The sequence below is a fragment of the Thunnus thynnus genome, chromosome 2, assembly GCF_963924715.1.
Source record: "Thunnus thynnus chromosome 2, fThuThy2.1, whole genome shotgun sequence".
NCBI classification, from domain to species: Eukaryota; Metazoa; Chordata; class Actinopteri; order Scombriformes; family Scombridae; genus Thunnus; species Thunnus thynnus.
In genome coordinates this window covers 26727294-26777957 of record NC_089518.1, presented here as the reverse complement: position 1 = coordinate 26777957, position 50664 = coordinate 26727294, and the positions used below count along the sequence as shown (strand labels likewise).

At 38.9% G+C, this 50664-nt stretch overlaps 2 protein-coding genes across 4 annotated transcripts; one reads left to right on the top strand and one right to left on the bottom strand.

Moving 5' to 3' along the window:
- The first annotated feature begins 2635 nt into the window (after positions 1 to 2635).
- On the top strand, positions 2636 to 18752 carry ark2cb (arkadia (RNF111) C-terminal like ring finger ubiquitin ligase 2Cb). 3 transcript variants are annotated; one of them, XM_067613239.1, is made up of 8 exons: positions 3507 to 3873; positions 7593 to 7923; positions 8110 to 8241; positions 9557 to 9686; positions 9866 to 9970; positions 10309 to 10404; positions 11805 to 11908; positions 15003 to 18752. In XM_067613239.1, the coding sequence occupies exons 1-8, from the start codon at positions 3813 to 3815 to the stop codon at positions 15118 to 15120; spliced, it is 1077 nt and encodes a 358-aa protein (XP_067469340.1). In that variant the 5' UTR covers positions 3507 to 3812; the 3' UTR covers positions 15121 to 18752. The 3 variants fall into 3 exon arrangements, 2 of the variants coding, with proteins under 2 accessions (XP_067469340.1, XP_067469341.1); XM_067613240.1 differs by having other exon boundaries at positions 3509 to 3873; positions 8113 to 8241; XR_010931745.1 differs by lacking the exons at positions 7593 to 7923; positions 8110 to 8241; positions 9557 to 9686; ... (2 more) ...; positions 11805 to 11908; positions 15003 to 18752 and adding an exon at positions 4776 to 6075 and having other exon boundaries at positions 2636 to 3873.
- A 731-nt stretch (positions 18753 to 19483) lies between these two features.
- loxhd1b (lipoxygenase homology PLAT domains 1b) lies at positions 19484 to 47600 on the bottom strand. Its single transcript, XM_067575664.1, has 43 exons — positions 46922 to 47600; positions 45369 to 45483; positions 45160 to 45171; positions 44757 to 44837; positions 44390 to 44574; positions 44068 to 44166; positions 43846 to 43994; positions 42665 to 42788; positions 42083 to 42192; positions 40523 to 40663; positions 40307 to 40442; positions 39425 to 39585; positions 39267 to 39353; positions 38707 to 38842; positions 38469 to 38623; positions 36450 to 36610; positions 36251 to 36327; positions 35927 to 36123; positions 35182 to 35374; positions 34452 to 34612; positions 34023 to 34341; positions 32319 to 32470; positions 31013 to 31146; positions 30693 to 30838; positions 30409 to 30513; positions 30209 to 30337; positions 29968 to 30132; positions 27551 to 27732; positions 27356 to 27472; positions 26979 to 27141; positions 26228 to 26382; positions 25937 to 26146; positions 25696 to 25822; positions 25045 to 25253; positions 24629 to 24814; positions 24397 to 24524; positions 24194 to 24311; positions 23060 to 23237; positions 22507 to 22692; positions 21395 to 21565; positions 21120 to 21252; positions 20699 to 20854; positions 19484 to 20592 (listed from the first exon to the last, which is right to left on the bottom strand). The coding sequence occupies exons 1-43, from the start codon at positions 47598 to 47600 to the stop codon at positions 20112 to 20114; spliced, it is 7209 nt and encodes a 2402-aa protein (XP_067431765.1). The 3' UTR covers positions 19484 to 20111.
- Between the last annotated feature and the right edge of the window lie 3064 nt (positions 47601 to 50664).

Here is a 50664-nt window from a genome sequence, read left to right as displayed (position 1 = left end):
GTGGGTTGGACGCCCCTGGTTCATGCACAGTTTCAAGCACCTCTATGGCTTTGATTGACATGAAAGTCTCCAGGTTAAATCATCAGTCCAAAAGGTTAAAGGGGACCTATTATGCTAATTTCCAGCTCTATTTTTTGTGTGTTTTTTCAAAAAAAATTCTGGGACTCCACTAGATTAGCTTTGCATGATTCACAGTTTAAAACACTCCTTATTTATCTTATACTGGCCCTTTATGCAACCCCTCAGTTCAGCCTCTGTCTCTTAAAAGGCAGTTTTAGCTTCTGTCTCTTTAAGGCCCCCCTCCTGATGAGCCCACTCTGTTCTGATTGGCCAGCTTTCTGGAAGTCTGCCCAGGGGCAGCTGTATCAGAGTTGTGTTAAGTTACTGTTGATGCAAACCCAACATTTCCTGTTTAACTGCTTCATATTAAAAACTTTTAAATTATTAAATTACAGGAGAATTCTTGTGAAGAATTTACAGGAAATTAAACATGTTCCTCATCAAATAGTAGAGCTTCATTAGCATCACTAAAAACCGGTCAAAACGACAATATGTGGACATATTTTGAACTCTTTGTTAAGCTGTTCAGTTACAGATAATGCAGGGAGGAATAGTACAAGCGCTAACAGCCACAGTGAGATGACTGATGAAGAGCTGCAGACAACCAGCACACCTCCAAGCGGTAAACAACCTTTTTGCTTTGCCCTGCTGTGTAATGGAAAAACAGTCATAGTGTGCCAGCTCGACTCGAGTCATGTCTCAGCGTGACTACCCCCAAAACAATGGAAAAATTCCATAATGTTAGCGGAGCAGAGCAGTGAGCTTGTGCACTGTATGTGGAGCAGATGACCATTGAAAGAAATCCACCACGAGCCAACATCAGCTTGGGCTGAAAGTAGAGACAAACATTGGAAATCGAGCGTTCAGAGCAGTCTGAAGCTGGTGCTTTTTACTTCTACATACGTTTACCTCATTATTTGACACTTTGGCCACGTTCAATATGAACATCTGACATTGTACCATTATGTATATGACTGAATGAAATATGGAAGAGCATAATAGGTCCCCTTTAACAACTGTGTAAGAAAATTTCCAGCTCTGGAGTGCCATGATAGCCGAATGGTTACTGTGCATGCGACATAACCGCAATGTCCCCGGTTTGATTCCAGCCAGAGACCTTTGTCGCATGTCATACCCATCTCTCTCTCTCCTGGTTTCCTGTCTGCCTTCTCACCACCCACTATCCAATGAAGGCAAAAATACCAAAAAAAAAAAAAATCTTAAAAAAGAAAATATCCAGTTCTCTGATAAGAAAGTTGTAAGTACAAGCCAATTTAAAAAAACTTTGAGGTAGGAGTTAACTACGACTCCCAATGTGCAATGTGTTTCAACTAGAAACATTAAATGAGGTGGAGGTGCAACACTAAATCAATGGAGTGCCCCTTTAAAGGATGAGTTCACAATTTTTCAAGTCTGTCTTAAAACAACAGTCAAGTGTTGCTTGCTGTAATCATTCCTCCTATTCATACTTCCTATTAAAAGATCCCCTTCAAATGTGCTTTCAGTGTAAGTGACTGGGGCCAAAGTCCACAGTGTGTCCACACAGTCATGTTGTGCAAAAATGTGTTTAAAAGTTTATCTGAAACTTATATGAGGCTTCAGCAATCTGTGTTAGTCATATCAAGTGGATATCTGCCACATTTACAGTCTTTTTAGCATCAAATTCCCTCTTTGTGTTTCCTTTGACAGTGTTTCCCCGTTGAGCTGCGCTGGAAGTTTAGTAACGAAAAGAGGGACTCTGGCACTAAAAAGACTGTAACGTTGAAAGATATCTACTTGATTTGACTAATTTGGACGGCTGAAGCTTCATATTAGCTTCAGATAAACTTTTAAATACATTTTTGCACAGAAGGAGGCCTGTGGATTTTGGCCCCCACCACTTACATTGTAAGTGCATTATGAAGGAATCTTCTAGTGGCCAGTATGAACAGGAGGAATGATTATGTCAAGAAAAACCTGTTTCAATGTCCATTTGGGCACCTGACTGTTGTTTTAAGACAGACTTGAAAATTGTGAACCTATCCTTTAAGTGGATGTGGAAGTATGGGGAAATTCATATAAAACAAATACTAATCCAATCTTCATGCTTCAAAAGAGAAATAAACAAAAATAAACAGCTCGCACACTGCTGGGATCCAATTTCCACTTATTTATTGCCCCAAGGTGACGTTTTGAGCACCACTGCTCTGATGAGTCTGATAAAGAGCAGTGGTGCTCGAAACATCACCTTGGGGCAATAAATAAGTGGAAATTGGAGCCCTGCAGTGTGCAAGCTGTTTATTTTGTTTATTTCTCGATTTGCTCACTTGCAGCCCAGCACTTGCCCTCTCTGGTTTGAATGTGTGTGTATACTCCTATCTTATACTTCAAAAGAGAGCCATAAGAATTCTAAATAAAACTACTTATACAGAACCAACAAACTCCTTATTTTTTTATTGAATTAAAGGCTCTAAAATGTCTGGTTGTTTTTAAAATGGTTCAAATTATGTATAGAGCAAAAAAATCAATCATTACCTGAAAGTATCCAAAAGTTTTTTAAAAAAAATGTTTAAAAAACAATTACTGAGGACCAATGTAAAAAAATAATTGTATTTCAGTCAAAAGTGAGGTAGTAAGTTTAAAAAAATGTTTCAAAATAATTTACTGAACAAATATAAAAATGGATGATCAGACACAAACATTGGCATAGAGGGATAGGGTACAGGATATGTAAGTTGTTTTTGTTTTGTATTGTTTTGTTTTTGTTGTTTGATGTTACCTTTTGAGGTCAAATAGGATGTGTTGTTATAAAGGTAAGTATAATAAGCTGAAGCTTCAGCCTGCACCTTTTTTGGACTGCAGAAGTCTTTAAAGGTGCAGTGTCTAGAATTTAGAGGCATCTAGTGGAACGGACGTGGCAGAAATGGAATATAATATTCATAAGTATGTTTTAATTAGTCTATAATCACCTGAAGCTAAGAATCTTTGTGTTTTCATTACCTTAGAAGGAGCCCTTTATATATACCTACAGAGCGGATCCTTTTCCACGGAGACCGCCATGTTGCATCGCCATGTTTCTACAGTAGCCAAGAATAGACAAACCAAACAGTGTCTCTAGAGAGGGCCTTTCGCATTTTTTGCAAGTTTGGCAGCCACCATATGTTCTCCTACATGTCTGGAAGGGGGAGGGGATTGGTATTCATTTGTTTGCAATCTGCAACCTCACCACTTGATGCCACTAAATCCTACACACTGCACCTTTAAGTTGTGTTATTGTGTTGTTTTCAACTGTGGTATCTCAGCATCTGCCTTTTTGTTATGCGTTTCCGTATGTAGTATGTAAATATGAATTTATATATTTATACATAGGATCTAATTATTTTTCTGTTATTGATTGCAGACCTAAATACATTTCATAATTTCAAATTTGGAAAGATTTCCTACTTTCCACATGAGTTCAAGACTACAAGGGGGGGGGGGGGGGGAAATAATCAATAGCCGTTAAATAGACTTAAAATCAAGATTAATTGACAAGGCTGGAGAGGTTAACCTTCAGCTTTGGCATGTAGCGGCACAACATCGCCCTCTTTTGCCTCGGACATCAAATGACATGTCTGCTTTTGTCAACCAGGCGAGTCAGACAGTCGTATCGTTTGGTTCTCCTGTAGCCAGCCAGCAACAACCAGCCGCCTGAATGTAGATCCGCATGGGCTACTACTCCTCCTCTTATCTCTCCAAATAACCCAGCGGAATCATAAGATAAGGATCCCAGGATGGTGTTAGTGCATGTCGGATATCTGGTTCTTCCTGTATTCGGCTCAGTAAGAAACAGAGGTACGGTATTAATATTAATATCGATCCAAAGACATGTGCCCTGTTTATCTTAATATTCACTGCAGCTGTTGGCTAGCTAGCTCGAGCTTAGCCGTTTGGTTAGCTTGCGTTAGCTAGCTTAAAGTTTTCGCTTAAATTACTCGCGAAAGTGCCCGAAACGTGGTACTACTTTAATTTGTATTCATGCTGATTCATATAAACCACCGAATAATGTATATTGCCGGTTGTAATTACTCCTAATTATAATACAAAAAACCGCCGTTAGAGATAAGCTAACTGGCTCTTTGGCTCCGGCTATATCTTGGATCGGAAACATTTCTCACAAAGGATTTCACATGCAGCGAGTGTACGATCCAAAATACGTGATGTGAAAAACACATTCCTGCACAGAGAATCGTTTTGGGACAACACCAGTAAGATATATATTTTATTCAGTCGGTTTTTAATTTTATAAACGTTATGGTGCGTTGTTTTTCTTTCCGTGTATTTGCACTGTAAAATACCGCAAAATAGACGTAGCCTCTCCAGCCAGTCAGCTTATCTGTGCCTGGATGATGTCATTTGAAGATCATCTGCTTCTGCCACAGCTCGCCGCTTTTTCCCACCGCGATTTTTTTAGTAATTATTATTCTTGTCAAACGGCCAATGTAGTAATCGATACATGGCCAGCGAGCGTCGGCTTCCCGAGGCATCAATTTTAACAGTCGCCTCTTCTGTTATTTGCTAATTGGCACTTCAGCAGCTGTTTGTTTGAAGCTGCCGAATTGCAAAAAAAAAAAGACCCGAGTCTTCCTGCACAGTTAAACACATGATAAAAGCTACAGTGTAACATTAATTTCATAACAGTGGCATCAGTGATTTCATTGTGCTTTTATTTCTGTTCTTATTTCCCTGTTTCATAGTATGGAGGCTGGCTCTACATTCTGCATTTATCAGATCTTTGTCGTCCCCCCCATTGTGTAGCTAATGATCATCTGCTGCTGTGTGGTGTGGCGTGGCCTCTGCCTGTTCTCTGCATTTAGCTGTATTGTGAATCCCTTCTTCATTTCCTCTTTCCATCAGAAGACGACATTGGTATTAAAAAGCACCCCCTCCCAAGATGTATTCAGCCATAGACTTTTCCATGTTAAGCAGACTAAAAAAAAACAACAATAGCTAACACCTAGAACAGAGCACCTTTTTTGTCTTTTTTTCTGTCAAATTGCTGTAGCACTGAGTAAACATTTTAGCTCCTTTTTTTAGATATCAGTTGAATGTCATTGTGTACCTCCCATCCAGTCTTGATAGACAACATGCTGTAAATTCCTGTAAAGTGGATACATTTTGCATGATCTCAAATACTGCACTGCATTGTTGAACACCAGAATTTGGCTCATCTTCCTTCTCTTCACACAAGGTGCAATGTACATGATGAAAGTGACCTATGATTTGGAAAAAAAACAAAAAAAAACATGCAAATTGGAACCACATGCATGCCATATTTATTGTTAAACTCAGCATTTCAGCAAATGCTGTCATGTGATCACTGGAAATGACTGAAAGTACACTGCACCTGCACACAACAACCTGCCATAACTTGTCTCCATTTTTGTGTAATCCTTTTGTTCCCTTTGCAAATTTCAAGCTTTGAATCACACTGAATTGTCAGGGCTGTTTGCCATTTAATAGGCAAACGAGACTCTAAACATATATAAGCAGGCAAAACACGCTCACTGGTGGTTCATTATTTCCCAATTTTTCCCCACTAACATAAGGCCAAAATGCTATCCATTTCACAGGGATGCCTATTTTCCTGCACTGCTAAAGAGATCCTCTATTAGTAATAACGTCTTTATTGTTTGGTTGTGGTCTCTCTTTACCTTTTGTTCTGGTAATAGTACTTTCAATGCATGGTCACATTTATGATTCATAATTTTTGGTTTTTGTTTTACTACATTGACTAGTGAAAATCCAATGTAATCTTTCTGTAGTAAAGATGTTACCCTGCTGTACTGGAATCATGTGCTGTAGCCAACACGTCTGCTCATTGGATGCCGCTTTTGTTCTTTTTAACCCTATATGGAGCATGGTGGGCCTTGCCTTCAGTCTATGTTGTTTATTTTTGTTGCATGGATTTATACTATTATTACAAACAAATAAGAAAAAAACACAAATTCCACATATACTAATATTTTTCAATAAAGAATATAGTGTTTTTCCTAACCTTCAGTGTGCTTCTTGCTGATTTCCATTTATTGTCCTCCCTCTCCCTTGTCCCTACCTGCCCCCCTCCCCTTCCCCTCTCCCTCCACCCCCCACCCACCTCCTCCTCTCCCTCTGTGACAAAGATAGACGATTTCCACGCTTCCTCCATCACAGGGCCTGAATGAGTCTATCTGCTGTCATTCATGGTGACGTTTGAAAACGCAGTGTGCTACTTACAGTTTAGACTTGAGCCTTTGACCCACAGCAGCAAGGTCATCTCTTGTCTGCCCGGCTACAGTGACGAGGTGTCAAGCTGAAAATATTGCTGGAAAGTCATACCGCTACCTCTGTCTGGTTGTGTTTAAACAAAAAAAAAAAAAATCACACTGCATTTTTCAAGCGTACTCCTAGTAAATGCAATGTAGACTTTGCCTATTTCATCATGATTACAAAAAATAAATAAAATCCTGCTGTTTACATCAGAATTCGTCATGTCTTTTACCCCGTCAAAGCAGATTAAACTCAAACTGTTGTGTAATTTTGCATCTTCTACTACAAGGACTGCACAATCTAAACTTTTAGCCTTCTGAAAAATTCACTGTTTGTTTCTGCCAGATGGATATAATGGAGCACAGCGTTTTGAATGTAGCTCCTCCGCATGCCTTTCTTGGGCCAAGATTTCTTTAAAACTTTCTAATAAAGGCTAAATTTGTTATTCCAATTTTTCAGCCATTTCTTAATCAAAAAGGTCTTTTCTAAGCCTGAGCGCTGTATTAAAAACATATTTCACTACAGCACAAGTAAGCCTGGCTTTTTCTCCCTGTTGAGTCTCGACAGCAGCCTGTTCGCTGCAGTTGCCAAATAGCTGTGGTTAGGGAGAGTAAAAAAAGCATTCAAGCTATTTCCTCTCGACTCCTGAATGTTCATACGGGAGAGGATCCAGTAGAGCTGTACTGTATGTGTAAGAAACAAGATACAGTAGATTTCAGTGAAGCACAGATGCATAATGTTAAATTTATCGCCTGGTTTCATTTATAGGGAGGAATGAATTGTTCTTTCAGGTCATATAGATAGAGACTTGGCACCTTAACAGTTTAATGTATATCTTCCAGACAGCCAGGTACTAATGGGTTCTCCCCTGAGTGCACTGACCCACTGTCAGCTGCAAAATTTACAAGAATTGAGCTGCACTGAAGATTATATACTGATAGTTGCAGACTTCCATCTGCTCTGATCCAGTCCCCTTTTCTGTGAATCAGAAGACCAGGAAACCAGAACCAGAGGTCAGAAATGAAATTAAAGAAATGAAAGCTCATGTTTTGTGTGCAGGAGCAAAAAAAAAAAGGTTTTCATTTTCATGGTATTTGTGGTAACCATCATTTTCCCACCCCCACAGAAGTATTTTTCACCATAGGTAAGAGGTAGGGCTTCATTAACATGCTATATCACACACAGTGACACTACATTTCACCCACAATTAATTCCAGCTAATCTCTCCCCTCAGGTGCCTGACAACTTCTCCTTATCCTCCACAGGATCCCATTTCAACCGGCAACAGCAACAGCAGCAGCAGCAGCACAGCCATGCTACCTCTTGCCGGCACTTCCAGTTAGGTCCTCAGGCCCCGCTGCCCATGGACTTCCCCATGCCCCACCCAGGGCAGCCACAGTCAGGCATTAACCCCCACCTGGCCCCTCCCGGCCACCAGCATGGCCCTCCACTCCACCCACCCCTCAACCCCCTGCCCACCCCCCAGTTCCAGGACATCCCTGCCCCTCCCTTCCTACCTCAGGCATTACACCAGCAATACCTCCTCCAGCAGCAGATCCTCGAGGCCCAGCACCGACACATCCTGCCACCCTCCAGGTATCCACACAGGGAAATGTACAGCACAAGAGAAAATGTTTAGCTGCTCTGTTTTCAGTTAACCTCATGGTTCAAGCAGCCCGTTGGGGACTTCAAACTCTTTGCAGTGACATCATATTTAAGGCCACTTCTTTTACAAACCTTTTTTTTCCAGGATGTATTCAAATGCTTGGTTATTTGTCTTAGTAGACGCACCCCAGAGAGAGTTCCTCACCAGCCCCACAGACTGCGGCCCGGCTACGAGTTTGCCCCCCCTCTTCATGTCCCTCCTCAGCCTGTGGTGCAGCAGCCCCGCTACCTGGCTGAGGGCACAGACTGGTAAGAAATGTATTATTATAAACCTATATGCACTCGTGTAGAGGCAAACTATACCAGATATTGTTGATTTGTTGGAACAGTTGACTGTCATGATGTAGATTTAGATTTATCACCAACAGAAACTACACCAAATGATAAAACATTATATAAAACTCACTTCTCTACTGATGATACTCGTACTCTAACTTGGACAAGACATCCTTGTTATTTGACGGCACCACACCACCGTTTAGTCCACCAAGTTAAATTTCAGGTGCAGTTGAGTTTGAGTCAAGACCAGCTCAAAGGTTTCAAGGCCAAGCTGAAAATCAGTTTCTGTTTGACAACAAAATAAGCAAACAATAGGATCCTTCTGCCAATTGTAACATTATTGCATAAGGTATTTCCTAGGGTTTAACAGGGAGGTACGACATACTCTCAGCAGCTCTATTTGAGACACTTCAGTCACTTCATAATTTGATATGCAGGAGAGAAACAAACGCAGACAAAGAGGAGCAAAAAATGCAGATTGTAAAAAAAACAAACATGAAGTTAAAATACTCAAAGAAAAATGGCAAAGCATGAAGCTAGTTGAAGATAAATCATACATCTACCAATTCACAGATCCAGGGGTATGGAGGGAATTCTCCTGATTTATTTTTTTTATTGCACCCAGGGTTAAAAGTATATATATATATACCAGTTGTACAGTGCTTTTTCTTTGTAATCTCTCTGAAGAAAGTGTACTAAGCAATAGCTAGTCAAGAAATATACTATTTATAGCAAGTAAAAAAAAGCTACTACAGGGCGGTCAAGGCTGGACTCAAGCACTACAGTGCCAATTCACACACAGCCAATGTTAGTGATTCCCAACCAGGGATACATGTACCCCAGGGAGTACTTCTGCAATTATCAGAGGGTATGTGAAAGACTGTGAAGTAGCTCAGCTAATTTGAAAAAACAGAAATAAACACACAAATAGGATTACAAATTAAAGTGAATATTTATACAACATGCTGACTGCAACGGACACACCTCCACCAACCTGAGTCAGCTGTAACACCTGAACACCACCTGCTCATCTGCTGTTGTCAGTTGTTACTAGTTCTTAAATAACATCTAGTTTGAAATGAATTCAAATGAATAAATTTTGAACATGACAGTCTGTGTTTATGAAGTCCTCTATCAGGGTGGTGGTACGTCAGATATAAAATGTTGGGAAACACTGGTTCAAGTAATGCTGTGGCTGTGAGGGGCTACTGCGCTGTTACCAAGAAAACGTGTGAAAAAATGACTCATGTGCCATTGAGTGCCTTGTTTTTCTGTTTCTGTCCAGGGATCTAAGTGTAGATGCTGGACTGCCCCCTCACCAGTACCACATCCACCCGCTACCGCAGCACTATCAGCACTACTTGACCTCTCCAAGGATGCACCACTTCCCTAGAAACAATGCCTCAACACAAGTGGTGAGCCCTTCCGCCTCATTGCAATCAATCACTTTCATCTCGATGAACTCCCAGCGATCCTCCTCTGGGTTTCTCAGATTGATCTCGATATCTAGCGACGGGGGATGACCTGTGGTTCCGTTTCTCCGATTTCCTTTGCAGAGCTGACGCTAGCTTCTTTTTTATCTGTCATGTCCCAGGTTGTCCATGAGATCAGAAACTACCCATATCCCCAGCTGCACTTGCTGGCTCTGCAGAGTCTCAACCCCTCCCGCCACGCGTCTGCTGTTAGAGAGAGCTACGAGGTTGGTGCCGCTACTTCTCTCCTCAGCAGACACACCAGTCTACACTAATTTATCATTGTTACTCTGTGACCAATGCTCTGGACAGGCTCGAGTGTGTAACTGATTTTCTTATTTCCAATTACTCCGGGCTCCAGATGCCTCAAATGGCCCAGCTGCCTTTAATCTCATGACATTTGTTTTCATTTGAGTAGGATGCAATTGTTTTCTAAAGAGGCTCTTTCTTGTTCCTTGAAGCACCAGTTTTATTGTTTTACATCAAAATATTGCACACTTCTTCGATTTTTGCATTTGAATGTTTTTATTAAAGAAATCCCTTTTATGTGTTGTTTCCTTTGTAGGAGCTTCTGCAGCTGGAGGACAGACTGGGCAGTGTAAACCGTGGAGCAGTCCAAACCACCATAGAGAGATTCACTTTCCCACATAAGTATAAGAAGGTAAGACTGGAGGCTTTTTTTACCTGCTAGCTACAGTAGGTGAGAGATCTTATTGATGTGGTCTTGTTCCAGTGGTGGAAGAAGTATCCAGATCCTTTACTTAAGTAAAAGTACCAATACAGCAATGTAAAAATACTCCATAAGTAAAAGTCCTTCATGAAAAATCCTACTTACGTATTAAAGTAGAAATGAGTAAAGAAATGAGTAAAAGTACTTAATTCGTCCCTCTGACTGATTTATTATTATATGTGACATCATTAGATTATTAATACTGATGCATCATTGTGTAAGCAGCATGTTACTGTTGTAGCTGCTGGAGGTGGAGCTAATTTGATCTACTTTATATACAGTTAGCTGGTTTAATCCAGTGGTTCCCAACCTAGGGGCTGGGTCCCAACAAAGGGTCACCAGATAAATCTGAGGGGTCATGAGATGATTACTGGGAGAGAAAAGAAGAAAAAACAAAGTTCTGATACACAAATCTGTTTTCAGTTGTTGGACTTTTTCTCTAATCTTTGATTTTTGGTGAAATATTGGATCATTTGAACATTTATTGAAATGGAACCATAAAAGAGGTTTAGAGGGAAAAATCACTATTTGGTGGAGCCAAACAGCTCATAAACATCTGAAATGTGACCCCAAATACACACTGCTGGTTTAATCTTTAATGATGTGTTGTATTTTAAAAGCTTGTTATATTATCCATTGTGTCAAATTTTCATCTGAAAAGTAACTAAAGCTGTCAAATAAATGTAGTGGAGTAGAAAGTACAATATTGTATTGAAATGTAGTGGAGTGGAAATATAAAGTAGCATCAAATGGAAATACTCAAGTAAAGTACAAGTGCCACAAAATTGTACATAAGTAAATGTACTTAGTTACTTTCCACCACTGTCTGGTACAAACGAAGCATTGGGCAAGAGAGAAGTTGCACTGGATGTTAAAGAATGGAATAGAAAAGGGTCGGGAGGATCAAAGAGGGGAGAGCGTAAGGGGGGGGGGGGCATCGCAACTCTCGCAGCAGTTCAAAGGTCAAACTAATTTCCGTCGGCAGATTAGTGAGACAGGTCTGCAGTGTGCACAATTCAAGGCGAGGGATGACTCATCGGGCTGTCTGCAGATATGTGCGTGAAATGAATTTTAAAAACTGTCTATACTGAATATGACCCCAATACTCGGGGAAAGAGTCAGATCATTTGGTACAGAGTGAGTGAGCAGAAGTAATTTAGTCTTTTCCATCTTTTTTTTTTTTTTTTTTCTGAGAAGCATGATTAGGTGACTCTTTTCTTTTCCTCGTCTGGGCTGACTCAGAGACACCCGTGGTGTAAACATAACACACAGCAGCACGACATACTTTTAATAATTAAAGTCTGTTTGCCTCTGCGTGGTGCTCTGTGCAGAGAATACCCCAGGACCTGAAGATGTGTCTGGATGACGAGGAGCTGGACACTGATGAGAAGTGCACCATCTGTCTGTCAATGCTGGAGGATGGAGAGGATGTCAGGTACAACCAGACTGTCATCTTTTGCTTTTTTTAAAAGAGGAAAATGCTTGATGTGCAGATGTGGATGCAACTGCGTTTTGTCAGATAATATGTTGTCTCCTGGGAATTTGTTTTACCCGTTCTGGTTCTGGATTATTTTTTGGTATATCTGTTGGCGAGTGCTGGGTGTACCTCTATGTTTCTTGCCTGGTGAGGTTTTGGTCTGACATTATGGAATGTCTCATTTGCTCATAGTATTTGTTTTTGCAGCCAACCTCTACAATGCAGTGGACCTTCACACAATGATGTGACTGAACTTTACTCCTCAGACAACACTATTCCTGCTAATTAGACCTCAGGGAGACCACTTCACATTGCCTACTTTATATAACCCTTCAGAATCGATGCACATAATCCTTAGTCTAAGCAGTTTTTAACCCTAAATTGGTTCTGCCACGTAAGTTCAAAGCATCAGGTTTGAAAATCCTATCACAGGATTTTCTTGAAAAAACTCCCTGAAGGCAACATTAGCATTTCATAAAATCTTATGATGTGTGTCCAGTGTTTTGATCTGTCTAACTGGCAAAGTGACAGAACATTTTATCTTAGTCTCTGGAAAAAAAGGACTAACTAATAAAGTAGTTGAAACTTAAGGTTGGCTAAGGTTGAGGGTATCTGGTTATATGAAAATGGACGAAGAAAATAGAGCAGAGATGCATTTAGAGTTTGGTTATGCTTAAAGCAGACTCAAAATCTCAGAGGTATGCTGTAGTACTTCATCTTTATACTATTCTAAGCCTGCAAAATATATTGTTTATGCAGCTTGTTACAGTGGGAGTCCATAAGTTCTCAATTCATCCAAGCATTCATCATACATGCTTTTGGAAAGTTTGTCTGCACCTGTTTGTTTTTTTTTGATTTTTCATTTTGTCCTTGTAAAGCACTTTGTAATCTCTGGTTTTGATAAGTGCTATATAAATAAATGCTATTATTATTTAGGTGTTAGGCTTTTGAGTGTCACTTTAAGAAAAACATATGCATTTGGTTCTGTTCACACATGGCACTAAAATGCATCTCAGGCGATAATAAGCGGACAGCTGTAAATAAATAAATAATTATTTACACTTTGAGAGATGGTGAAGGACTCCTGCGGTAAAAACTTTTATGCTCCTGAAGGACAGCATATCATGTGCATATCACATTGTTGAAGTCAATACCACACAGAAAAAATAAAAATGTGAGTTGTGAAACGAAATTCGATCACATGAGGTCACTTGAGACGCATTCTGATGTCAAATGTGAACCACAGTCAGACTCGACTGGATCTATTCTGGACACAATCTGGATACTGGACACGACAGGCCTGTAAGTCACATACATGTAGAAGTTTGAAGGCCTTTAACTTCAGCTGTTACATCCAGCTGTTAGAACTTTCCTTATTGGTTTGATTTAATGACAACATTGTAATGTATTTATAAAATACAACATATCAGACTTTGTTGTTGATAAATTGATAAAGTTCTTACTTCCTTATTGTCCTTTATCAAGATGAAGACAGGCATTCAGTATCTGACGTTGAAAAATATTAGAAAATCTGAACTGAAAAAAATGAAAATTTAATCATATGAACAAACAATTGAAAAAAAATGTCAGGAAGAAGACTAGAGCTGTAACAAATTATTTTCATTTAAAAAAAAATTATATTCTTAATTAATCGATAAAAGTTTTGTCTATGAAATTTCAGAAAATTGTGAAAAATGCCCCTTATGATTTCCATAAGTCAAAGATGACCTATTTAAATTGCTTGCGTTATCCGACCAACAGTCCAAACCCCAAAGATATTTAGTTTACTAAATTAACGTATAGACTTTGGAGAAGTTTGAACCAGTAAATGTTTGGCATTGTTTGAAAAATGATTGAAACAATTACTTAATTATCAAAATACTTGCAGATTAATTTTTTCGTTGATTGACTAATTGTTTTAGCTCTAAAGGAGACAAGGTCAAAAATATCATAGACACCAAAAAAAAAGAAATCTTTTCATCAAAGACAACAGTTGTAAATATCAATATACTACAAAGTTAAATATGGAAAACATGTTAACTCTTAATTCTGTCTTTCAGACATTGATTAGCCTTTGCTTTAAAGGTAGAAAGTTTTGACTGGGGCTGTAACTAACAATTATTTTTTATTATCAATTAATCTGCAGATGATTTTCTTGTTAAGTTGTTTTATCTACAAAATGTCAGAAAATAGTGAAAATACTCGTTATAATTTCCCAGTCAAAGGTTACGTCTTAAGATGTTTTATTTTTTTCTGAACAGCCCAAAACCCAAAGATATTCCATCAACTATCATGTATGACAAAGAAAAGTGTTAAATCATCACATTTGAGATGCTAAAAGAATCTAATTTTGGGGGCATATTTGCTTTAAAAATTACTAAAACCATTATTCGATTGTCAAATTAATTGCTGAGATTGATGTCAATAATTTAACAAAATAATTTTACAAAAACTATCTTTGTGTAATGTCTGGTGTTAGACACTTACTGATCAGCTGATGTCTTGCTGACTCCTGCTATTGCTGCTTCAGACTGATGGTTAACGTTACTCCTCACCACGCTGCAAGAAGTGCACTGTCCACACTGCAAAAAATATCTTCCATATGTCCTAATGCTGATATAGGAATATTCAGAGTTTGCTGCTTAATTACTTTCAGAGTAGTCTGCAGTCACATGTTAACTGTTGAAGTTAGCAAGCTGTAGGATGTTGATGAAGTCCTACAGCAGCTCCCGCCATGTTTTTTGATGCAACTGAGGTTCACTAGTCTCTCACGTGGCCAGATCTCATTGTGCGAAGAACCAAAGGCTGGTCATGTTAGACTAACAGGATTAAAGCTTCATGCATCCAAGGGAAAAGGCATATATTAAAAGATCAATCTCGGGATTCTATGAATCGATATCGAGTCATTCAAATGAAGATCGAGTTGAATCGGAAAATCTATTTTTTTTAAACCCAGTCCTTTTATGTAGATACATAAAATGTTAATTAACTGACTGATACATTTGTACTGCATTAATTTAAAATCCTAACCCTGTCTCTTCTGTCTCTTTAGGAGATTACCCTGCATGCACCTCTTCCACCAGGCGTGCGTGGACCAGTGGCTGGCCACCAGCAGGAAATGCCCCATATGCAGAGTGGACATTGAGACCCAGCTGACCCCCGACAGTTGATAGCACCTGTCGACTCCTGCAGCTTTGGATCTGGTCTCGTGATTCTCCATCGCCTCCCTCTCCTCTCTCTGGTGGGAGGGGGGGGGAAAGCTCTGCCAAACACCCCTCTTCCCCTCTGCATCACTCAATGAGCCTGCCTTCTGAGACAGCTGTGACAGAGGGATCAACAAAGCACACTCACCTACAACACAGCGAGGGATTGGGGTTGATGCGTAGATAGGTGGCTGGACTGAAGGTTGGTTGAATGGACTTACTGGATGTAAAAGGTAGGAACGGACACGTATGAACAGATGTGCTGAGGCTTCACACGACTCTGTCCGACTGTGCACCCTGTGTACTTTTCTCCGTACAGCTACCAAGAGAGGACACTCTGACTACCAACCACCCCAGCTTGTGTGGCGTATTAAGGCCATTTCTCTGCCACTATATCTAAACCCCTTCCCAGGCCTGTGAAAAATCCTTTAAGCTGCACTCTGCCCAAGCCCTCAGCACATCTGTACAGAACATTATCAAATGATTAGCATGAGGTTGTTTGGTGTGAGCCCTTGTAGCTGAACGCTTGTGGTGTAATGGAGTATAGTACTGAATAAGTATTTACAGAGTAACAGTGTTGTGTAGCAAGCAAAAGCCTTTTCGCTTTGAGAAATATGTTTGTGAAAAATAAAACCTACAGAGAGGGTGAATACAGCTCTAACAGTGAGAATTATCAGCGTGTTAAATCTCCATGGGCGACGAGGAGAGAGCTGGTTGTGTGTAAAAAGGCCAAAAACCCCTCGTTCTTGTCTAACATGGTTTTGGATTTACAGTTAGTAGATGCCATCAGAGTTGATGCTAAACCCGCAAACTGCAGGCATGGCTTCCAGTGATCTGTGTAGTGTCGTAGTCGGGCCTCTATAATCTAGAGCAGAGGCCTGAGATGTGCATGCTGTATGGCAGGCTTGGGCTGTGTTGTTATTGTGGAGCAGTAGAAACAGGGACTGTGTCTGTGCATGTGAACCGTATACTATGACTCCGACGATCCCACTCATTCATAGAGGAGGACAAGAATGCACCAAGAAAAAAAAACAAAACCCTTTTCCCCCACCCTCCCTTTACACCCTTCCCCACTCATCCTGAGTAGACCAAAGTTGCCCTTAGACACCGATCTCAGACCATTGTAGCATTTCTCTCCTAACGTTAGGATTCAAAGAGCTGCTAGCGGGTCTGTGTCTAACAGCAACTCCTCTCTGTGGCCTCGCTCATGGCATGATCATGAGAGGCCGGCATGGGCTTGAGGATGCAGTGCCTGAGTCTTGCCATTAGAGTGAATAAAATCTGACATTTGTATTACCTTTTACCAGAACCTTATTGCCTATCGAACAAGCACATGTGATTTCTATATACAGTGAATTGCCTCTGTTGTGTATCGGCTCCTTTCATTTCAATCTAAGTTGATAAAAGACTGTCCGGTGTTACAGGGAAAATACAAACTAGTTTGCCTGTGATATGTGCTAGAATGTGTATGATTGCCCCCCACCTCCCCCTCCCCCATGGTAGTAGTGTATGGTATTGCTAGAACAACTGTGATAATGTTCAGTGATAGAAGCCGTTTTCTCTATATCATGCATGAAACATGTCGGCGTAGTTTCACTTGAAGGAGGGTGAAAGGGAGAAAAAGCCATCCATTTGAAAAATACCAAACAATTGTTCTTAACATTAAGTTTAAAATTTTATTTCAATTGTCTTTTTCTGCCATTTGTTTTCTTTTTTTTTCATTTTACTTGTAATTTTATTTAATTTTTTTTTTTTTTTTAGCTCACATGCCAATTTGGACATGGTACTAATATGCCGAGTCCTTGTCCATTTTAACCACAGTGAAGAAAAAGCTGCAATGCTGCAAAAACATATTTATTGTTGTTCTAATGTAGCTTGTGTTTTGTAAATGCACTATAATATGGAGTTGCCTGATTTTTTGGTTTGGTGGTGTGGGTTCTTCTTGTCCTAGATTTTGTGTTTCTATTCAGTTCCAAGTATTTTCATGCTTCCTTGTGTATTATTGGAGGGTAACTTGACTGTTTGTGTTGCGTTTTTATTTTCTCTTTATGTATGAAACCTCCATCCAAAAAACTACAGATGGATGAAAATGGAGGTTTGCTAGTTCACATAGAATGCTGTGATTAAAGATGCCTTAAGTATTTAACAATCATTATTTATTACTAACTGTAGCTAGCTAGCTATTGTGGTGGAATATTTAATGTCTCTATCTCATAACTTTGCAATTTAATCAATATATTTATTTAAAATAACACAAAATATTAAAAAAAAGGATACCTCATTATGCATTGGTCGGTGGGGATGCTTTTGCATGCCGTCTGTGTTTTCTTTTTCAAAGGAGAAAAAAAGAAACTTGTTGAAAAATTGACTGGGTTTGTTCCCAACACATTTTCTAGCCAGCATGGTGCTGTTGATCTGGATTACATTCCATTCATTTCATCTCTTGATTTTATCTTTTCAACTGTTTTTTTTTGTTGTTTCTTTTAAACACAGTCCCTGCTTTGGTCCAAAGTTAGACGACAGGGTACAGCCCTCTCTTTTTTTTTGTCTTAGTACAGTTAGCTCGCTTTTGTTATGATACTGCTTTATTTCCCATATTCAGTCATATTTGATTTTATATATTTTTTTGTTTTAATTTGACCATGTTCATGATATTCCATCATATCTGGATCTCAATTTAATGCTTATTATTTTAGGACCCACATAATGAGCGGTATTATTTGTTCTTATGTATTGCTGGCAATTGCTTTGTGTGGGATTTTGGGAAGTATCTAACATGCTAACTTGAGCCATTGATCTTATTGAGCAAATTTCTGGTGTACTGTGGTTATACAATATAGATAGCGTGTTTTACACCTGGGTATAAGCTAACTACGTTTTCGGTGTGCATTTCTTATTAATACTCTACTAATCCTGCAAATTATTATAACATGGATTGGAATGAAGCTGGCTGGTCTTACTATTATTATTATTATTATTATTATTTCATTTCGTGCTCTCACTGGCCTTACCCCATGTCCTCCACAGTGTACCCCATTACTCCAGAGCGAACTGGACAGTAGCCATAGTATTAACTCAAGCTCATGAACCGGAATGAACAGTAGAACTTAAAGCACAAGCTTTTTAATGCATGTCCTTCTCAGGTTTTCCTATGTGTATGTGGGAGTAGCTCTGTAGATGTGTTTAATATGATGCTGTACCTTCTTGAATATTTCAGATGTTTCTTTGCTGCTGAAAAAATGTTGATTATTAACCTGCCAGTGAAAAAGGGAAGTGGCCATCTTTGTACAACACACTGCTGTTTTGCTGTAACCGCGCAATGTTTTATGATCTTGAGTATTTTATAGAAAAGTAGAAGTATGTATCAATAATATGAAAGCAATAGCTAAATCATAATGAAGAATAACATGATCAGTGAATATTGTGGAAAATCTTTAGATTCACTTTGGGTGGATTTTGTACTGTATTTATTACTAATGATGATGCAAAAAGTTGCATAGCTTAACCCAAACTGTTCTGTCTCTTTTTTATTTATTGTCTTGTATATGATCTTTTTGTATGTGTTTTTCAAATAAACTGCCTAAAATGCTGAGAACAAATCTAATGTACGGTGTTTTTTGGTGCTTGCTGTATTTATTTACCATAAAAATACATGAACTCTGTACACCGTTCTGTACACACATCTATCACATGTCTGTCCTTCTTGGAAGAGGGATCCGTCCTCTGTTGCTCTTCCTGAAGTTTCTCCCATTTTTTTTCGCTGTTAAAGGTTTTTTTTATGGAATTTTTCCTTATCTGATCGAGGGTCTAAGGATAGAAGATGATGTACTGCTGTACAGATTGTAAAGCCCCCTAAAGGAAAACTTGATTTGTGACATTGGGGTATACAAATAAAAACTGACTTGACTGGAGAAAAAACTGTAGAGTTGTCAATTTGAATTACATATTATGGCTGATATTAGCTTGTAGCAGATATACAGTATATGTATCATCATATATGTCGGCTGGTAAACTAACAAACTGCAGCACAAACAAAGACATGTTTCGGGTTCATAAACAGTGTCCTTGTCCTACTTAGTACATGTATTGGTCATAATTACAAACAAATTTAAAGGATCCTTATCAAAAATGTTTGTTAAAAAAATAATAAATCATTATTGTTAGCCTAAAAGATTCCAGACATGTTCCCAAACAAATCCTGTACACTTGAGGTCAGACTGCAGCTTGGAAATCATAATTTTATTACTAAATAAACTTGGAAGGCTGTCATTATTTTCCCCAGAAACAACATGTCAATATGTCAAGTATAAATATAAAATCTGAGTATTTTCGTCCCAATTCATGTTCAAATAATGTGGGAATATATTACAGAATAACAGTGTAATTTTGGGTCATTAAAGCACATTTACTAATGCTAATCTGTCTGGTTTACATTTCTCTCAGCCATTTTCCAATGCATGCTTTCTAAAATACAAATATTTAAAAAAGAAAACTGCTCAAAAGTAGCAACAAAAAGAAATATTCCAAGTACAAATGACATGATGTTTTTTTGGGGACTGTTTCCTGGCTTCCTTTTTCATCCTGAGGGTGTCAGGTGATTGACACTAAGCAGAGTGTAACATGATGTGCGTTATGATCTGAAAACACTTAATAGATGAAACAGAAAAAGAAGATGAAATAAAGACTAAATGTTTGTTGTGTTGGATTATCTATTTTGGACAATTTTCAGGCCTGTGGAGGTTAATTTTCTCATGTACAGGTTGGTAGCAAATGGCTTTTTTTTAATGAAATTAGAAGAGGGGCAACCAAAACAGTTGGCATAAACTTAAAAAACTCCTTTCAACTTGACAAAGTTACATTCAGGTCTCAAAGCTCATCTAGCATGCTGTAAAAAAATAGATGACAAAAAAGTCTCTAAAGGAAATGCTCACCCGTTCTTTGTTTCCAACGACCTGCTCCTAATACCTCGGGTAGAGCACTCGCTGAATCTGCCCGTCGGCTTTTTGAGTGTCCAGCCACTTCCCACACTGGAAGATGGTTGTGACTGAGTTGGCTGTGTTGGTCACTTCAACACACTCTAAATACCACCCACAGTTGGAGCGGGTGTTGTCGTGCTCCACTTTGATCCTCAGCAGCTCCCCGAGGTCCAGCATCTCAAGTACAAAGCAGTCCGTTTGCCCACGTTCAAAAAGGTTGCGGAACTTCTGCCGTAGATGACGCCTCCCTGAGTCACCGTTGACGCCATAGATGGTGATGAAAACGTTGGCGTCTGTGCCGGCCCCTTTGACGTCCCCAGTGATGATGATGATCTCATACTTGACAGGCACCAGGTTACGGACTTTGCTCGCAAAGCTCTCGATGGACTTGTAGCACTCAAATGTCAGGAACTGGTCCTTCTTGGCTGCCAGAGGGATTTGTGCATTACAGTGGAAGAAATACCTAAACATGAGGGGAAGGCTTGGAGTCACATCAACACCATCAATGTGACATTTTGTATTTTATTATTTTATATAACATAATGTAGGTTGTGTGAGATTTCACTGACTTGTTTCCCAGCTCCTTCTCTGTCACCACCACCTCCATGATGTGCCAGAAAGCTTCATTCTTCACTTTCTTGCCGTCTTTCGTTATGTGGCCGAGGCAGATGCCGGCAATCTCTCCCACGTGCTTGGACGAAAACTCGAACGTGCCAGTGGCACCACTGTGAAAGGACAAAAAGTTAGAACTGCTAGCAGAGTGTGTGTTTGAACAGCGAACAATGAAATTCACTGGTCTGCCAGAGAGTTTTTCTTTTGTGCGTCTCATGGGATTAGCTCTCCTGAGAACAGAGACTCGGAGGACAGAAAGCGAAGCTACAAGATAAAAGAGGGTAGGAAAACAAAACGTGAAAGAGAGGAGATTATGTTAGGCCACATAAGAGGTTTTTACCATCAGCTGAGGCACCTAGACTCTCTTTGAAGACCTACCATAAGAACTTATTTTTCTTATTCTCCAGAACAAACTCCTTGGAACGGGCTTTCCTTCCTTCCAACACAATCCAGGCGTTTTCAGTGGTGGAAGCATCGTCTGTGTTAGCAGTTGTTGTGGCAATTTCATATTCTGTGGCAGTGCAGAGACAGAGATAGTCGCATTATTGTCATTTCACATCTGGCAAATGGCTATAATTAGCTGCAAGCAGCTATTATACACACGACAATTATAGAGCTTGTAATTATGCCCACAGACTTCCATATTTACTAACGGGTTTTGTCACTGAGGTCTATTGAGTCGTTGTTGGCACAGGCCAGCTCCCTCATGATCTGCCTGTCGTCTTCGCTTTTAGCCAACCAGCGGTCGCAGGGGAACCTAAAGGTCTGGTCCATGGCCTCATCTTTCACATCAATGTACTCCAAGTGCCAACCTGGAGCTGGGCCTATTTACAACAGAGGTGACAAATTCCATTATTGTTTTAATGCTTGTGTGCCTACATGATGTGTGTTGTTCTGTTTCACCTTTTAACAGCCTGATGATAAAAATATTCTGTGTATGTAAGCCTGCATTGCAGCTCTCAAATGCAAACACACATACATATATCAAATTGGTTGAGATGTTCCTGTCTACATCTTAATGTGACAAAAAGATTAGATTCTGGTTTTAAATCCAAATCCTTTATTCAAGTGGAAACATTGCAGGTAGAAACTTAGAAACAGGTGCAAACTTTGGATATTGTATTTGATTCACAACTTTAACTTAACTTTTAAAATTTATTTGTCCCATGTCAGATTAAATTAGAAACAATTTGACAACAGAAGCAGCAAAATTATTTATGAGTGCAATGTAGAGCTGTAATGATTAGTTGATTAATCGATTAGTTGGAAACCAGTAAATTAATTTCCAACTATTTTGATAATCAATTAATTGTTTGGAGTCATTCTTTAAGACAAAAAGTCAAAATTCTCTGATGTGAATATTTTCTGGTTTCTACGATAATAAACTGAATATATTTGATGTATGGACTGTTGATCAGGACAAAACAAAACATTTCAGGATGTCATCTTGGACTTTGGGAAACTGATCGCGATTTTTCATAATTTTTTGACATTTTATAGACCAAACAACTAATCAATTAATTGAGAAAATAGTCAAAAGATTAATCAATCATGAAAATAATTAGTGCAATGATTCTCCCTGATATTATAACATTTTTCACTGACCACACAAACAAGCTCAACGCACCCAACAAAAAGCCAAATTGTCACCATCAGTCTGATAATTCATCAAAGTCTAAATCATTTTAATTCTGCTGTTTCAGGGAACAAAAATCCCTTCAAAGTGAATCTGTTATTCTGCTCTCATACCAGCTTTGCTCCTCACCTTTGTTATCATGCCAGACTCTGACTTTTGACAGCTCGCCCAGACTGAGCATGTCAGGGAATCTGAACACATCTTTCATTTTACGCTCAAACTTGTTCCGGTTGGTGCTCTCCTTCAGAGGCAGCGTCCCAGTATCCCCGTACTCCCCGAACACCATCACAAACACATTGGCGTCAGTGCCGGCAACTGCAACATCAGAGGCAGTTAAACAATGAAAAGAGATCTTTAGATTAAACTAAAGTGTAGTGATATGATTGTTCATTTTAAGCACCCTGAGAGCTTACATAAGTAATAGATATATTTTGTGCCTCATTTATAAGTATGTTTGTATATGTAAAATGCCTAAAGAGACTATTCATTGCTCTTTGTTTTAGACACAAGGGATACAATACAAATCAGAGGGATCAAGAGATGATTGGACAGGACAGGAAAGCAGAAAAACAACAAAGTATTCCTCTTTTTTTCAGACTAAATTGATTCTTGAGTGTGTCCCTGTAGTAGCTGAGGCAGCGACAGTCACATGACCATACTGCACAAAACTCATGTGACCCACATCCGACATCACTGGTCTGGACTTGGATGATGTAAGTCGTGTTCTCCACCATCTCCTCCTCATCCACCACAGCTGCCAGTTCGCACACTTTGGTCCTCTTTGGCCCTTTAGTCTTGGACAGCCAGTTCTCATAGGTGAAAACATACACTTCCTCTGTGATCAGGTTCCGCATCAGGATCTGAAAGAATTCATGAAAAAGGCTTACCATGCAATCATGACAATACACATGTTTGAATGCAAAAACTACAAGTCTTCTTGGTGAATATCACTGTTAAGTCGCAGCAGATGATATGCCGGAAGCAGATCAGCATCAGTCATTTTTAGAGCTGAAAGATTTGAGGAAAATATTGCAATTTTTAAGACCAGTACTGTGATTGCTATTTAAATTCCCTGTGGAGTCCCCTAGTAGCACTATGGAGCGTTTTTTATGAGTGGGCCCACATTTTGTTTGCCTCCTGCACACATATGAGGACATATATGTACATGAGTGATGCAATACACAGTCCCATCAGTCGTTTCACACTATTCCACTGATCTACAGGTGGCTGTAATGTGCAGAGAAACACAGCAATGTACCAGCAAAGGCAGAGAAGAAGGAGACTGCAAGCTTGTAAACATGGATGTTAACAATGCAGGATTTAAAATACTGTTGCTGTTGTTAGATGGTATGTTTTATGAGGAAGGTTTGTATACAAGAAAACTCCAAAGGGCATCTTTAAAATCTAACATTAAGCCTGTATTTGTGGCTTAGAAAGTATTGATGTGATTGTACTGAACATAATCACATATTTATCTTGTTTCTACATGAATAGAATCAGATAAAATAATGCAGTTGCTCTTTGCATTTTGCTTGGGATGAACAATCAGTAGTTTTTAAATCAAATTCACCATTTGAAATGCTGTTATTTTCAAATTGCAGCAGCAGTGATTTTATATAATTAATGTTTTAACAAGCTGTACGTGAAATTTAAGTGGAAAATTTCACTGTTGATTTCACTGGTGTTTCACTAGATACAACCTTAATTTTAGCTTTATTGCCACTGCAAATATTTTCTTTTCATACTTTCTTACATACATAGGTATTACGAAAGATGGTGACCCCATAGATAGTTTCCCTAGTAGTCTTTATGTTACCCTGTCCAGAAACCAGTCGGGACGACTCCCAGTGCCATCAATCCGAACTCTGATCTTCTTCAGAGGAGCAATGTCATCTATCTCCAGGCTGAATGTGTCCTCTTGGCCTCTTTCAAACCTACACGGAAACAATGTATGTATGTTAGAGATGTTGTCTTAATAAAAAGTAATCAGTGCAATTAGGGAGTCATTGGAAGACCGACCTGTCTTCATTTTTGGGCAGCAGCATTTCCTCTGTGCTCCCATTGGCTCCATACACTGTCAGGAAAATGTTGGTATCAGTGCCTGCATACTGAGTGTCACCTGTGACAACCGTAGCTGAATAAACAACCTACAACACAAGTAATACAGACACGGTGGAGACAAATTCAGTTTTTATGTAACGCATTCACTGAACGTTTTCCAAGGTATCATATTTTCAGTGCTGTGACTCACTTTGCGGATAATGTTGATCGTGCTGGAGTCCAGCACGTTGAACAGTCTGGCAGTCAGACCATCTCCCCTGTCTTTAGCCAGCCAGCACTTACATGGAAAGATGTACTTGATACCTTTGGTTGGCACGGCAACCGACAGCTCATCCACCAACCAGCAGCTCTCTGGTGTGACACCGTTATGGCCGAGCTGAGGAAGAGACGGAGAGAGGAGACAGAGAAAGTGGGGGGAAGGTAGAGCTGGGAATTGATATATCATTTGATTTTATTTGATCTAGGTACCAGAAGGCACTGCTAGAATTAATTATTGCTGAGCTAGAATGGCTTAATTTAAATTTTTTACATCAGTGCATCTGAGGAGGCAGCAGAAAGGGAGACAGTTTCACAGATTTAGCAACAGAGACAGTCCCAGATTCTCACTTCCACACGCTTGATCTCTCCTACGTCAGTTCCATAACACACAAAATGGTCCATGGTGCCAGCTGTGAAGGATTTCTTTCCCTCTGGCGGGTCCAACCATAATCGTTCTGTCTCGACTTCGCCGGGGCCAATGATGATGACATAGACCCTGGCTGTGGTGCTGCTATCATGGTCAATCCCCGTTGACAAAGTGAAGTGATAGGGGATGACTGGGTGGGAGAAAAAGGGGTTTTTATTTGATTTCAGTTCATTTTAAAATTTAGAGAATTCATTCATTAAAATTTGTGCTTTTGCTCATGATTTTATGCTCGCAGGGTGTTTAGATTTTACTTGTACTGATGGTTTTGCTACTTTACCTTAAGTAAGTGGTTTTACATTGCTCCAGTATGTTTATAACTATGGTACATAAAAGCATAATGTTCTTGAACCTTTGCTCTATTTATGTAAAATACAGGCTAGTTTTATTTCTTTAGGGCTCTAAAAAAGTGTTAAAATAAAAAAACGGGAGAATCCCTGCTTTGTCGTAAGTAGTCATTGCTTCTGTTGAAGCAGAGACACATGTCAAAAAGGTTTGAAACCACTGCACTAAATGATGGAAAAGATGACTAGCATATTCCACCTGGAGAAACAGGAATATTTTTGTGGCCTTACTTGGACCTTCTTCCACCACTGCCACCTTTTTCTTCTTTTTCTTCTTGTTGGCATTTCTATCCAGCCCCAGTTTGGCCTGAGCAATCTTCTTGGAATTTGGGTCAGTGTTTCTTTCACCCTCGTAGCCCTAAACCAGACACAATAAGACAAATAATTGACACATTTCCTTCTCGTAAGACATCAAACAAGAAGAGCATAGTTTTATGACACTCTTTCTCACCATAACCCAAATTTAACAAACCTTGACAAAGAAGGTCCTCGCTAAGCGTTTGTCCTCTTTCTTTGTCGACAGCCAGCGCTCACACAGGAACATGTACACCTCCTCTGCTTCCACATCCAGCACCTCCACCTGGTCGAGGTACCAGTCGGCTCCTGTCATGGAGTTGTCGTGACGAATGTGTATCTTGAACACTTGGCCCAGGTCCACAGCCTCGATGGTGAACTTGTCCACCTGAGAGACAGAGAGATTATAACACACTGTGATACCATTTAGACACTAACAGTGTGTGACATTGCACCTTCCCTCACATACCTCTCCTCTCTCAAATTTGTTCTTGTTGTTCTCAGATTTGGCGAGTTTGCGCTCTCCAGTGTCTCCCAGGTCTCCGTAGATGGTGAGAAAGACGTTGGCATCAGTTCCTGCTCCATACATATCACCTGTCCGCACAGACACCTGGTATGAGTGAGCTGTGATGGAAGAACAAAGTCAATGATGAATTATAGAAGCTTCCAATACAACAAGATTTGTGTGTGTTAATGCAGAGTATAAATGTATAAATGAATGACTTCTTCTTCCTATTGGACACCAAAACCCTACAGAACTTGAGATCTATTTTACATGAAAGAAGTCTACTCATGTCAAAAAATTGTGAAAAATGTCCACCACAGTTTCCTTAGAGTCCAAGGTGACATCTTAAAATATCTTTTTTTGTCAGAAACTCAAGGATATTCAGTTTAATATAATATAAGAAAAAGAAAAGCAGCAAATCCTCATATTTGAGAAGCAAAAGAAGCAAAAAAAGAAAGAAAGGGGTGTTTACCATTTTTGCTTTAAACAATCCCTTAAAATCAAAATAGTTCTGAATTTATTTTTTTTCAATCATCTAATCCATTAATAGACTTATTGTTTCAGCTCTGTCATGCAATTTTCCATTTTCCACATCTGAAGAAACAGTTATGTGTTTAAAACCATGAACATGCTGCCCATACATTAAGGAATCCCTTTAGAATTATGTCGGGCTATCTCAAGCCCTGGATCCACATTGCAATCAGGGTAAACCTACTTTCCAAAGCGTCCTCCACCTCTGTTTCGGTCCGCTTCAGCGTCCCATCCCTGAGCAGTTTCTCTGTGATGATGTCAGAGGGGACCAGCTCCCTCACTGTCTCCCCATCATCTTCAGATTTGGCGAGCCAGCACTCACACGGGAAAATGGTTGTCTCTGAACCCTGTCATTAAACACAGATGAATCCCCAAACTTGGGCCCAGCTGTTCCTTTTGTAACACTAAGGGCAAGTATATCTGACTATAGGAGGTATGTGAGCCAAAGGGTGTTAAATTATTCATCTTTTAATAATTTAATGAGGGCACAGAGAAGGAAACTCACAATGATGCACTTATCTATGTAGGTGTAATCTGTGCGGAAAAGTGGATTTTTACTACCTTTCCTTTCCTGAGCTGGCGTCTGATCTCCACCCTGTCAAGGTGCCATCCTGGGTTGGTGCCCCTGTTGTCATGTCCTATCCTGATCTTCTCTATAATGTCACCGACATCTTCCAACTGGGAGAAGACAACACATTGTTTACAGAGCTGCTGCCACCGTCTTAAAGGATTTACAGCCCAAATCCACATACTCACCTCCACAATAAACATGTCCTCAGCTCCCCTCTCAAAGTACAGCCGTCTCTCTCTCTTGTTGACACACAGGTGTTTCTGCTGCGTGCAGACTCCCTTCCGGCCGTACAAAACTATGAACACATCGGCGTCCGTTCCAGCAGCAAACACATCACTGGTGTATATCTTTATCTCATAAGGCACAACTGGAAAATCAAAGGACAAGGTGACAATTGTTTTGTACAAGTATGATGGAAGATGTTAAAGGATAGGTTCAGAGTTGCCTTTAAGCAATTGTAAGGTGCCCATATAAATACTGAAACAGGTTTTTCCTGCTGTAATCATTCTCTCTGTTCATACTGACCATTATAAGATCCCTTCCTGTTGTATTTTCAGTGTAAGCAATGAAGGACAAAATCCACAGTCCATGTTCTGTGCAAAAGATGTATTCCATAGTTTATCTGAGACTAATATGAGGCTTCAGCTGTCCTAACTAGTCAAACCTGGTGAATATCTATCAAAGTTACAGGCTTTTTAATACAAATTTACCTCTTTTTGTTACTATCCTTCCACTGTAGTTCAACAGGAAAACAAAGAGAGAATTTTCTACTAAAAAGACATAAACTTGGAAGATATCCATTGATGTGACTATTTTGTGTGGCCAAAGCCTTATATGAGGTTCAGATAAACTTTTAAATGGGCACCTGACAATTGTTAATAATGATAATAATAATAATAATGATAATAATAATAATAATAATAATAATAATGATCATAATCATAATCATAATCATAATCATAATCATAATCATAATAATATAAACAACTTTACTTAGACAGCACTTTTAAAAACAAAGTTGCAAAGGGCTTTACATTTAAGTTTTGCAATTAAGCAGTTAAATCAGACAATTAATACCCCAGTATGAGTTTTTAAAAAAACTATAAAACAATAGTAGTAATAAAATAGATAAGACGTGTTGGAAATAAAACATTGTGGTAACAATTAAATCAAAGCCTTTAAGTTTTAAGAAGTGATGTAAAAGATGTCACTGATTCTGCAGCCTCAGATCTTTGGGCAGGGACTTTTGAAGTCAGAGACCCTGACTGTAAAAGTCCAGTCACCTTTAGTCTTGAGCTGTGACTTCGGAACAGCCAGAAGGGCCGTGCCTGCCGATCTGAGGCTGCGCTCTGGGTTGTAGGGGAGTAATAAGTCAGCGATGTAGCCATGAAGTGCTTTAAAGTTGATCAGTAAAATCTTAAAATCAACACTAAAACTGACTGGTAACCAGTGAAGAGAGGCTAAAACAAGAGTGATATTATCTTGTCTTCTAGTATTTGTTAAAAGCTGTGCAGCTGCGTTTTGTATCAGCTGAATACAGCCAATTACAATGATCCAACTGAGACGAAATGAAGGCATATATCACCTTCTCATGATCAGGTCGAGAGAGGAAAAACTTGATTTTTGAGATGCTCCTCAGTTGATAAAAACACAACTGAACAACTTTTGTAACTTGCTTGAGGTCACTGTCAAATATTACCCCTGTGGTTTCTGGCTGCAGGTTTGACATTTGTAGACAGGGAGCCAAGATGTTTCTGTAACATCTGTGTGGACTTTAAAAGGATTATTTCTGATTTGTTTTCATTTAGCTGGAGAAAGTTTTGGGACATCAAGTTCTTTATTTCTGACAGACAAGATAATAAATGACGAAAGTTGCCTTCTTCACCAGTCTTTAATGGCACATAAATTTGCGTATAGACAGACTTGGAAAATTGTGAATCTATCCTTTAAGGGATATACACCATTTAATAATTTGGTGTTTCATAGTCACACACTCACATACAGATGTGGAAAGTAACTAAGTACAATTACTCAAATACTCTACTGAAGTTCAGTTTTTGAGGTAATTCACAATTTTACATAAAGATAAAACTTGTATCTTTGCTCCACTATTTTATTTGATGATGACATTTATAAGTAACTGTAACTAGGTATTACATGCAAAACATGTTTTAGTCTCATAAGATACATTGATACAAATGAAACTTGCACCTGTGATTGATATGTGATAAGCAATTAGTTGCTTGATAGCAAAATCAATTGTCTGTATTATTAAAATAATGTAAATTATTCTCTCTTTAGATGAGTCAATAACAATTTTATTTTATGTAATTATTGCATTGATTACGGTTAATTAGATGATGATGAAAACCTGCTGTAGAAGGCAGAGTTTACTTGAGCAAGCATGAAGGTTAAATCCACCAATAAATGTAGTAAAGAACTAATTGTGGAAAATGAAAAATTTCACTCAGCTGGAAGTGTGGAAGCATTAGCAGTAAAAGGCATATGAGGTAATTTTTGATGCAGCCTGAACACAAAAAACATGTCAACATTACAGATGTACTATAATCTTTAAGTACTTATTTCACTGCTGCACACTCACATGGCATGTAGAACTCAGTCTGTAACTCAGCAGGATAGAGATCCCTCACTATTGCCCCATCGTCCTCTCCTTTGTCCAGCCAGCGGCCGCATGGGAAGCGTAGTCTTTGACCCTGTGAGGGGGCATCGATCTCGACCCAGTCCAAGAACCAACCAGGTGAACCCCCTGAGAAAAGAGTCACATATGTCATTTTCTATTCGGCTTACTGCTTATAACTTCAGCAGCTCTTCTCTTTCCCCACCTGAGTTGTCGTGGCCAATTCGAAGCTTTTCCAGATCGCCCAAGTCCACCGCCTCCACAGTGAACTCATTGATCATCCCCTGCTCGAACTTATTCTTATAGTTCTTACAGGCCTTCAGGTTGACGATTCCTGTGAGTCACATGACACATTAACATTCAGGCTGGTTATTTATTGGTTATTTATTTGGTTAGTCATCTTACCCGTGTCGTCATTTTCACCAAATAGGATGGCAAAGACGTTTGCGTCGGTTCCAGCATACTTCTTTTCTCCAGTTTTTATTTTAAGAGTATATGTAGTAGACATGGCTGTAAGATAAATTTAAACAGTCAGTACTTTAATTCTTTTCATCTTCACACTAATACACGTATCCCTCTTTTCTCTCCTCCACACCTGCATGTTTCACCACTCAGATAAATACTTCAACAGGGCTCCCTTTTATCTTTTCCTTTTACTAAGACATGAGCCAGATTTGAATCTGTGTTACATTTTTGCTCGAGCCCCAGAGTGGCGCCGGTCCCCTCCTCGTCCTCATCCTTCCTCATGAAGGCTTCGTCCACAGGAACCAGTTCTCTCGCTATCTGACCATCGTCCTCGTCCACTGCCAGCCAGCGGTTACAAGGGAAATAATACCTGCAGGCCCGTGAAACACCTCTGATCAACACTCTAACTAAAAGACAATATGTTGTTATGTTACCATCAGTTATATAATTATATGAAATTATCAGCATATTGAAAGATCCTTCTTCTTGTTAACTGAATCACTGAAGCCCATGCAAACTGTTTGTGTATGTGGATTTCACCTACGTTGTATCATCCTGTGTGTCCACTATCTCCACACGATCCAAGTACCACGATGAGTAAGACTGTGTATTGTCATGACGGATACGAAGCTTCTTCAGAGGACCCAAATCAATAGCTGTCACAGTGAAAACATCCTCCTGCAAAATACAGCAACCTGAGATACCGCTCTGTTCCAGACAAAACAAGGTATTTATTTGACAGTTGAAAAGAAAAATGTACAGTGATGGAAAAAGGCTGGATGATATGCAACATATGTCCCCAGCTGTAATCGAATCAGGGATGTTGCAATCACATGGTAGACATTTTTAGACCACTAGGCCACTGAGACACCCCACAGACAATACTTTTCACCACAAGATCCATTCAGAGGCTGATTTTGTGCTTTTTTCATGTTTTTCATTAAAACTGAACAAACTCCATCTGCTGAGGAAGATTGTGTGATATGACTGAAAGCTACTGAAAGAACAGCTGCTGGTAACAAGGTCAGGAATGAACTTTCAATCTCAATATCTGTTATTTTTGCCTTTTAAAGGTGTCCAAACAATATTGTACATTCAGTGAATCGTGCATTTAATATGATTTTTCTCACTTACTGATTTTTGTTGGAAATACTGTATCTGTGGCTGTTTTTGTATGCAAAAAAAATCCCTTCACTGAATGACAATAGGCTTTTGATCTGAGAGGAAGAAATAAACCTAATTGTCTGTGGACATGAGTTTTGTGTTGCTACAGAGCGAGGTGTAACGTAGAAATGAATAATTCACAGGTTTGAATTAAGTAATGAGTAAAAGTAGGGCAGGTTCAATGACACAGAGGACTCCTCATCCCTCCTCTCAGTCACAGCTGGCTCGCCCGCAGGAGAGCTTGTAATCCTACCAGAATACATTCCCACCCACACCTCAGTGCAAGGCTCATGTTGCGTGGAAGTGCTTTGACTAACTACTGGTTCAATTCCAGCAGGATAACCTTCCAAGAAAGTGGGTAGAATTGTGCAGCCATAACGAAAAGATGTATTTGTTTTTCCTTTAAATTGAAATCTAGTCTTGTCAGCTGGAAAATGGCTTCATTTTTTGCTCCTGGTTAATGTTTGAATGCATTTGTATACAAGATAACTGAAGTATAAAAATGTCATTCAGTGTAATATAAATAATGTATCTTCATAAACTAAAAGGGAAGATCCTTCTCAGCGTTTTTCCACTTCACCTGTAACAACACGTTTTTAAAAAAAAATCTGATTTATTTGATTCCTTCCTTTTATCTTTAGCTGAATTACACACTAGTGGTCATCCCTGCGTTTAACCCGTCATACCTGCCCCCGCTCAAATTTGTTGAGGTTGTCAGAGCTCTTGAGGTAGCGCTCTCCGGTGTCTCCGTTTTCTCCATAAATATTGATGAAGACATTGGCGTCGGTCCCAGCACCCATCATGTCACCAGTGAAGACACTCACTTCATAGGTGTTCACTGTCAGACAATAGAAGGGATGAATTACTAACACCTCTTTAACCTGTCCCACATATGTCGGCCAGGAAACTGTGTCAAGTCAAACCATGCATGTCTACTGCATCAACACTAAGTACAATATATAAAAATGTGCCAAAAAATAAAAAATAATACAACTGAGCTAATAAATGACGTCTTAATATGTATGTGTGTCTACTGTACCTATTGTATATACACACACTTGTGTTATTAATCAAATTCATTTTGTTCTCTATTGTCCTTTATATCTTGATTTATGACAAACATTGTTTAAAAATGTTCATGTTCCAGGTTTAATTCAATATGTTTTTGATGTTTTTGTGTTTTCTGAATATATTTATAAAGGATGTGATAAAAGGAGGAAAATAGCTTATGGTAGATGAAATCCTCATACTTTACTTCATATGGATTACAGACTATTTATTCATGAACTGGATCAGATATATACAGTGTTCAACATAAATGTAGATCTTGTTTTGCTTGAATTGTGTTTTTTTTAAAAATGTGTTTATTATGTTTGTGTTTGTGGGGCACAAACATAATATACGCAACATCATGTGTAGGTTGTTCATACTTGGATGATGTTAATGTGTTGTGGTGTTAGATGATGGTGGGTTTACATGCCGCAATGTTTGGTTAGTTATTGATTAATGTGTCTGAATAATTCCATGAGGGATGGGTCATGTAAATGGCCAGACAAGGAAATAAAATAATTAATTCATTCATTCATTCATATAAATACACAAGATTTTATAAAAGGCAGCAGTAGCATTAGGAGCTCTTGGCAACACACAAACTCATTAAGCAGCATTGAAGAGAGTGTTCTGCTCAATGGGAATTATGAAAAACTACAAATTGAATATCTACTCTACATAATTGAAAATGCAAATGAATTGACTAATTAATTAACTGATGTAAGCTCAGTATTAATGGTATCCACTATAAAAGGAGAAGCGTGAAGAACACAGAAAGTAACTTAATGAAAAAGTCTTAATTAGTATTGTAAGTTGCTGCATTTTAAATCAAAGAGATGTTCTTTCAAAGAGATCTTTTTTCCTCTTGTTTAAATGTGCTATAATCACAGTGTTTACAGCTGTAGTTAATTTTCTTACTGTTTAAACTATGCATCCAGATGTTTTTATATAATTGATGTAAATGTGATGCAATACTTTATGGCATAATTCAAGGATTCAAATTGCAACAGTGATTAATAAAACTGTATAAAATCGTGAATGATCTGGCAGCTCCATTACATTCTGCTTGGCATTTGATCTATTATGAGGCCATGTAATTATGTTTCAAATGTTTGTAAACATGAGTGATTGATTCAACATTTTGCATGTGCTGTCACTTCCTTTACTGAGATTGTTTTGGTACATTTTTCATTTTGCAGACATCTACTTAGTGACATATTTCCCAGGGAAGTGAAATCACGCCCAACATGCAGCATGAACTCAAAGTCCCTTTTCTTTGCACTTATACACATTTTCTCTGAATAAGTGCAACATTACATTCAGTTATATTTGTTTTGTACCTTCCAGTTCCTCTGCATCCTCAGGCAGCAGCTCCACCACCAGCTCGCCATCCTCCTCTCCCCGGGCCAGCCAGCGAGAACAGGGGAAATGATAAGTCAGCACCACTTCCTGCATCTCCTCTCCCTCCTCGTCTTCATCTTCCTCATCCTTCTTCTTTTTCTTCTTCTTTTTCTTGTCCTCTTTTTTCTTCTCTTTGGGCACCAGGGCCATGATTAGATGTTTGACATCAACAGTCTCCAGGAACCAGCCAGCTCCGATCCCTGAGTTGTCATGACCGATGCGGATCTTGAAGACCTTTCCCACATCTTTGGCCTCTCTCTGGGGAACAGTGGGGAGGAGAGGTACAACAAGTGGTATTTGCTTGAATTTTTAATGCTTTAATATTGAAGTTTTGCTTTTGGAGCCACTAAAATCCCAAGCTTTGATACCTTGAATATTTCTGTGGTGTTCCGCTCAAAGTTGTTGGATCTGCTTTTGAGTGTGATGACCTCCGTCTTCCCTTTGTCGCCGTAAATCTGGATGAACACTCTGGCGTTTGTGCCGGCAAACATCACATCTCCAGTCACTACTGTAATCTCATAGTTAATTACTGGAAAAGACAGATTAACAAATGTAGACAGACACAAATTATTTTGGTCTGCACACAAACAGTATAGTGTGTGTGTGTGTGTGTGTGTGTGTGCGTGCATGTATTGGCTTTTGTGTATTTGTATGCATGAAACAATTGCACAATGCAAATACATAAAGAAGGTTTTGACAGGAAGACTGGTGTGCAGTCAAAATTCATCGATCTTGTTTTTAATCATATTGCCACGATAACAAAAGGCTTTTTAACTTTGGTCATTTTTGGAGCAAAATTTACAAGTTCTTAAACAAAGAGCCTTTACAAGAAAGTAATAATGAAAGAAAACTAATACAAAACTATGTAATAATAATAATAACACACATTTACTCTGGAAAAAATTTGGCTGAACTGATTTTTTAAACAATGGTTGAACTTTAAATTTTAGTTGAAATGGAATTGAGGTCTTGAGGTTATTTGTTAAAGAAGCAGAAAACAGCTGAATTTTTCTTAGTCAAGATCAATTACTAGCACCTCACAATGTCAGATATACAAAGCATGTATGCCTTCTAAAGGTGTGAGTGTGTGTTGTTTACATTGTTCCATGTCCAGGATCTCACTGGGGTAAATCTCCACCTCTGTCTTGCCGTCAGCTTCATCCTTGCACAGCCAGCGGTGACTGGGGAACATGTAGTGCTTTCCAGTGACTGGAACCATGATCTGAACACTGTCCAAGAACCAGCCGGCACGCATGCCTTCATTGGTGTGGCCGATCATCATTCGGTTGATCTGGAGTAAAACAGATACTCAACCTTGTTAAATACAAGATAATCTTCACATGTTTACTGAGAAGTCAGATGGAAACAGGTTTATAAAATAGAAACATACAGAAACATTTACTGTATGTGCTGAATTTTAGGTTTCATCATTTTTGTACAGTTTCTGAACCTTTCCTTTGACTTCACACTAGGACTGAAAATATACTGATCACTTATTATCTTCTCTTTCTACAAATAGACTTATCACCCTTTTCATCTTGGGAACCATATCTGCAGGACCAAAAGCTCTAAATTAATACACAGTGCTTGCACAAACTAGTTAAGGTCCTATCAAGGCAACTGACTATTTTGCTAATCCTCTGCAGTATAATTTCTTGATTGTAATAACATGATGTTTATCATGGGGTTAATCCGTCATTACTATGGGTTAATTAGCGTTGGTGCTACTTGCTGACAAAGCCATATTTATCAGAGACACCTGATAATTGTAGACTGAATACTTATTGAAGATTGTTTCTAAATCTTCCTCACAGCAAAGTATTATTACCACCAGATCTCTAACCTGTCCAATTTCAAAGGTTTCCACTGTGAAGATGTCAATGCGGCCCGTCTCAAAGTAGTTCCCCAGGTTGTTGTCAGAGACCAACAGCATCATCTTACTGGTGTCACCTTTCTCCCCGTAGAGCTTGACAAACACGTTGGAGTCCGAACTGCCACCAGGGATGTCACCTGTCTTCACTGCGATGTGATATTCAACATCTGGTACACACACACACACACACACACACACACACACACACACACACACACACACACACACACAGATATACTGTTTATACAGTTTAGTTGTAAAAGTGAAAATAAAACTCAATTTTCTCAAACTTACTGTAAAGGCGTTGCCCATCTGAGAATGGCACCAACTCTCTAACAATCTGTCCATCATCCTCGTTGCGGTCCAGCCATCTGCACAGCACACGCAATGAAGACACTGTAATCCCATGAATTACATACAAAAAAACACCTGTGGTTGTAATATTTGTCCAGCACATATTTCACTTGGACACTGAGATTTAGCGTCACCTCACCTGTTACAGGGGAATTCTACAGCGTTCGCCTCAGCCTGCCCCTCTTCTCTTACAATCACTTTATTAAGAAACCAGCCGCAGCCTCCACCTTTGCCATCATGCCCAATCCTCACCCTGTGGACCTGCCCGATGGCTACGGCCTCGATTATAAACTCGTCCAACTGAGAAGACCAACAACAGCAAGAAACATGACTTTATAGTGTCTTGTTATACTGTATGTTAAACAGAAGAGTGTGTGCTGAAGACTAGCTGACAAAAGACATCTTTGTTCAATTAGCAGATACACTCATATGATTAGTTACTGCATGCTTCCAGTATTTGTACTACAAATACTGTAAAACATGGCCAATCAGGGCTGCAGCTATGAATTTTTTCACTTGGTCTGCAAAATATCAGCATGTAGTAAACAATGCCCAACACAGTTTCCCAGAGTTGATATTCAAATAGCTTTTTTTTTTTACGACCAGCAGTCCAAAACCTCAAAAATGTTCAATTTCCTATTTATTTTCCTATCTTGGAGAACAAAGACAATCTTCCAATATTCACATTTGAGAAGCTGAAACCACAAACTTTTTGCAATTTTTTCCTTGAAAAATTATATACACAATGAATCATCAATTAATTATTGTTGCCAATTAATTCTGTTTCGATCAGCTAATCAATTTAATAACAAATTGTTTCAGCTCTAATGGATATGTATGCACTGTTAATTAAAGTCAGGTGAGATTACGGTCAGAAAAAAGAAACCAGTGATAAACTATTTTGATAATCGATTAATTGTTTTGTCACTTAGTCATTTTTCAAGAAAAAATACTAAAATTCTCTCATTCCACCTTCTAAAATGTGAACATTTTTTGGTATCTTTAGTCCTGAATAACTGAATATCTTTGAGTTATGGACTGTTGGTCATTGCACCTTGGGCTTTTGGAGACAGCGATCACTATTTTTCAACATTTTCTGACATTTTATAGACCAAACGACTAATTAATAAGTCGAGAAAATAATCAACAGATAAATTGACAATGAAAATAATTATTAGTTGCAGCCCTAGTACATATTCATCTATATGCAGATGCCAGCACCTCTTGCTCTGAAGTACATATTTTGCATAAAAACTTTTCACTCTTTCAGGCTAGCTTAGAGTTTGGATCGATTTTAAGAGCAGCTAACTGGTTGACAGCTAATTGGGTTGATAAAAAGCACACTGATTAGTGATTGCAAATGAGAGGAATAGGATTTAGCCTATTTATTGGATGGGGTTGAGATTCATTTTGATTTTTAAATTGAAAGAAGCAACAACCTCGAAGCTGTTAAACCCATGACTAAGTCTGTTAGAATCTGGCCTGAGGCCGCTGTTTCTTAGCACCAGGGTTGCTTTAAGGCCACAGACTGGGATATATTTGCAGGGAGGAATATACTACCACATACCACATAAATTACTGTGTGGACAATATTACCAGCAGGCTGATCTGTGTATTTCCCTCCTATACTTCTAACTCCATCATTAAATTCGCAGATGATATCACAGTGCTCAGCCTCATGTCAAACAATGATGAGTCTGCGTATAGGAGTAAAGTACAAAAGCTGGTGGTATAGTATAAGTCCCTACATAAATGCAGTGGAGAAGGTTGCCAACTTCAAGTTCCTGGGCCTGACAGAGTCCTGGGGCACCAATACCGCCTCAGTGATTGGGAAAGCTCAACAGCACACTCTTTGAAGTGAGAAAACTGAAGAAAGCAAACCTATCGCTGCAGCTTCTGGTGAATTTCTACCACTGTGTCATAGAAAGTGTGCTGATATACTGTGTGTCAGTGTGGTTCACCGGTTGCATGAAGGCATCTTTTTAATATCTATTTTATTCTAAGTAACTATTTCATTCTGTTCCTTTCTATTTTATTACCACTTTATTACCACTATCTTATATTTTGCACTACTACAGGGAGATGCTTTGCTGTTTCATTGTTTTATACAATGACAATAAAGATACTTGAACTTGGATGTACTGTTGGATGTACCCACGTTTCCTTTCTCAAACTTGTTGATGTTGTTTTTGCAGTTGACAAGCTCTCGATCTCCGGTGTCCCCTAAGTCTCCAATCAGATTGAGAAAAACGGAGGCATCTGTGCCACTGCCACCTATGGTCCCAGTGCAAACAGTCACTCTGTACTTTATCACTGTAGAATAGATTCACATTAGTTATTCAAGTTGTACTTTTTTTCTCTATATTAAATGAACACAAATATAAATTTGTACATACAGGGCAGCGGCTCAGCGATTAGTTCTCCGGTGGCAGGTAACTCCCTCACAACCTCATTGTCGTCTTCATTCGTGTCCAGCCAGCGCTCACAGGGAAATGTATACTTCTCCTTTGTTAATGTTTTCATCAGAGTTGCCTATGTGGAGAAAGGTAATGCTGGGGAGCTATGATTTGAGATGTGAGTGGATGTCTTGCTGAACTCCTTCACTATCCTCTGAACTCTCTCCTTATGTTACTTTAAGGTATGTGAAACACTTAATTTGCCTTAGGCCAATTTTATTCAAAAATGATTTATCTGCCTTCTGGTTGAATCAAATATTTAAACTTGAGATACTCTGTCATTTCAATTACATGTCTGTTATGAACTGAGGATACTGAGCTATCTTAATATCCTATATTCCATGTTAACTAGCATATATAGAATTTATAATATTAATATAGAATCACAAAAACAAATATTTATCGTCAATGAAACGTTGTCAGAAATGGATGTGAGTGATGTCATACTGACATGATAGATATTCATTTGCACTCTTATTAGATATTTGAGATTTCCTCACCTTACTAAGATGCCATCCTGCAAAAGGATTTCTCTTCTCATGCCAGATACGGAGTTTGGTCAGTTTTCCCAAATCAGGCAGCTCAACCTAAGATCCCAGCAGGTTAAAAGCAGACACTTCACAACATCGTCATTGATCTGATATTAATGGATACTTACCATGAACCTGTCCACCTGTCCCTGTTCAAAATTATCTGTTTTGTTGTCCAGTCTGATCTCGTCCGACTTGCCCTTCTCTCCATACACCTGGAAGGAGATACCTGCGTCGGTTCCTGCATTGGCCAGATCTGATGTCCAGATCCACAAGGACCAGGGGTGCTCTTAAGGAGAAACAAAACTCTGATTTAGGAGTGCTGTTTGGTTGATCATATTCTAGATCAGATTATCAGTCTCCCACTATCTTCAACATTTGTTTGTTACTATGACTGAGAGGTAAATATAGCTTCTCTCTTGCCCTTGTTAACACATTTGTGTGCAGCAGTTGCCTGTATGATTTCTTGGACTGGTTTGGAAAATGTAAGTGAGAGGGAGAACAAGTCGTGAATATATACAACTCACTCAACACTTCAATGGAGAGGCTTAAAGAGTTTTGCTTGTTGAAACATCATCTCTAGGCAGTTAACTCTAAACTATATATTTGTGAAGTTTTACAAAGATGAAGAAAGGCAGTGGAGGAACCATGCTAGTTCAAATTTGTGTGGACAAAAAATTAAAAACAAAGAAGAGAAAACACAAATTCTATACATTTATACGTTTGAGAACCAGAGGAAAACATATACAGTTCATAACAACCACACTGACATATCAACTTCACTTAAAAGGAGATATTTGATTCCATTTGAAGGAAAATACTGTTAACAAAAACACAGAAACAACAACACCGTAGAAAGAAGTTTGTGTGCAGAGTGATTACGAAATTGTTTGATTGTTTGATTGATTTATGTAATATTTTAGATGTTCTATTTCTATTCTAATTTTTTTGGCAAATAAGAGATTTACTGCCACTGCACCCTCAGCCATTATTTCTAACATTCAGCTTACTTTTCTGTCTTTTCTGCCTGAGTGAGACCATCTCGTAGAGCTCTCGCTCTATCAGCCCATCTCCCTCTCTCTCATCCAGCCATTTACTACACGGGAAGGTCTGCTCAATCCCTGTGAACGGACAGTACACCACCACCTGCAAAAACAACCACGCAATGTTCAGTTCAATCAGTTCACAATAAATCACCATATTATCATGTGTGCACATGTGTATACCTTCTCACAGTACCACCCAGCACTGACTCCTCCATTGTCGTGTCCGATGGTCACCCTGCTGAGTGGGCTGAGGAGCGCAGCGATCTCAACAGTGAAGATGTCTGTCAGGTCACGCTCAAACTTTCCTCCTTCCAGAAACACCTGGATCAAATATGTTGAGGTAAGGTTGATGGAAATGGTGGTTCATCCACTTTAAGACTAATATACCCAGAAGAGATTTAATCAAATTCATACTCAGTGGGCTGAATTTATAAACACCGACCTAGAAATGTGTTTGATGGGATGTTTTCATTGGCAGCATGTATGGTTGTTGGTTTTTGTTCAAGAATTCTGCCCATATGTTAAATGACAACCAAATCGTATGGTGTTATTGCAATAAACAGCAAGCAAACAAAGTAGGGTTTGATTATTTTCATTATTGATATATCTGTCGATTAATCGATTAATCATTTTATCTATAAAATCTATAAAAATTGTGAAAAATTCCTGCTGTAATTTCCCAGAATCAAAGGAGACATCTTACTATGTCTTGTCTTGTCCAACCAGCAGTCCGAAACCAAAAGATAATTAGTTTACTATCATGTATAATAAAGTAAATCAATAAATCATCACACTTGAGAAGCTGAAACCAGCTAATATAGTATTTTAGCTTAAAAAATTACAAATAGTTGCCAATTACTTTTCTCTCAATTGACTAAGTGATTAATAGTAGCTCTAGTGTGTAATCTAGGTAGTAAATTATGTACTAATAGCTACTACTGCTAAACAAACAAAAATACAGCTCCTACAGAAAATCAAAGTCTATTAACAGGAAAAGATGCAGCAGTTATGACCTCACTGTTTGCTTGACGCACAATCAGGCTCTTTGGCTGATCTATTTCATCCTCACTCATCAGCTTGCTCTCTTAGGTCAAATAAGCTAAATTTACTGTCTGTTTTACTCACCTGCCTAAAGACCTGTGGTGATTGAGCTTTTGAGGCTGTATAGCACCTAAACTGTGAAATGGTCTGTCCACACCTTTAAGGTCTGCTGATTATGTGGATTCTTTTAAAAGGTGGCTAAAGACATATCTGTTTAGACAGGTGTTTGGGTAATGTGTATGCACCAAGTCTGCATTTTATGTATTTATTGTGTATTTTTATTATGTATTATGTTTTTTAGTTTTGTACCTTTTAAACATGTGGCTCATGTGGTCACTTCATCTTCTATGTTTTGTCTCTTGTATGTTGTATAATTCTCTTGTAAAGCACTTTGTGACTTATGCCTGTAAAAACTGCTATACAAATAAATTTTACTTACTTACTCACAAGTTATGTTTAGGAAGTGCAAAACGCTCCAGAGCTAATGACCATTTAACACTGAAGATGTCAACAGAATAAAATAAAAATCCTACAAATTATTTCTAGAACAAACCTAATTTCATGCATTACATAATAAAATATATGTATACAGTAAATATTCCTTCATATACTCAAGTAAAAACTACAACTGCAGCCTTTCTTTTTTGCATTAATTGTAAGGTCTTGCACCGTTTCTTGTGTTCAATCTCTTCTCGTTACCTTGCCACTATTCTTCATGCCTTTCGAGCCGTGCATCACGATGTGGATTTTGGAGTTAGTCCCGGCCCCTCGGATGTTCCCTGTCACAATCTGGACGTTGTACACAATACCTGGCGGGCACAGCTACATGTCAGTCTATCAGAGTCTCTGCCAGCAGGTCACTGTGGTTCACAGCACCTAAGCTCCCAAGGGAGCTGAGCGGGAACCAGATCAACTAGATCAAAACATTGATAATCTGACCCGAGAATTAATGATCACACAGTGGGCCTCTGGCAAGCTGGAAAGAAAACACATTTATCTTTTTGGGCTGAATAAGTAAGTATAAAACAACAAATTATCTGTTCTTTGGCAATAGAAATTTAATTTGCTTCCAATCCTTTCTGGAATAATTTTCAGACCAGGCAAGCAAATTCTTTTCACTGCCAGAATTCAAATTGAGGCAAATAATTTAGAGGAAACAGACTGTCTGTTTCTTGAAATATGGCTAGACATTTACTTGTCTTATTGTTTTAAATTGCTATGGATGTGACCTTTCTTTTGAGAAATGATCATGTGTGTTTTCCAGGCTCGTAGACATCTCACCTGTGGGCTGGCTCCCTCCTACCAAAATGTCCCTCTGTATTTTTCCATCATCTTCATCGATGGCAAACCACCGACTGACTGGAAATTCATACACTGTTTTGTTTCCCAGATCATCCAAAATCACCTGCATACACAGAAACAAAACAACAGAACAAGCTTGTAATCATAGCCATCATGTGATGGCGATCTATTGTGCCTAAACTTATAAAAAGTTACAGTAAAGCAAGACAATTTCCTTTGAGTTGCAGAGGCGGTCAGTACGATGGGTCACACTGGATGAAGAAGTCTGAAGTCTGTTGATCTTAAAATTGAATGTATAATCCCATATTTACAGTTAATGAATTTATGAACTGTATAAACTAATTTAAACTTTGCTTGCTCTTATATTTGTCACTTTGTGTCTATTAAACCCATGTAGGTCTCTTAAATGTAAGAGATTTAAATAAAAACTTTTCTCATTGTATATAAGCTTCAGGAACAACAAAACACAACAAGTGAACCAAAGCCAATACAACATAATATTTACCTCCAAATTCATACATATATATATGTATAATGTATCATCATTAGAAAACATTGCTGATTACATTTGTATGAGCTTCTCAAGGCAGCACAAAGCAGATGTTAGCTGTTAATACGATATGATTCATTCTTGGTGTCACTGCTGATCTTTGGTGTCATGGTGCTGCAGTCACTGGCAAATCCTCCGACTCATCTGTCTGTTTGCTGCAAGGCAATCCCTTAATGAGGTATGGTTTCCCTTTACACACAGGATAGTATAGGATGACGACATGTGTGAGTGTGTGTGTGCGTTTGTCTGAATGAACTCATCTCTCAGATGTGCACGCTGTATGTGTTGGAGGAGCAGGCACACCAGGCTCAGATGAGAAGACTGAGAGGAAATAAGAGGATCACATGTCTTAAGTACCTCTGCACATGCAGAACTATGCAGAATGAGATCCAGTAAGAAGCCAAGACAGAGTTTTGTTTAAAGATAAGGTATAGTAAAACCCTTAAGTTACACATTATGTAACAAATGAAAGCAGCGCATGTCCTGTTAATATCTGTCTTGGGAATTGATAAAGGGGGAATAGTTTTGGGCCTAAAAGTTATGTATTTCAAATACATTTCTAGGTTCCTAAAGAAACACAGTCTTGTAAACAATGTGTGCTCAGTTTTACCTTATCCACAAACCATCCTGCTGAGGAGCCTTTGTTATTGTGGCCGATAGTGACTTTTCTCACTTTGCCCAAGTTTGGTGCTTCTATGGTGAATTTGTCCTCTGTGCCTTTTTCAAAGTTATTTTTCTTGTTGTCAAGTAGCCTTTCCCCTAAAATAAGAAAATGATTAGTACATTATATAAAATAATCCTAATTTAAATCCAAGTGTCTCTGTTTTCTTACCTGTGTCTCCAAACTCCCCAAAGATATTGATGAAGACATCTGCATCTGTTCCACTGCCTTTTACATCAGCAGTAAAAACCGTCACCACATATTTATTATCTAGGAAATTAAGACAAATTCAAAAAAAACAAAAACAAAACATTTTAAAGCACAAAACAAAAACATCCAAATAAATATTGTCCATGTGCAACCACTGATCTGAATTAAGAGAAAACTGATTTCTGATTTTTCACTAGAGAAGAAATGGAGATGCTGCAAATACTAACTTTAGGGATTTGTACAAAAATGATACCGTATATAAGCTCATATTAGTGTTACATACATTTGGGCATTTCCATGGGGTCCATGCTGCCCAGCAGGTCTCTGACATAAAGGCAGTCTCCCTCCACTTTACTGAGCCAGTTGTTACAAGCAAAGTAGAACCTCAGGTGAGGCCTGATCACATCTGTAATCATCACTCTGTCCAGGAACCAGCTGGGGTTCAGGCCGGTGTTATCGTGCTCAATCCTGAAGCAACAGATGAAAGATAAATTAATCTCATTCTACTCGAAAACAAATGCAGAGGAGTCAGCACAACCTGAGTACAAAAACCTGCTTTAATGAGTCTAAATCCGATACAAGCTCAGCAGTGTTTGGCCCAGATCAAACTATATTGTCATAAGAATAACAATATTTCATTTCTCACATACCGTATCTTCTTCAAAGATCCAACATTGTGAGTTCTAATCCTGAACACATCAGTTTTAGCCCTCTCAAATGCAGTGCGACTCCTGAAGTAGCAAAATAGTAAAAACTTGATTGTGAAGCAAAGTCAACAATGGCCATGCTCTAAAACGTCTGCAGACGTGAATCTCATAATCTTTTAACAACACTAAATTCACAAAAATCCAACAAACAGGAAAGCATAAAGTAAAACTAAAAATATTCACAACCAGTGCATAACAGAACCAAAAACCTTTAAATGTCTGATACCATCATGCAGCAGATCATGCCATGCATGCAAACAGTTTGCAAATTCAACTACAAATATACATCACACATGTCTGAGCAGTCATTCTTTCACCTCCACCCACTGCATCAAGAAATAAATACCTCTTCTCTGTGCTGTTAAAGTGGAAAATATGACAAAGTTAGTTAGTTTTAGTTCAAGCACCAGAACCCGTTCAATCACATGTGGAGTCCAACTGGCCGAGGTCATAACTGAGGCCTTTTACTGGTACAGGGCAATGAAACAATTTAATCTATGTTCAACATGACAAGTACAGACAAACTAACATTCAAATTCTAGTAGAAGAACTCACTTGCTCGCCAGATGGACTTTGGGAGTGATGCCATAGTCTCCGAACAGAGTGACAAACACGTTGGCATCTGTGCCTGCTCCTCTCTCATCACCAGTGATGGTCACCACTTCATACACTGGAGGGTTGAATGACATAATAAAAATGGAAATGTTTTAGAAAGGAGATACACAGTAAGGTTACTGTGCAAAAGCGTATGTGGAGACAGCATGGTGAGGTACAGTAGTGAACAGATACACAGTGTTCAGGTATAATGTTTTTGTACTTTTATCCCTTTGAGAATTAGTTTTTTTTTTAGGTTTTTTAACTCTTCAGAAAGGATTTTGTTGGGAAATCATGTCACAGCATATGATTTTATCTCTTAAATGTATTTAATTTCTTCGGTAAAAGCCTTGCACACCCACATTCTCATCTCTTCCTTCTGTTTAGACCTCCACTCCGCTTAAAGTCCCCCTCCAATCAAAAATGTATTTTCTTCTTGTTTCTTCAGTTGGAAGTTTGAGCTTCACCTTCATTGTGCTCACCTTAAATCTGAGTTTAAGGCTTGTACCTATAATTATTATTGTGACATGATGTGTGGAACCAATCATGGTCCAGTATGCAATTTACGCAAGTGTGATGTGGAGACTTGAAGCCTCCAGCGGAGAAGGAGACATCTTGTATCCAGCAGTTAAATGTATGAAATTAACTATATTTGCATATTCATAGATTCTGGATTCTTCAATAAGGGAGAAGAAGGAGATGTAATTTTAAGGATTTTTAACAGCTGTCCCTGACTCAGGAGTTTCACAGTTGACTCAGAGTCGGCGCTGCAGACCAATGCATCAAACTGCGTGGGAGGACACTTGCTGTGGGGGCTTTAGATTTAAGATTATTTAATAAAAAGTAGATTTTTAAGGATGTTCTTTATGGGTTGAGGCTTTTGTGAAGGTTATTAATTGATTATTAATGTCAAAAGAAATTCATTAAAAAATGGACTCAATTTGTTAAAATCTGCAGTACAACAGTACAGTACTAGTAAGAAATGTAATTAAATAGGGTTAATTGCTTTTATCATGCTGTCATTGAGGATTTCTGAAAAGGGCTAAAACCTGCAGTCTAATTAAAGGTTAGTGTGAATGTGGAGTGAATGTGTTATAGAGTGAGAGAATATATGAGTGTTGATCAGATAACTATTCAGTATGGCTTCATAATTGAACAGTGAGAGCCAAAAAGGAACTTAAGAGGACTGTGAAGCTCTAATTAGGATGTGACCCCCCCGTCCAGATTAGTGAGTGGCAGGTGTCATATAGCTGTAGGTTGAAGATAACATACTGACGATACGTGGATACTGCTTCACTCAGTGTAATGTTACCAAGGCCATCATACTAAAACATGGGCACATTACTCCTGCAGCCACTCAGAATCCAGTAATTACAATCAATCAATCAAGGATTCACTTCTCCTCTGGGTCTCGGATGTCTTTCCTCAAACAGGACTTAGATAAGATTGTTCTTAATGACATGAAACATTTTAACTCTGCACAGTTTAAAGAGAGACTATATGTTGGCAGTTACCTTTCTTTTTGTGATACTCATCTTCATAGTTCTCCACCTTTTCTGGCTCGTAGTTTTGGAGCTCCTTCTCGTAGATTTCAACATAATTTTCAACCTTCTTCTTCTTGCTTTTTGTCTTCTTGGCGTCTTCATCGCTATCCCCCTTCACAGATCCTTTCTTCTTCTTGTCTTTCTTTTTCTTTTTCCCTTCCTCTTCATCCCCAGCTGCCTGCTCTTCCTCTTTCTCTGAGTCCTTCTTGGACTTTTTGTCCTTTGATCCCATTTTGTCTTTCACTGAGGACTTCTTTGTTCCTTTCTTAGTTGTCTGAATCACATCAGGGAGTTGTCCACCTCTCTTTTTACTTTTGGAGTCATTGTTATCCTCATTATCTGTATCCTGGGACGCATTGCTCAATTCATCACCGCTCTCCTCTTTGGCTTTTTTCTTCTTGTTCTTGACCTTTTCTTTATTTTTCCCTTTTTTCTTGTTCCTCCTCACATCAGGGCCTGATGTGTCAGAATTGTATCCTTCTTCATCGCTGTCTTTAAACTTCTTCTTCAATCTCTCAGCATCCTCTGACTCACTCACCTGCTTACTCTTCTTCTTGAGCTTTGGTTTCTGATCCTCCGAGTCCTCGTCATCCACATCTTTGGTTTCATCCTCTGCTCTCTGTCTTGTTTTTTTCTTTTTCGTGGGCATCTTTAATTTATGTACTACCTTGTAACTGTAACTGATTCCTGTGTGCTCTGGTGTAACTTGATTAAACTGACCCTTGACTGCAGAGGAGTAACCCGCTGGCAGGACAGGTCCGAGTCAGAGCTCACAAACGGGTGTTTGGCAGGCGGCTAGGGAAGGCCCTCTCTGCTGGTGATCCCCATCGACAACAGCAGTAGATGCTCTGACCTCATTAAAAATGATAATCTGCTTGTTGTCACCTGACCAATGGAGGAGACCCTCCCTGGGACTGGAGAGCTGCCAGAAAATTCCAGAGTAGCATTACACTAATCCCACTTTTATAGAGTGAAACTGCAGTAACAAATAACTAAAGAATGATACAGGCCAACATACAGCAAAAGAGTGACATTATACGACACTCTGAATGATGAATGAACATAACAAAATTAAAAACATGTAGGAGGCTTGAAGATAAGCAGCTGTTTAGAGGCCTGTGGCCAACAGATGGCCTCCAAACGAGCAAATTACAAATGTATTTTGTAATACACACTGTTACAATGTTTCCTTTATCCAGTTTTTAAATGATTCCGGCTGTGATTATTAAGTACTATTTTTGAATTATAGCTCTCTCTGTGTGAGGGATTTTTGGCCACTGGGGGACTCCAAAATACACGTCCCTGATTATTAGTGTCTTGGTGCTATCTACCTTAAAAGCAGGACTTTATAAGATACTTCTTTATGTACATTATGAGGAATAATTAACAAATAATAACAAGAAAACATAGCGGGCCTGTTAGTTAGTTAATTATTCTTTAATGGTTACACCTGTGTTTACCCAGTTATTACAGGTCAAAATGTCTGCAGTGATAAGGGCCCATTATCCTATAAATGTCAGTTGTAGCCAATAGGATATAGACCTTTTTTACCATTAACCTATTAATGTCAATCATATAGACACAAAGGTTATTAATTAAGCAAAACTGATCAAGGACACTTTCATTCAATGACTTATAATACAAAGTAGCTTTGAACAATGGATGGTGCGCAAACATTTGTTTTTTTTTGGGTATGTTTTTGTTGTTAGTTTTCAGGTCACTGTGGAAAATGAGACTCAGACTTTCAAAAAGCAATGCGATTAGTAGATAAACTTTTCCTCTGTTACAAAGACCACCCATGTTGTGGGTTGCAGAGCAGATGGACCCAAATGCAGAGACCAACAAGCAGGGCTGAGGAAAACCTTCTTTATTCTGAGGCTTGTGCAGGCAAAAGACAAAACTAGCTGAGCAGAATACAGTACAGTCCAACAAAGACTGAGCTGAAAACCAGGGTTAAAATACTGAGCTAATCAAACAACAAAGAACAGGTGGCAAGACACAACGGCAGGCTGGGAGCTGATAGGCGGAGGGAAACACAGGGAGCAGGGCAAGGCTGATGAGACTGATACAGGGCAGGTGTGAAGGCAACAGCAGGCTGGAGAAAACACTGAGAGCAGGGCAGGGCTAACAAACTTGATACAAGGCAGGTGTGGAGGGAAAACGGGCTGGGGAGGAGTGCAGAAACACAGGAGGGAAATGGAGTAAACCAAAACCCAGAAAACACAATACTCTTAATACAATCCAGCATACATTAACCCAAGAATACACATGAATATAAATTCAATTACACAACCCCATACAAATAATGCAAACTAATAATGCAAGGCAGTCCTTTAAACCTACAATCCAAATCATAAACAAGCAAAATCATATGACCAAAAGGACTGGACAACAGAAGTGTAACAAAGAGAACAAAAACACAAAGAGTCCATGACAACTCAGAACATTTTGTAAAACATTCAAGCACAAAAAAAAAAAAAAAAAAAAAATCAAGTAAAGGCTTCAGTGCCAACTAACCAGTTTGATTCAGAAAACATTTTGTAAACATCCAACCACAAAAAAGTTCAACTTGCCTAAAGGCTTCAGTGCCAACATTTTGTTAACACTCAACCACAAAAAATTCAAGAAAAGGCTTCGGTGCCAACTAACCAGTTAAGGGAATGCTTCCCATTTTGAGAAGTCATATATTATGTTCTTCCTGAGCCTCAGGACAGTTCAGTCAGTATTTGTGAACATGCACCACTCTCTCCTAAACCTAGAAAACAGAATCCTCCAATCAATGTTGGAACTGGAGTGTCAAATCTGGGGCTGCTCCATAGAAAACGAATGGTACTCTGAATTTATGAAGCTTTGCAATGTTTGTGTGAGTCCCATGAGCCCCATTAATTGTCTATGGAGCAGCCCCAGACTCTACATGCCAGTGACAGCACTGATCGGAGGGGTTCTCTCTCTGATTTCTGGCTTTAGGAGAGTGGTGCATGTCCAAATACTGACTGAACCGTCCTGGAGCACAGGAAGAACATATGTGAATTATTAAAATGGGTGGCGTTCCTCTCCGAGTAATTGATTTGAAATCTAAACATTTTGTAAACATTCAACCACAAAAAAAAACAAAAAACAGGTGAAGGCTTTAATGTCAACTAACAAGTTAAGAAACTGACTTGAGATTCAGAAGACATTTTTTTTAATAAAAGGTGCAACCATAAACTGGTGCTTTAAGTATGAAATATAAGTAAATAAACAATTTATTGAGAGTTTTATTTCCCTCGGATTCGTAACAGGACTTAGGAGTGTTTTTATTCACTGTCACTGTTGTGACAGATATAGACGCTGTCTCCCTGTGCATGCTTCTTGCGCCCACACTTCACATAACACACACTGCACCCAAACGTCACCTGGCTTGGAGGAGATGAAGTCCTTACCATAGACGAGGTATTCTGATTTTTTACCCTCATGAGAAGGACCATTTCTTGCTTGGCAGGCTCTTTCTGTACAGGTAGCTTTTTTGTTGTTTTTGGCATCCGTTTTGCCTTTTCCTTATCCAAGGCTTGCTTGACAGAGGTGTCAATGAGGACACACCAAAGTCGACGTTTAAAGATATCAGCACTTCCAGCTGCTCTCAGATGGAGCCTCACGAAGATGTCACTGTTTAGATTCTTCTTTTTGTTTGCACTTTTATTGTAGTTTTAAAGTGATGAAACTTCAGGAAATTC

Excerpts from the sequence above, each read along its gene's own strand:
- ark2cb (XM_067613239.1), top strand. The coding sequence starts at position 3,813 with ATGGTGTTAGTGCATGTCGGATATCTGGTTCTTCCTGTATTCGGCTCA. Across the intron at positions 9,687-9,865 it reads ACAATGCCTCAACACAAGTG|GTTGTCCATGAGATCAGAAA; the intron begins GTGAGCCCTTCC and ends GTCATGTCCCAG. Across the intron at positions 9,971-10,308 it reads CTGTTAGAGAGAGCTACGAG|GAGCTTCTGCAGCTGGAGGA; the intron begins GTTGGTGCCGCT and ends TTTCCTTTGTAG.
- loxhd1b (XM_067575664.1), bottom strand. The coding sequence starts at position 47,600 with ATGCCCACGAAAAAGAAAAAAACAAGACAGAGAGCAGAGGATGAAACC. Across the intron at positions 43,995-44,067 it reads TGGGGAGTTTGGAGACACAG|GGGAAAGGCTACTTGACAAC; the intron begins GTAAGAAAACAG and ends TTCTTATTTTAG. Across the intron at positions 40,443-40,522 it reads CTGGGTGGTACTGTGAGAAG|GTGGTGGTGTACTGTCCGTT; the intron begins GTATACACATGT and ends TTGTTTTTGCAG.